Source organism: Mus musculus, chromosome 16 (assembly GCF_000001635.26).
Source record: "Mus musculus strain C57BL/6J chromosome 16, GRCm38.p6 C57BL/6J".
NCBI lineage: Eukaryota > Metazoa > Chordata > Mammalia > Rodentia > Muridae > Mus > Mus musculus.
Genome location: NC_000082.6, coordinates 61,724,977 through 61,797,065, shown reverse-complemented (window position 1 = coordinate 61,797,065; position 72,089 = coordinate 61,724,977).

Here is a 72,089-nt window from a genome sequence, read left to right as displayed (position 1 = left end):
AGAGCATCCCCTGGACACAAGCTCTCCTCTGGCAGAGAAGGTGCACAGAGGACTCAAGAGGGGGAATTTTCAGTGCAAGAGTGAATGAATTCTTTGCATGAAACTGTAATCACAGGGTGCAGTGATGGCTCAACAGTTAAGAGGACTGGCTGCTCATCCAAAGGTTCTGAGCTCAAATCCCAGCAACCACATGGTGGCTCACAACCATCTCTAATTATATCTGATGCCCTCTTCTAGAATATCTGAAGATAGCTACAGCAAATTTACATATAATAAATAAATAAATCTTTTAAAAATATAATCACTGTGAAGATAACTAAATGAGGAATGTGAATTATTTTTAAATAGTTCAAGACAACAATATAGAGGTTCATAAGGAGAAAGTAGCTATCTACATACCCAGTCATTTCAAATTAAATATATTTAATAGGCAGATATATAGTTTATGGAGGTGCAATATCTAGATGACAGAAAAGACATCGTGCAGACTGCTGTAGTTTTGATCTAGACTGCAGGGAAATTTATGTCACCAAGGTAGTAGACTGACTAATGTATAGGGAGAACATACTGGTTTTGATTTTAAAATTTAGCTGGTTTAGCATGTTGATCTTCACAGAAGCTCAAACTGTTCTGTACCTCTTAGCAATTAATGATGACATAGATTAGGACTTATGGTAACCACTTGTGAAAACAAGATAAGACATCCAGAGAGAAATTTATGATTTGTACAAGTCTGAAATTCTAGGGCTCTGAAATTTGCCCCATCTTCTGTTTGTTCTAGGAAAAAAAGTCACAGTTATGTCTTCAGATGAAAGTGGTCTCATCTATTCACAGGTCTTGCATACCTCTTCCCTCTCTTTCATATTTGTTTTTTTTCCCCCTAGCAATGTTTACTCTTGTGCTTAAAAGATAAGTGTTTGCTCCCTTGCAACAGAGATTCTTGCTGATCTGCCTACATACTTTCCCCTGCTCTCAACATATTTAACCTATCTTTTATTATCTCCTTCCACCTGGAAATTTAATTTGGGGGTTACAGATATCTCACCTCAAGAGATAATGTTCATCTTTTGGAAACAAATGAAGTCAAGACATGAAAGATAATATTAAAGACAAGCTGTTAGGTCTTTGTGTTTGGTTTTTTTAAAAATATTTTTTTCAAATACTTGATATTATAATTACATCATTTCTCCCTTCCATTTCCTCAGTTCAACTCACATACACCTCTTATTGCCCTCTTCTTGTTCAGGACCTTTTTGCCATTAATTGTTGCATATGTATGCATGTGCTTGTACATGCATAAACAAACCTCTTCATCTCTATTATTTACTTGTATGTATGTTTTCAGGGCTGACCATTTGATATTGGGTAACAAATTTTATGCTCTGCCCTGGTGATATTTCTCCTGCTTTCAGCATTCCTCTGTTGCTTATAGTAGGGCTGACTTCTTAAAGACATTCTTCTGTTTACATTAGCATCTCTACAAATATGCTCAATATTTTATTGTACATGTCCTATTGAGAGAATCCTCAGGAATTAATCAGAAATCACCAGGAAGTGGCTGATAAAATGGAGAGGCTTTCAACTAGCATGAATGATCAGTTTGAGGGAACAGAAGTTTATTACTTCTACCTTCTCACTTCTGATCAGCAGAAAGATTTACTTTTAACAAGTGATTAGTAGGAGATAGCCACTTTAAATGTCTCTGGTTTTTCAACAACTAAATGTGAGTACAATTAGTGTTTTCTAATAGTATTACAAGTTATATATCATTGCATATGAAAAGAATATCCTGCTATAGACTAATCTAATAAAAAATGTAGCTGGGTATGCTTTCTTCAAGAATCACCAAGGGACATGACAATTCTATAAATGATGGTAATGATTACATAAAATGTTAATATTTGTCGTAATAGACTTTAAAGTTGAGAAATTCTTTAACACTTATGTGATTTCCACTGTTAGTCAAATTCCTTATATTCCATAATGAATTGAAGAAAAGCTAATGGGTATTAGGAGAAAAAAGTTCCCTATGGCAGTTACAAAAGTGTGTGACATATGAAAAGCATGGAAGTACATTTGAAAATACATTAACATTTTTTTAAGGAGTAGAAGTGTGTTCTATAAAATGGTGTAATATTTCTTGGCTTCCCTGTTCATTGTGAAAAGAAGAAAACAAAGCTGTCTTCAGAAACATTAAATGAGTTTGATTCTGAGACTGTCTTGAGTTTGATCAGTGACTCCATATATTGTGCAGCAGCTGGTTGTCACGGTTTATGTACGAGAGAACTTAGTCGTTATCACTTTGATATATTATTCAATAAGGTCATTGGAAAGTGAGAAATGAACTTAGAAAAAGAATGTATTTTATGTACTTTATAAACATATGAATAGATGATTATTTCTGAATTATCTATACCACGTGAAGATTGCTTAATTGAAGATAGAGGATTGAGCCAGAAAATCATTTAAAATGCTATTTTTGACAGTTAGTGGTGAGAAGAAAGGATTTACCTAAGTCCTATGTAATATGGATGACTAAATTTAATGTATTTAAATTAGTAAATATAAAGATATGTATATAATGGCAAGGCGTGGTGGAACAAGCCTTTAATCCCAACACTGGGGAGGCAGAGGAAGGCCTGGTCTACAAAGTGAGTTCCGGGACAGCCAGGGCTGTACAGAGAAACCTTGTCTCAAAAAAAAAAAAAAAACAAAAACAAAAACAACAACAACAACAACAAAAAAAAAAACATGTATATTATCTCCAATGCAAAGCTCTATTACAATCATTTATTTCTATTTTACAAGAGAATTTGGGTAAAAATTTTATATATTTTTAAAAAATATGTAATAATTTTATGTCTTGTTTTGATATTTCTTTTTTATTTATTTATTTATTTATTCTTTTTTTTTACACTACGTTTTTTTATTAGGTATTTTCCTCGTTTACATTTTCAATGCTATCCCAAAAGTCCCCCATACCCACCCCCTAATCCCCTACCCACCCACTCCCCCTTTTTGGCCCTGGGGTTCCCCTGTACTGGGGCATATAAAGTTTGCAAGTCCAGTGGGCCTCTCTTTGCAGTGATGGCCGACTAGGCCATCTTTTGATACATATGCAGCTAGAGACAAGAGCTCCGGGGTACTGGTTAGATCATATTGTTGTTCCACCTATAGGGTTGCAGTTCCCTTTAGCTCCTTGGGTAATTTCTCTAGCTCCTCCATTGGGGGCTGTATGATCCATCCAATAGCTGACTGTGATCATCCACTTCTGTGTTTGCTAGGCCCCGGCATAGTCTCACAAGAGACAGCTATATATGGGTCCTTTCAGCAAAATCTTGCTAGTGTATGCAATGGTGTCAGCATTTGGAAGATGATTATGGGATGTATCGCTGCATATGGCAATCACTAGATGGTCCATCCTTTCTTCACAGCTCCAAATTTTGTCTCTGTAACTCCTTCCATGGGTGTTTTGTTCCCATTTCTAAGAAGGGACAAAGTGTCCACACTTTGGTCTTCGTTCTTCTTGAATTTCATGCGTTTAGCAAATTGTATCTTACATCTTGGGTATCCTAAGTTTCTGGGCTAATATCCACTTATCAGTGAGTACATATTGTGTGAGTTCCTTTGTGATTGGGTTACCTCACTCAGGATGATGCCCTCCAGGTCCATCCATTTGCCTAGGAATTTCATAAATTCATTTTTTTTAATAGCTGAGTAGTACTCCATTGTGTAAATGTACCACATTTTCTGTATCCATTCCTCTGTTGAGGGGCATCTGGGTTCTTTCCAGTTTCTGGCTATTATAAATAAGGCTGCTATGAACATAGTGGAGCATGTGTCCTTCTTACTGGTTGGGACATCTTCTGGATATATGCCCAGGAGAGGTATTGTGGGATCCTCCGGTAGTATTATGTCCAATTTTCTGAGGAACCGCCAGACTGATTTCCAGAGTGGTTGTACAAGCTTGCAGTCCCACCAACAATGGAGGAGTGTTCCTCTTTTTCCACATCCTTGCCAGCATCTGCTGTCACCTGAATTTTTGATCTTAGCCATTCTGACTGGAGTGAAGTGGAATCTCAGGGTTGTTTTGATTTGCATTTCCCTGATGATTAAGGATGTTGAACATTTTTTCAGGTGCTTCTCAGCCATTCAGTATTCCTCAGGTGAGAATTCTTTGTTTAGCTCTGAGCCCCATTTTTTAATGGGGTTATTTGATTTTCTGGAGTCCACATTCTTCTGTTCTTTATATATATTGGATATTAGTCCCCTATCCGATTTGGGATAGGTAAAGATCCTTTCCCAATTTGTTGGTGGCCTTTTTGTCTTATTGACGGTATCTTTTGCTTTGCAGAAGCTTTGCAATTTTATGAGGTCCCATTTATCGATTCTCGATCTTACAGCACAAGCCATTGCTGTTCTATTCAGGAATTTTTCCCCTGTACCCATATCTTTGAGGCTTTTCCCTACTTTCTCCTCTATAAGTTTCAGTGTCTCTGGTTTTATGTGGAGTTCCTTAATCCACTTAGATTTGATCTTAGTACAAGGAGATAGAAATGGATCAATTCGCATTTTTCTACATGATACCGCCAGTTGTGCCAGCACCATTTGTTGAAAATGCTGTCTTTTTTCCACTGGATGGTTTTAGTTCCCTTGTCAAAGATCAAGTGACCATAGGTGTGTAGGTTCATTTCTGGGTTCAATTCTATTTATTTTTCGAGACAGGGTTTCTTTGTATAGCCCTGGAACTCACTCTGTAGATTAGGCTCGCCTCAAACTCAGAAATCTGCCTGCCTCTGCCTCCCGAGTGCTGGGATTAAAGTTGTGTGCCACCAAGCCCAGCTTGATCATTCTTTTAAATACATTTTTTCCTTGAATGATCATACTCACTCCTACCTTCAGTTACAAAATATTATGTTGACAGTTGATGCATCTACAGTACAAACCCTGTCCCTAAGGCTCACAGTGTATTGTCAAAAATGGAAGAAATATAGCACCGGGTATGTTGTGTCTGCTACATAATATCTTCAGAACATGACAGAGAGGCTACACCAATAAAATCTTCAACCTATGGTGCCCGAACAAGACCTCATAACGAAAACACTAGTTGATATGTCCATGTAGATGTCAGAAATTCCAGAAGTTTCCAGACATTGATGAAAAGATTCAGATGATAAATGGCTGCTGAGAGAGTTGGCTACCGGATACGTTATATGATCTCAAGTGATTAGCCCATGTCTTACTTACGGTTTTATTTTTGGGGAGATACTGCAATACTATGACAACTTTTATAAAGAAAATACTTTATCAGGGCTGGTTTACAGTTCAGAGGTTTATTCCATTGTCATCCTGCCAGGTCGCATGACAGCCATAGGGCTGGGGAGGGAACTGCAAGTTTTAAAGGCAGGCATCAGGAAGAGAGAGAGAGACAGACAGATAGGCAGACAGACTTTGGCCCTGACCTGAGCATTTGAAACCACAAAACCCACTTCCTGTGGACATAATTCCTCAATCATTTCAAATAATGCAACTTTCTATGAACCTATTGGAGCCATTTTCATTAAATCACCATAGCCCTATGGGGTAGCAAACTGCTTCTGTTCCTTCAGTCCTTCCCCAAATTCCTCCATTAGGGTCCTGTGGGGAGGTGGGTGTGGACATCCTTGTGGAAACAGAGGGGAGAGAAAGAGGTATTGAATGTGAAACAGTTGGAGGGTGAACCAGGAGGGGAATAAAATCTGGAGTTTAAAATAAATAAATAAACCAGGCATGGTGGCACACGCCTTTAATCCCAGCACTTGGGAGGCAGAGACAGGCAGATTTCTGAGTTCGAGGCCAGCTTGGTCTACAAAGTGAGTTCCAGAACAGCCTGGGCTACACAGAGAAACCTTGTCTCGGAAAAAAAAAAAAGACAAATAAAAAACAAATAAATAAATACTTTTTAAAAATTACAGATTATAAATATTATTTAGTATCAGAGACCTGAGGTTTTAAATTGGCACTCTGTGTTGTCTTTGAGCAGCATAATGTTCAAGAGGCAAACTAACTTCACTTTGAATTTCAGAGACTAGAACTATATTCTGATTTCTATTTTACTGAATATGATGCCTCATCTCAATGAAATGGAGTATGAAATATTAGTAAAACTTACTAGCATTTTGATCTAAGAATTTATAAATAATAAAATTAATTTTAAAAATTATTTAAAGAGGAAGTGAAATAAAGAATGAGATAAAAGATAAAGTAATATATGAAAGTTTCATGAAATAAATTGAAATAATAATAATAATATTTTAGAGTATAGGGAAAATATAATTATAAAGAATATTGGAATTGACAGCTCATTTCATCCATAAATAGGTGATGAGTAGATGAATATTTAGAAAAGAGTTGTTTATCCTTGAAAAAATTGCCTTTTTAAAACTCATCTCTAACATATGCTGAACGAAGGAGAAACCATGAGGAAGATTTTTTTTTTAGAACCTCTTCTATATGAAAACTTGCTTGCAAGTAAACTTTACAGAAGGGAATCTGTGAAACACAACTGTGAACACCACCACATTAGCATGCTTAAGGGTAACTGCCATCTTCTTAGTGTGACAAGCTGTTTTCCTTTGCACATTGCAAAAAATGCTGGAAAAGGAAAGGTATCATAGCACTGGTATAATTTTATCCATGGTTGATATACATCAATTTACAATCATATAAAATTTATATTTAAATAAAACCATGTATTCTGTGTACTAGTCACCATCCCTAGAAAAAAAGTTTAAGGCCATGGGTAAGAGAGCTTGTGCTTAATATTATTAAATTGATGGTTTAAGCAGGCAATGACAATTCATGGAAAAAAAAAAAAGAGGCCATGTATTTGAAAGATAGAAAGAAGGGGTATATGGGAGAGTTTGGATGGAAGAAAAGGAAAAAGAAAATATGCTAAGTATAGTATAATCTCCAAAATTATAAAGTGTATATCTACGTGAAAGTATTAGACCAAATAAGTAAAGACATTCACACACACACACACACACACACACACACACACACACACACACACACACACAGAAAGAGAGAGAGGGGAGGTGAGAGATCTGTATGTATGTATGTGTCTGTGTCTGTGTGTATCTGTATATAACATTTTTTTTTTTTTTACCTATACTGTACTGGTAATGATTTAATGTAAAATACACTGACTTTTTATAAACGACTGTCTTTGAAAGCAGCAACTTGAAATATTTTATTAATTTCAATAAATTTACACATTGGTATATTTCTAATAATATACTCCCTTAAAAATCCACGTGATTTTAAGAATAGAAAAAGTTTACTACTTTGTGAATGCTACTTTTTATTGAGAAGAAGGCATGAAAACAATATCACACTATTTCTAAAATTATTTATTAGGAATAGGACTGAAAAGAAGGCACATTTTCTTTTGGAGATATCCACTTTTTGTAATAATTTATTTTATTTATATTGCATGCCAATCACAGCCCCCCCCTCACTCATCTGCTCCCAGTCTGTCTTTAGAAATCTCTTCTCTGATTACCTTCTACCTTTAATAGTAGAATAGTATTCCATTGTGTAGATGATCCACATTTTCTTTATTTGTTCTTCAATTTAGGTTGTTTCCAGTTAGTGTCTATTTTGAATAAAACTGCTATGAATATAATTGAGCAAGTGTTCCTGTGGTATAGTGGGGCATCTTTAATATATATATTTAGAGTGGTATAGCTGGGTCTCCAGGTAGAATTACTCACAATATTTTGAGAAGCTACCAAATTGATTTCCAAATTGGCTGTACATTTTGTCACTCTCACCAGCACTGGAGGTGTGTTCCTCTCTCTCTACCTCCTCACCAGCATGTGCTGTCACTTGAGGTCTTTATCATACCCTTCTGTAGGTTATAAGGTAGATTCTCAGAGTAATTTTGATTTGCATTTTTCTGATGATCAAGGATGTTGAACATTTCTTTAAGTACTTCTCAGCCATCTGATATTCCCTCTGTTGAGTATTCTGTTTTATACACCATTTTTTAAATGGGATATTTGTGTTTTCGATGTCTAATTTCTTGAGTTCTTTATATAATTTGGATATTAGTCATCTCTCAAACATAGGGTTGATGAAGTTCTTTTTCCATTCTATAGGATGACACTTTGTCCTATAAATTTCACAAGCAACTATTTTTAACACAAAACTATAAATAAAAAATTATAGCCTGAAGAAGTCACTTGGAAATATGCATAAATTTAAATAAAATTACGTTATAAAATTTTAGTTAATATTTCACTCTAGTTCAGATTGGAACTCATGATGTTGCTAGATTGGGCTCAAAATCATTTCAGTATCCCTGTGTATTCTTTGTCTCCTCTTTGGTTCTAGGACACACAGATATACATGCATGCACATACACACACACACACACACATACACACACACACCACACACACACACACACACACACACACACACACACACACACACACACAAATGGCACACATACACAAAGTGCAAATTAATATTAAGGTTGATTTTTTTTTTTACTTAACTAAGTGGTTACTTTGAAATTAGTGACATCCCATGATGAAAGACTTTGTGATAATCTGATAGCGTACTAAATGATTTTATATACAAGTATAAAAAAGAAATTGCAGCCAAGAATGTTATAAATATTATGACAATTCTACCAATAATAATTGCAAACACAGTATCAAACTCAAGACTTGGACTGCAAGACCATAAATGAGGGCAACAAATAGCCTTTGCAGTTGCCTGGGTTCTTTGAGGTTTCTATTGAACCACTTTAGCCAAGAACTTGATTAGTTATAACCTATTGCTGGTACTAGAACCACATTTCAGTGGTAAGAGGTATCTAGCTGGTGCTCTGTCACCCAAATTATTGACAATTTCAATGAGATCACTTTTATTTGAGTATATATTTTGGGAAGCTTCCACTGTATTAGGTTTTCATATAACTCCTCAAATGCCACCTAAATTTAGCTGTTCCTCCCCATATGACCTTCCTCATCCCCTTTCTTTTCCCATATGATTCCCCAATTCCAATACCTACACTTGTCTACTCTAATCTATCTATTCTATTTCCCCTTCCTAGGTCTAAGGAACCCTTCCTTTACTGTCTACATAACCTCTGTGGGGGAAGAGATTGTAGTTTGCTTTTTGATGGTGCAACAGCTTTTATCTACAAATAAGGGAGTTTATTTCATAGTTAGCATTTGTTTTTCTGCATTACTACACTAAGTATGATTTTCCCTAGTTCTATTCACTTACATCTGAATATCATGATTTCTTTTTGTTTCAGTCTTTTTTTTTCCTTTGTGACAGAATAACATCCCTTTGTTTTTAGAATACCAGTTCCAGACATATATTCTTTAAATAGCTAACATAGTAACCTGAAGTTCATTCAATTGGAATTTATTTTCTATTTCTTTTTTTCATCTTCAAGACTAGAGATAATGCCAAAAATAAAATTCCTATTAAAACCAGTACAATAGTCACAGAAATTGTACAGATTTAACTAATTTCTTTCTGATTGAATTTCAGTGTCTCTGTACTCAATCTTATATTCTCAAGCAAACCTGTTTACAGAAGTAGGATGTCTTAGAGGAGAACCTTCTGTTATTTTTCAAAATAGATACACTTTTTTGGACGTGACAGAATTTTTTCAATAAAGAACTCAAAGCAGCTGAGGTCGCCTGAGGAATGTCAATAAAAGATTAAGCCTGTCACCATCATAAAACAATGTAGATTTCCCTAACAAGCTGAGGAGCTATTTATTAGCAGATAATGTTGCTGGAGACAAGTGAATACGATTCCATCAGGTCTGTGACCTCTTACCAAATGACTATGCCCCACTGGATGGTCCTACACACCTGTAGATCAGGACATCTCCAGTTGGACCCACTGAGTTAAAAAGAGAAATTTGAAGTGGGTTATGAGTAGGAGATTCCAGAAAAAGTTGGAACCAGGTGGGTGTGAATTTGATTATATTATATTCGTATATGAAAATCCAAAGCACAAATAAAATAACATAGAAATATCTAAATAACCATTTGTTACATAAACTCCAGCCCTACTTTAAAGAAATAAGAAGTTATTAGCCAGTATCAAGAGTTAGTGATGCCTCACACTTTTGAGATTCTGAGCATATCAACAATGGGATTCCACAATACCTCTTGACAATTCTCTGCAAAGGTGCCAAGAATTCCCCAATCCTCACACTTTGCTAAACTGAGTCTATTTTCTTCTGGTGTCAAGTAAAAAGTGGTTGAAATTCATAGTAAGTTAAGATGATTATTGTCCAGCAAACTAGTCTATCATGTTGATCTGCTGGGATTCTGAAAAAATCACTTTTATATGCTCTAAAAATTTGTAGTGAATCCAGGAGGAATGCTTACAAGAGGCAAATACTTGGATTTGGGTGTAGTGATGGGTTATATCTATAGTACTAATCAAAAATTTAATCCCTTCAACATTTCGTATCTCTCCAAAATTGTGATCATTAAATTACTTCTCTCTAAAATTTATATTTATAGGTAACTTTTTTTAACTTTTTATTTATTTTTATTGAATATTTTAATTATGTACATTTCAAATGTTATCCCCTTTCTTGATTTCCTCCCCCCTCAGAGACCCCCAATCCATCACTCCTCGTCCTGCTTCTATGAGGGTGTACCCCTACCCACTACCCACTCCTACCTCCTTTCCTCACATTCCCCTACACTGGGGCATCTAGCCTTCACGGGACCAAGGGCTTCTCTCATTGATGCCCAAAAAGGCTCTCTGCTACATATGCAACTGGAGCCACGGGTCCCTCCATGTGTCCTCCTTGTTTGGTGGTTTAGACCCTATGATCTTTTGTTGGTTGATATTGTTGCTCTTCCTAAGGGGTTGCAATGCCCCCCCTTTTAATTTTAACATAATCATTCTGTAGATATGCTAATTGATGTTAAAGCTTCTTAAATCAAAGGAAATAATATTTATCTTTGTATAATTCAAACAGTAGTAGAGTTTGTTATTAATATATACTTAAAGATATAACAATAACTAATTTTAAACTATTCGCTGAGAAGATTGGACAGATTAGGATAATTATGCAATCTAGTGATAAATTTCACACTTACTTCCATAGGGACTGTCTCAAAATTATGACAGCATGTCAGAAATGTATTGAGATTTAATCAAATGGATTACATTGTTTTTCATTGAAAATAGTTTATAGACATCATATTAAAACACAATTTCTATGTCTTCTTTAATTGAGTAATAGCATATTAAGGAACATAAGCACACTCACAATCCTTCAAGAAGTATACATTTGTTTTAAACTTTATTCCATTGTGATCTCATGTTCCTGGCATCCATCATTGCTTATTTGAAAATTATAACATCAGAAAACAAGAGAAACAAGTGAAACTTTGTTCACTGAATTTTTTTGCTTTATGGTCCTTTGTAAGTACATGCCCAAGAAATGTATAAATATCACATGTGACTAGAGTATTCATCTTTTCCTAACTAGAGTGTCTAATCCTATTATGGAGATATCTTCCACAAGGCCATTGCTTCTAGAAATGTCAATCAATTCCCTTTCAAATACCCTAAAATAAAAACTATATAGAGGAAGACCATAGACTTTCAAGTGGAAAATGAATGTAACATAATAATTAAAAAATAATCACAAATGTACTGAAAAGGATCGTGATAAAATCCTCGTTTCTCAAGTTTTAGAGCAGGCACCAGCTTTCCCACCTGCAGTAGATTAAGTAAGTTTGAATATTGCATGTGTTTTATGTTAAACAGGAGGAAGGAACATTTATTTCTACTCATGTTATGAATTAAATATATAATGGAAAAGGCTTAAAACACTGAACAAAAGCAATACATACTATATTACTATTAATTTTGTTGTTGTTTTATAAAATTTAGCAGGTGATGCTATTCTGAAAACATTTTTCCAAAAGAATGCCTTATTGAAATTTATTTGACTTGACAGAAGTAATTGCAAAATAATAATACAATTATATTGCTTAAGCATCAACACATAGATGTAGAGATATTTTCACATCTAGAAGCATTATTAATGTTTTCTTTTGTGAAGATTCAGGGCGAGAAAATCTGAGAAAGGCTTACATAGTCTGTGCCCCAAGGGAGAGAAATGATGTGAAATTTAAATATGTACTGACTGTTCTTCTCAGAACACTACTTTTTGTAAACTTATAACAAATAAGTGTAATATTAAATACAAATGAGAAGTTAGGGAAGAGGTGAAAATACAATGAGACCAAATTTTTAACATAATCACTTGTGTTCATGTGTTATTTTTTCTTCAGTTGCTTTCCAAGTACTTTGTCTCTCATCATCGTAAATCTTGATTTCCATGTTTTGTTGAAAATGAACTTTTCTGTAGGTACACAGATCATCAAACAGGTTCTCATGCTCTATTCTGAATATTCACTGAGTGAGCCATCTTGACAGCTCTACTGGCAGCTTTTAAAACTGGTTTGAAATTTCTGTTTGGATGATTTCCCAAATGTGCATATTTTACTTGCCTTCACTTCTAAGTTATGCTCTTGTATATTTTTTCTGAAACCTAAATTCCTTCGTGTTTTTATGATAATCATAGTGTAGGTAAAAGAGGAATGCATATAAATAGATGTTCGTAGTGTTTCCTTTAATAGTGTGTCATAAAAGATAATGCCTTTAGCCCTGAAAGTGTAAATCACACAAAATGAAGGTGCAAGCCTCAATTATAATTACACAAAATCTTTAACAGTGGAGGATTTGTAAATTGTGAATGCAAAAGATATCATTTTGGAATATAATGTGAAGGAACTAAAGTAGAAATGATAAGATCTATGTGTTGCTCAAGTTAGGAGATCAAATGAACAAAATGGTGTATCTGATTTGACTAGGAAAAACTTATCTGACTCTATAATAATATCAATAATATTTAGTGTTATGAATAAGATATACTCTGACATCACAGGATGAATATAGATTTGGTGAAAACAATGCAAGTCTTCAAGAATAAAAAGATTTAAGTAATATATAATTATAGTAATATTTCTTTGTTCTTTAAGGTCAACTGTTATTCAGCAAAAGTAAGATTATAGTAGCTAGCTCCTTTGAACTGTCTCTCAAATAGCCAACAAGCTTTTTGGCTGAACATAAAATATATTAGAACACTACATACAAAATATTAAGGTTTTTGTTCCACTCTATTTTTGATAACATGTTACTGTTAGGAGGTTGAATGGCTGCATAAATTAAACTAACATTAAAATTATCTTTATAGGAGTCTATCACATAAATTGACTTAATCAAGTATTTTATTACAGGCTGTGTATTAAATTTAAATCAATATAAAGGGCATCAAGGATCCACCTGCCTTTCTCTCCTTGGGAACTATCTATGCTTGCCACCATGCTGAACTTTAATGTAGATGCTAGGGTTATGAGCATTGTTTATTATCTAATGAATATTAATTAGTCTTATACATATTTGCTCTTTACTTTTTTAATAAAACATCAGGTTAAGTATTAAGAATTATTATTTTCTCATACTTGGAATGCATATTATTTGAACATGTTTAAAGAACATTTACCATGACAGCCACATTAACTGCCTACTTTATTTTCAATTGTAAAATAAAAAAAAAAATCTATGGGTACACATGGTTAGTACTACCTATGTAGTCAGCACTCCATAATGGTCCATTAAAATTTACTCTCTGAAGTCTCTCCTACTGTCTTGTAATTACATTCATGGTTTTCTGAGAAGGCTCAATGTGCTGGAGGAGACATGATCTCAGTGCATCTATTGAGTCCCAGAGTGCTGAGGGACAGTGAATTTTACATGACTTATACACTATCATTTGTTTATCCTGCTCACATTACCTTACTCTAGTATCCAATTAAATCTACCCATCTCGAATTATGAATATATTGAAAGGCGCTAATTCAGAATTGAGGTCAGTGCTTTTCATTAGGAAAAGAAGGTTCTTCAGCTGGTATTTACTGTCCGCCTTATCTCTGGATAAGTTTCATATGGAAAGCTGCCAGATATTCAGTTTATAGTCATTATAATGAAGTAGATTTTTTTGCAAATTTAGGGTTTTTCTTTAAGTATGCTCTAGATATTATTAAGAGAACAGCTACAAACATGTCAAAAATGTCCACATTTCTAGTGTTTCTGCTTCAGTCTGGGAAAATTAAACTGTAAGTGGTGTACTTTATTTTAGTCTCCTCATTAAATTCTACTATGGAGTACATTAAAATTGTTAGTACTCAAAGTTACCAGTAATTTTAATTTATAGAGGTTGCTTTTTACATAGGTAAGGTGAATTTTAAAACTTGGATATAAAATAAATGGAAAACAGTAGAAGATGTATATGTTTAATTACATACAGAAAACTATGAGTTAGGGTAGAAATTATGATAATGACTTCCTCTAATTGAAAATTATTGCAATTCTCAAACTTACAACTTAAACCCCAGTTAAAAGAAACCATACCACCAAAACTCTAGGCAACTGACAGCCTTACCTATAGATGATTTGTTACAGTGAAATTACATTTATGTTCTTTTATAAAACAATGCAGAATAAATCTTAATATTACTTTTTAAAATGGCATAAAAGTGGTGTTATCAGTTGTTGCCATCTTCGTTTTTCCTTTTTCCAGGTGCCAAATACCTAAGCTTGTTTCCTTAGATGATTTTCTTTGCTTAATATGAATTGGTTGAAAATAACTTAGAAATTTAGAAAATTTGAAGTCAACCTGTAACATTTCCAATAATACTTTGATTTCTCCGTAAATCTAACCAGATTTTTAATATTTTAAATTAAAATTGTTTTTATTGAAATATAGTTTATTAATTTATATAATATATCCTGATTATAGTTTCCTCTCCCTCTACTCCTCCATCTTCTGCCGTCTTCCCTCCCATCTGGATCCACTCCCTTTCTGTTTCTCATTATAAAGAACAGGCTTCTAAAAGATAAGAACAAAACATAACAAAATGAAATATTATATAATAAAACAAAAATTAACACATTGAAATTAGCAAGGAAAAAGGAAAGAGTCCATGACAAGACACAAGAAACAGAAACTCACTCATCCACACACACTCAGGTGTGCCATAAAGTACTAAACTGATACATATGCAGCTAGAGACACGAGCTCTAGGGGGGTACTGGTTAGTTCATATTGTTGTTCCACCTATAGGGTTGCAGACCCCTTTAGCTCCTTGGGTACTTTCTCTAGCTACTCCATTGGGGGCCCTGTGATCCATCCAATAGCTGACTGTGAGCATCCACTTCTGTGTTTGCCAGGCCCCGGCATAGCCTCACAAGCGACAGCTATATCAGGGTCCTTTCAGCAAAATCTTGCTGCTGTATCAGAAGATGGCCTAGTCAGCCATCATTGGGAAGAGAGGCCCCTTGGTCTTGCAAACTTTATATGCCTCAGTATGGGGGAAAGCCAGGGCCAAGAAGTGGGAGTTGGGGGAGGGGAGGAGAGTAGGGGGGAGGCTATAGGGGACTTTTGGGATAGCATTTGAAATGTAAATGAAGAAAATACCTAATTAAAAAAATAATGAAAAAAAATACTAAACTGAAAGCTACAATAGATAGTCAGGAAACCTACTGCATATCCATTTAGGTCCTGTGGATAATGCTTCAGACACTTGTGAATTCATATGAGCCCTGCTTAACTGATGTAGAGCAGTGGTTCTCCTCCTTCCTACTGCTGTGACCCTTTAATAGAATTTCTCTTGTCATAGTGATCCCCCAACCATAGATTGATTTGCAGTGCAACTTTATAACTGTAATTATGCTGAACCCTCTTTATGTTAGGTGACCCCAGTCAAATGGTTATTTGAACCCCAAAGGGTTCATTTACATATTTATGCTAATCATTTGTATTCCCTACAATGTTAAGAATCCTACAAGATTCAATATGCACCGCTCAACATTGAACTAAATCCCAAAAGTGAAAATTAAGTGGGTGATTTTAAAGGATTTGGTTTCCATTAAAAAAAAAAATGTTATGGTAAAAAATGAGTGCTTAAATTTGATTTCATATAAATTTTCTCTTATGTATCCAGTTTTCCTATATGTTATGCATTTGCTTTACTAAACATTGCAATGGCAATCCCCAATTCAACAGCTGAAGTATTAATTAAGTCTACACATTGCGGAAATGGTTTGGAAGCACGCAGACCTAATTTGCCATTTGTGGTTGATCTCCATTTTTTTTTTATGTCTTTGAGATCTGCAATAAATAAGTCACATTGGATAGAGTTCATGAATTAACTGGTTTACTAGGCAGCTGATTTTCATTCCATGAATTAGGAATTATCATCTTGAAAATAAGTCTACAAATAACTGTCATCACTACTTTTTTGTGGGTTTTTTTTTTGTTTGTTTTTTTGGGGGTTTTTTTTGGGCAGATCATTGAGATATGTTGATATGTGTCATATGTAGATGATTCCTGGAAATTTATTATTACCTAAAATATAATACATTATTTCATTAGTGCAAACAAATTCTTTCATAGAAAAAATTAGTCAACCATATATAGCACCTGAAATAACTTGCATGTTGATTTGTTGTTTGATGCCATGATAAATATACTTAATTTGGTTCTTGACAGAATACTATAGGTAGCTGAAAACCATTGTCTAAATAAATGACTTCAGAGACCCTGTGAAACAACTAACCACTTTTTTTCTGTTTGTTGGTTGAATGCCCTGGAATTCTGGGCATTTGTACAAACCAGGCATTTCAGGTGACAATGACAATGTTGCCACCTTTCCACCACCTTATAATCACACCTAATTAGTTGCAGCAGGTGGTCAGAGTTGGCTCAGTTGGAAATCTCTACTCACTTTGCCAACAACTGGCTACTTGTTTAGCAGATGAAAATTCCCCTTATGAGAGAAATCAACAGAGAAGAGCTAAGCTCTGGCTGTCCTTCCATCAATTCTATTATTCTTTCTTCTCTCATCCAAGATAGAATGAGTCTTCATGTAAAGGGAAAATGCTGTGCTACTATTTGCATTGAAATGAATTATATACAACAAATATCCTTTCAAGTGTATGAAGTGGATTTGCAGATGCAAAGCCAAAGGAATAATTTATTATTAAAGTCCTTTATTTTTTCTTAAGACTGTGCTAGAGCTCAGATTCGCCCTTCAATTCCACAATGGATATATACAATCAAAATTGTTATGTGTATACAATAATGTGTATATCATCTTCGATGAGCTTAAATTCAAAAGAATTCAAATATTGTCTAAGCATTTTAAGAGAATTAAGTGTTCTACACATCTCTATTTTAGATACAAAATTATAATATACATTCTTTAATAAGTCCTCCTCCATGAGAGTTTATATAAACAGGAAGAATTAGAATATTACTTGAAATAATATTTCGTTAAGATAATAGTAATTTATATTAATTGTGTTATTATGTATACATGAAAATATGTATTTTCACTTTCCCACTGGATTTAATACAATAGTAATTATTTTGAGGGCATATTGGTTATGTAGATAGTCCCTTATATTTTTGTGATTCAATTGGAATTAAGAGAAATTTAATAAGCTCTACTTTATCTCTTTTGATTTCTTTTATATAGTCTGAAGTTATTATGTTATAAATTAAAGATTACCATACATTTTTCTGAAATAGTTTTTAATTCCTAACAAATTTCAGCAAAACAGAGTGATATTTGTATTTATCAGATTTCATAAAGAGACTGAGAGAAAATATAGTACTTTTAGTAGTAAAAATTGATTGTAAAATGAAGACTAATATATTTTTGTAAAATATTTAGAAATCTCTTTTTTCTATATTTTTTAATATTGATAATTGTATGTTTTTGCAAATAATCAGTTTCAATACTAAGGACAAGAAATTTGATTTAAATATAATAATTAATATTTCATTAGTACATATATTAAATTATTTATCTTTCCATATTTGTATGCAAATATGTGCAGCTGCACTTATGTCTCCTTTATAAACATCTGGACACCACAGTCCACATATACTCAATCTCTACATGTGAAATAGCATACTATATTCCTATGTAAATTATAAGGATTCTCTTGTATATTTTAAAGTCTTATTTACATTACCCATAATCCTCGATAAAATATAAATGAAGTATACTTTGTTAAATTAATTATTTGAAGAAAATGATGACCTATTATTATGGCATATATTTATTACAGACAACCATTTAAGTGTTAACTACATTGTGTGTAAACAAGACAAAAGCGAACACTTGGAGAGATGATAAAGCCTAGTATTTGTGAAACACTGGGAGGGCATAATGATTATTCCTTAATCTATTTCTGTGGCTCATCACAGTTTAAAATGGAAAATTTATATTTTTCTCTTTTTTTGTTGTTTTGTTTTTGTTTTGTTTTTTGTTTTTTCCTTTTTCTTTTTTATTAGATATTTTCTTTATTTACATTTTAATTGTTATCTCCTTCCCTGGTTTCCCCTCTGAGAACACCCATCCCCTACCTCCTACCCCTGCTCACCAACCCTCCCACTCCCACTTCCTGGCCCTGGCCTTCCCCTACATGGGGGCACAGAGCATTAACAGGACCAAGGGCCTCTCCTCCAGGTGATGACTGACTAGGTCATCCTCTGCTATATATGCAGCTGGAACTATGAACCCCACAGGTTAGTTCATATTGTTGTTCTACATATGGGGCTGCAAACCTCTTCAGCTACTTAGGTCCTTTCTCTAGCTCCTCCATTGGGGGCCCTGTGCTCAGTCCAATGATTGGTTGCAAGCATCCACCTCCTTATTTGTCAGGCACTGATAGAGCCTCTCAGGAGACAGCTATAGCAGGAAGCAAGCACTTGTTGGCATCCACAACAGTATCTGGGTTTGTTGACTGTCTATGGGATGCATCCCCAGGTGGAGTAGTCTCTGGATGATCATTCCTTCAGTCTCTGCTCCACACTTTCTTTGTCTCTGTAACTCCATGGGAATTCTGTTCCCCTTTTAAGAAGGACTGAAGTATCCACACTTTGGTCTTCTGTCTTCTTGAGCTTAATGCGGTTTATGAATTGTATCTTGGGTATTTCAAGCTTTTGGATATTCAAGCTAATATCCACTTAATCAGTGAGTGTATACCATGTGTGTTATTTTGTGATTGGGTTACCACACTCAAGATGTTATACTCCAGATCCATCCATTTGCCTATGAATTTCATGAATTCATTGTTCTTGATAGCTTAGTACCACTCCATTGTGTAAATGTACAACATTTTCTGCATCCATTCCTCTGTTGAGGGACATCTGGGTCCTTTCCTACTTTTGGCTATTATAAATAAGGCTGTTATGAGCATAGTGAAGCATGTGTCCTTAATACGTGTTGGAGCATCTTCTGAGTATATGCCCAGGAGTGGTATTGGGGGGTCCTTCTGTAATACTATGTCCAAATTTCTGAGGAACTGCCAAACTGATTTCCAGAGTGGTTGTACAAGCCTGCAATCCCACCAGCAATAGATGAGTGTTCCTCTTTCTCCACATCCTCACCAGCGTCTGCTCTCACCTGAGTTTTTGGGGTCCCCAAAAGCAAATATGCATTCAATTAAATGTTGATATTACATATGAATGTATGAATATATGACATGTGAAAGTAATTATACATGTGAATTCACAAAAACATGGATCCTTTGGGTATATATTATGGCTTCAGGTTTAATGTTTATATGGGATTCCTGAATGTATGAAGGAACGGGTCTCTACATTTATATCTGTTTGTTATGCCCAAGCACAAGGTTATTTTCCCTCTATTTCTTTTGTCCTATTCAAATGTGTTAGTTTTTGTTTTGTTTTACTTTATTTTAATATTACCCCTGAGAATTCTGTTTCCTTGGTAATTGCAGACAGGAAATGGGTGAATCTTACTGGGGAGGGATGTGAGGAGCAACTCAGAGGAGAAGAGAGTTTAGAATATATTATCTCTGAAATCAGGTTATAGCATGTTAGAAAAATATTTCTAAAAGAAAGTGATAAAATAATGTAATGATAAATACAAACATTAAAAGTGTCTTTCCAAGTTTATCCAATATTAGGTTAGATTTCTCATCTATCACCGTCCCCAAGGTAATAAAACTTCAACTTCATCCATTTTCCACATTCAACAGGAGTTCTACTTAGTTTGTTTAACCAAATTTCCTCTTATTCTTACATGCACTGAACACTGCTATATTATTTGACTAAAATTTTTCAGTTGTCCATAATGTACTAGGTTGATAATATTGACTTTCGTTGACAGTCAGACCTTGTTGCTTTTGCTTCCGATACTACTCTTGGTATAGTGAAAAGATTTCAGTAAGTCTTTCCATGTTTTAATCATAATAAACATATTTTATATAACACTTTTTATATTAAAATGCAATTATTTAGAAATATCTGTGTACTGACCTTGTCATAAAGATGCTAAACAACTTGCAGGATGGATAATAGCAGCTCCTACTATAAGCACGTTAAAGCTTCTTGTCTCTCATATTTACGTAGACATAGCTTACCACAACCTACTTTTTCTAAGACAGTGTGTCACCATCTATCTTTAACAAATCTGAAACTTGCTGTGTGGTGTTGTGCTCACCTCGTCCAGCAAGAAAAAACGCAACACGGTCGGATTCTTATCAACAGCCCTTTTTATTTCAGGAACACTTGGATGCTACGGGAACTCCGGAAACCCAGGGAGGACTGCTTATATACACCACAGCACTGGGGAGAGCTATGTGTCCTCCTGGGATTGGTCAGTCTGCCGGCACTTTGATTTGTATGCACCCGCTGGGGAGGGGTTGGCGCAAGATTCGGGCTAGCACCTGCACAGTGGCGTTGTTTACTGCAATGGATGTACCGGAGGCCAGCATCATCTTTTAGGTGCCTGGCTGCCTACAGTGTGGACCTGGCTAACCACAGAGTCACAGACATCCACTTACCTCTGCTTCTCAAATGGTAGATTAAAGTCATGTTGCCACCATTCCCAGCTGGCATACTACAAACATAAAAGATATTAGTATAGTGACCAATCACCTTCTTTTAGTTTTAGCATTGATAACGATCATTAATTATAACTATTGAATAATCACCCTATAATTTTTATGTTTTACGATCAAATATTTACTCAAATTACATTGTAAAATTTTCCAATTGTTTTTTGTAAGTAAGTTACTTTTGCAGTTCCTTAATTTCTAAGGTTATATTATCAAAAAATGTAATTTTTCAAGTAGTCTTGTGTTTTGTCTTTTGTCTTTTGTCTTTGACATCTTTTGAATCAGACAATTCTCTGTTGCAGTTACCCTTTTGCATCTTAAGAAAAATATATACGATTTCATAGTCGTGGAGGTATATAGATATTCTTATCAAAGTGTTAGATCTAATTCTCACATTTGTTTGATGCACTGTAGACTTCAATGCTTTTTTTCTATACCTCCTGACCTTTCTTCAGTACTCTCATCTCTTTATATTCCTATGGCATATTACAACCGTCTAACTCTTTCATCATATGTTTTAATCTTATTTTAAAAAGAGCAGTTTAAATAATTAATTTACATTATTGTAGTATATATTTCTAAATCTCATACGTACATATTTAAATAAATACTTCTTGAGAATGTGAGCTACCATGAATTTTATAAGATGCATAATGTGGCAAATAGAAGCATAAGCTTGAATCCTGGTAATGAAAGTACACACAGATGAACTATTATAACTAGACAGTAATATAGTACAAAACTCACTGATATTAAGTAGTAGAGAAAGCATGTAGCAAGCCAAATTTTTATATATTTTAATTAAATGGTAAGCTTACCGTATAGCTTTAGATGTCCTGGACCTATGATGAAGTCAACACTTTCCTAGAATTTTGGGGTTTTTGTTTGTTTGTTTAGTACTGATGTTCTGATTGTTGAATACTGACTGAGTACTAAATGAATTGTTTCAATCAGCAAATGTAAGTCAAACTTGGATGCCTGTATATAATTAAAACAAAATCTAATGGAAATGGCAGAAAGAGAGAAAATCTTACTGACATTTCATTGACTGATTTAACTATTATTCATTTCCTTTGTTCCATTTTGTTCTTTTAAATTATCTTATTATCTATAATATTGATTTCATAATTTACTAACTTGTCATATATCAATCTTAGAGAATATTTCCTGAGATAATATTATATATCTGAATATTCATAAGTACAACATTTTAATAGCAAAATCCAGTGGAATGAAGGCAGCAAATGTCCAATTGCAAGTCAATGGATTATGAAATTGATTTTTAAAAATCTTATAATCAAAACAAATGCAGTAATAGAAACTTAGTGAGCTGAAAGTATGTACATCAATACACCTAAATTCAAAAACCAAAATAATCAAACGAATATGTACTATTCATGAAAAACCATCAGTATTTCAACACACAAGGTTGTATATTTTAACCATAAGACAAGGCAATATGAAACTAAAGAAGAATCTATATATTAAAAAAAGCATCAAGCTGTTGTTTCGCATGACAAAGAATAAAACATATACAAGAATAATGAGAAAAACTATTACAACTGATAAAAGAAAGGATGCTAAAATAAATGAAAATTGTGCTAGTCTGTGTAGGGAGCATGTGAGCTTTGCATAGTGTTGATAATATTAAAATCTCTCTAATTTTACTCTGTGCTTTATAGAATTCGCAACTCACAGATCATCTGATGCTCAAAAAGCAGGAATAATGAAGTGTGGTTACTTCAGTCCTACTTAGAGGGGGAACAAAAATAATCGCAGGAGGTAGAGGGAGGGAAGAACCTGATAGGGAGAGAGGAGGGGGAAGAAAAAGGAGCAGGATCAGGTGTAGGAAAAGACAAAGAAGTACAGAGGGTTAGGAAATTGAGTGGAGGTATGTAGCAGTGGGGAATGGGGAACTGGGGGTAGTCATTAAAAAATCCTAGTTGCCCGGAAAGCAAGAGGCTCCCAGGACCCAATCTGAAATACCCAACAAAAGGGAGAGACAACTGTAGAGACCATATCCGTAGGTTAGGTACAGTCCTCGGTTTAGGGATGGGTCCACCCTCTCAATTCAAAAATGTTAACACAAAATTGTTCCTGTTTAAAGAAAATGAAGGGCCAAGGCGTGGAGCAGAGACTGAAGGAAAGGCCATCCAGAGACTGCCCCCACCAAAGGATCCATCCCATCTACAGACACCAAACTCATTCACTATTGTGGATGCGGATGAGGATGCCAAGTAGTGTTTGCTGACAGGAGCCTTGTATGACTGTCCCCTGAGAGGCTCTGCCAGAGTCTGACCAATAGAGATGGGGATGCTCTCAGCCAACCATCACAGGGAGTTAGAGAAAGGACTGAAGGAACTGAAGGAGTTTTCAACCCCATAAGAAGAACAACAATATCAACCCACCATATCCCGGAGAGCTTCCAGGGACTAAACCACAAATCAAAAAGTACACATGGAATGACCCATGGCTCCAGCTGCATATGTAGCAGAGGATGGCTTTATCTAGCATCAATGGGAGGGGAGACCCTTGGTCCATTTGAGGATCAATGCTCCAAAGTAGGGGAGTGCTAGGGTGGTGAGGCAGGAGTGGATAGATGGGTGGGGGAGCACCCTCATAGAAGCAGCAGGAAAGGGTGATTGAATGGGAATTTGTGGAGGTTAAACCAGAAAGGGGATAACATTTGAAATGTAAATAAATTAATCAATATAAATATATATGTATAAATAGAAAATGGGCACACTAAAGAAATATGACAAATACATAAAACAAGACTTGTTGGCAATTTCAGATGAAATAGAATGATAGGAAATCCATAAGACTTTCATTTTTTTCAAAAAATATTATTTAACCTATAGTCCAGTTTAAGTGATTCAGATTAATTTTTTTCAAAAAAAATTTAGGTATTGTTCTTATGGCTTAAATGCCAATAAGTTTTCTCCATGTTAGACTTATTATATAGTAGATAGAGTACAGGAGCAGATGACAACTTTTGAAGGTTTTTAAATCGAAGTCATTAGAGAAAGTTATGGCAATAGCTGCACCATCTTGCTTTGAGGACAGTGGCTTTCTGTGAATGTGGCAGTTTGCAGATGGTAGCCGATATGTTTACTGGGCATCTAGAATAATATGAATTCAGCTTCACGTTGAATATTAATCCACTGATGGTGAAGCATTGAAAATGTTTTTATTTCCTCAGCTGAAGAGATGAGATGAGACCAGTTCTCAAGACTTTCTGGCCCTTTCTGAACTCTCGATGGCTTGTTCTACTTAGCTATTCTAGCTATTCTGTTGCAACCCTGGTACTTGCATTAACAGTAGAGAAGAGCCAAGGCAGGCTGCCAGAAGCCAGAGCCAGAGCCACCGAGGGAGTGGTAGGATGTGGCTACAACAGACAATGAAAAGCAGCTGGTAGCTGCAGTGGCAAGCAGCTGTGGTGAGAGAAACTGCCAGTCTGCAGGACTCTGGGCAGATGCATGCTTCTGGAGATAAATCTCTTCCCTAGAGAGTTAAAGCTAAATAAAAGAGCCAGCCTCTGATGATTCATGCTGAAATAACTTTTGTCCTTTATTCCACGTGGATAGGGACGTCATAAATGTTTTGGGGGTAAGATGGAAAGTAGGGGTAGATGCTTCCAATTAACTCAGTCTGCGATGTTAGGGATGCTTTATTTGCATGGAGAAGGACTTCAGATGTCTTCCTTACCATGACTGATGGTGGAAGCATCAAATCTGTTGTAGAAATCAATTTTTAGTGGCTATGTTTTTCCTTGAATTCCCCAGAATGCCAACTTATGGATTATTCAGATAAGTTGGTCATCTCCCTTACAAGACAAAATTCCTTACTGTCTGCTTTTGAATAATGCCCACTCTGTGAGCGAAGTTCAGATCTATGCATACACTCATTCTATATTTATTATAATATAAACGATTGAACCATTAAAGTTTCTCTCTGCCGACACCCTCTTTGTTTTGTTTTTCCTAACTGCTATTTTTTTTCACATTGCATCCTAACCACAGCCTCCCTCCCTCCTTTAGCACCTCCCCTTGTCCTATGAGAACGGGAACCCTCCCCCTTGTGTACCATGGCACCCTGGGACATCTAGGTCCAGCAGAACTAAGCACCTTCTCTTCCACGAAGGTATAAGTAGACAATTGAGATAGAGGAAGGGGATCCAATGGCAATCAAGAGAGGCAGAGATAGTCTCTGCTCTAATTGTTGGTCCACATAAAGATCAAGCAGCACATCTGCTACAAATATATTGGTGGCATAAGTCCAGCCCTTATGTGGTCTTTGGTTAGTGGGTCAGTCTCTGTGAGTCCTCGTGGGCCTAGGTTAGTTGGCATTGTAGTTCTTCTTGTGGTGTCTTTTATCCCCTCAGGTTTGCCCAATCCTATGCCCATCCTTCCACAGGATTCCCGGAGCTATGCTTCCTATTTGACTGTGAGTCCCTTCATCTCTTTCCATCTGCTTCTGGATGAAGCCACTCAGAAGACAGTGACAAGAGTTTCCTGCCTGCATGCAGAGCAGATTACCATGGCTAGTCTCAGGGGTTGCCTCTTTCCCTTGAAATGGGTTTCAAGTTGGGCCAGTCCTTCATTGGCTGTCCCCTCAGTCTCTACTCCATCTTTGTCACTATGCATCTGATAGGCAGGGCAAACTTTGTGTTGAAGATTTTGTGGTTGTGATGGTGAGCCTTCCTTCCACTGGAAATCCTGCCTGGCTGTAGGAGGTAGTCACTTCAATCTCTATATCTCTTGCTGGTAGGAATCTAACATAATGCCATCCCATAGACTCTTAGTAGCCTCCCAGACGAGTCTCAGCTGGTTTCCAGCTAGTTCACAGATGCCCACCTCCCCGCGCCCACTGATTTCCATTCTCAACTCTCAGCCCTCTCTCTTCTGCATCCTCCCTATGCCTGATTGCCTGCCCCATATGCCTCCTTACCCCCTCTCCCACCATTTCCCTATCTATATCCATTTCTGATAACTGTTTTTTTCTTTCACCTTCTGAATACGATTTAAACATTTTTTCCCCTTGGGCCCTCCTTATTATCTAGTTTCTTTGGATCTGTCTTCTACCACTCTTAATATGGAGATATACGATGGGTTCCTGAGACCATTTGAAAGCACATACTATAGCTAAGCATTTATGAGATGCTTTTTATACAGGGAACAAGAAAAATCGAAAGATTCTGTACACTAGATTCAGAACGCTCCTCAAAACAATTCTTTAGTGTAAGAGAAGACTGTATTTCTATGCTGCAGGTGATATTTAAATTATGGTGTTTTAGTATGTTAATCTGATTTACTGCTGTTAAATTCATTAGATGTCACTGATTCATTAGATTCATTGTCACTTCTCTACGTAATATGACAATATGTGTCCTTTTATTTTTATTAAATTCTCTCATACAGTATATCCCAAACACAGTTTCTCCTCCCTCCATCCTAGTTCCGCCCACCTTCTTGCCCTGCAGATCCACTCCTCCTCCATTTCATCTTTAGAGAAGAGCAAGTCTTCAAGAGATAACAAGAGAGAAAAATAGATACAAAAAGAAAAGGCAAGAGGCATCATAAACAGGGTAGACGCGGCAACCCAATAGGAGGAAAAGAGTCTCAAATGTAAGCAAGGGTGTCAGAGACACACTGTTAGGAGTACCACAAAAACATAATGCTAATAGCCACAAAATAGACACAGAGGACCTGCTGCAGACCTATGCAGGCCCCTTGCCATGTTTAATTGTTTAGGTGGGCCATGTTCTCCTGTTGTCCCCCATAACTTATGACTTTCTGTCTTTTTCCCTTCTCTCTTCCACAGGGTCCTCAATTTTCAGGGGAAGGGACCTAATGGAGATTGGACTCTCTCTTCATAATGTCAGGCTGTGGGTCTTCTCACTCATTTCCATCTAGATTCCTATTCATAACATTTGCACATATATATTGCTTTTAAAAGGTATATTTTAAAGATATAACTAGCAAAATACTCTGTATATGTGTAGGTGATAATGACATACCATCTCAAAATACTTTTCTAGAAATTTTATACCAGATTTTACCAGTTCTTCCTACAGGAGGCTAGAATTTCCAGGAAGAAAATTACTAGATATGAGATGATAATTCAAAGGGAAAGAGAGAAAGGCACCACAGATTTTTCCAAGTTCTACTCTAGTATTAAGGTAAGCGTCAATGTGCGTATTCATATTTTAAACTATCAGCAGTAGATACCGAGCTAAATGAAGAGTGAGTGGAGCTCTGACTTCATGTATGTCTTTGTTATACAATATCATAATCAAATGTGACATTTTTTAAAAATCGTTTTGACAGCATTCAGTCTTTCTGGGAAGATTGAAAGTTATGAGACCATGTGTAAAGAAACACTGGTTCTTAACATTGTTAGAAGTTGTTGACATAGAATGGGAGAGTTCAGCAGTTTGCCATTCGATAACATACTAGTCAGGCGTATTTTTGTTAACATAGTCAAAGTGGGTAGATTCAGCTTCTTGCTATTTCCTTCAGCAGCTGTACCATGCTTACTTTTAAAAATATTTTAATTATAATGATACCTTAAACTGATCTTTCATGTATATGGCTAATGAGGAAAACTATCGCTATGTATCACATACCTAATAACTGATTCCTTTATATACAGCTTTATTGGATTTGCTAATAACATTTTAATAACTTTCATATATTTTGCTACTGCTTGCTGATGTACAATTCCTTCATTGACAGTGCTTTTCAGCATTTGTTGGTAGGTTGTTAAAATTATGAATGAGTTAATCAATGTAGCATCTTGTATTTAAAAAAATATGATCATATAAATTATGTAATGCATTTAAATAATATTTTGAAGAATTTATGGATGAAGTCATTAAGAATATCTTTGACAATATTTCTCCTTATATAGCAGGATGGCCTTGTACACTGAAATCCACCTACCCTTGGCATAAGAGTAGAGTTTTTAAAAAGGGAGAACTAATACACCGAGCTAAGAATAGAAATTTTAGGGGACATTTTGGAGCGGAAATTAGGAAAGGGAATAGCATTTGAAATATAAATAAAGAAAATATCTAATAAAAGAAAAGAAAAAAGACATTTTAGTGTTTTATATATAACATTATTTATACAAAATATTTCATAAATATGGAGAAACTCAAATTTTGAATTCCATCACTGTTCTTAAATTATATTTTCAAGGAATAGTTTATTTTTATGTCTTCAACTTTGATGAAAACAGTCATCTCTGTATATGATTTTTTTTTTTTTTTGGTTTTTTGAGACAGGGTTTCTCTATATAGCTCTGGCTGTCCTGGAGCTCACTTTGTAGAACAGGCTGGCCTGGAACTCAGAAATCCACCTGTCTCTGCCTCCCTAGTGCTGGGATTAAAGGTGTGCGCCACCACGCCCGGCTCTATATGATTTTTATTATTTTTATATTTATTTTTCTATTTTTGATATAGTTTAAGTGAATGATTATAACTACTACTTAAAATGACTATATTTCTGTATGTTTATAAATATCATGGATTAAAATTAATTAGGTAGTAGGGGTTTGGAGAGAGGGCTCAGTGACTGAATGTATACAGTGCTCTTTCAGAGGTTGTGTGTTTATTTCCCAGAACTCATATTTGATGTCTCATAACCACATGTGCCCCTTGACTCCATAGAAATAAAATACCTCTTGACTGGCAGGCACTGACATTCACATATTCATAAACATCCAGGTAATGTGTACAAAATTTAAAATAAAACAAATTTTTAATTTTAATTTAACAACTTAAAATTTTCACAATTAACATTCATATCTTCCCAAATTTCAAAACTTGAAGAATTTATAATTTTATAATAACACTTGAACTAAATGTATCTCCTGAATGTAAGATTACAAAACTTCTGTAAGGCAAATGACATTGTCAATAGGACAAAATATCAACCAACGAATTGGGAAAAGATCTTTACCAATCCTACATCAGATAGAGGGCTAATATTTAACATAAATAAATTTTACATGAGAAAAAATAGAAACCATGGTGTATACATAATATAAGCTTGGTATGCCTCAATGTCTTCAATATTCACTAAAAATATTGCAAACTATGTTGATTTGAATTAATTTTAGTATTGGATTTGGTGAGACAATATAATCAAGAAATGTATTAAACCTTCCTAATCTTGTCTTTTTATGCATAGAGCACCATATGCTGTCAATATAACTGCGCTTGAAATTTCATTGTAACTGGATTGTTCTCTTGCCCAGAGGGAAGTCATATCCCCCATGCTTATAAAATGTGATTTTTTTTAATTTTAAAATTACATTTCATATTAAAACTTTACATTTTAATACATTGTCTCTCTTATAATATATTAGTTTAGTTATGAAAGTGCTACCTCATACTAAATATTAATATATAACTCATTTAAATTTAGTACTTAATAAAATATCAGTAAGGCACAGAATTCTTCTTTATGGTGTATTGGTGAGGGCTGTCTAGAATCATCAAGAACAACACAGGCTACTTCCACTGTTCTTTGCAGGCCATGATAAATATTGCTGAAAATACCAACCACTTTGGATATAATACATAGAGAAATCAACCTACAGGCTCAGGAAATGTCCTCTTTGATTGCTGGCTTTCATAGTTCTGCGAGGTGCTATGTAGAATGATTAAGACACAAGTCCAAGTAGATCAAGGACCTCCACATAAAACTAGATAAACCGATTCTTATAGAGGAGAAAGTGTGAAAGAGCCTGGAGCACATGAGTACAGGAGAAAAGTTCCTGAATAGAACACCAATGGCTTATGCTCTAAGACTAATAATCAACAAATGGGACCTCATAAAATTACAAAGCTTCTTTCTATAAGGCAAAGAACATTGTCAATAGGACAAAACGGCAACCAACAGATTGGGAAAAGATCCTTCTTAGAAGGAGAACAAAATATTCACAGGAGCAAATATGGAGATAAAGTGTAGAGCAGAGACTGAAGGAAAGGCCACCCAGAGACTGTCCCACCTGGGGATTCATCCCATATACAGTTACAAACTTAGACTCTTGTGGTTGCCAAGAATTGCATACTGAAAGGAGTCTGATATGGCTGTCTCCTGTGATGCCCGGCCAAAGCCTTACAAATACAGAGACAGATGTTAACAGCTGCCACACCCACTACAGTAAAAACAGTGTGGCAGGACCAAAAGCTTGGCAGAAGTCCTAAAGCATAAAGTTTCACAGAAACTTGTCTCCTGGAAAGTTTCTGGCTCCCCATAAACAAATATATATTTCAGATTGGTCCTTGCTATTGTTGGTGAATGGTTCTGTGTGCTTTCTTTCAGTATTGTTTTATTTTAGGTGCCTCTAAGAAATGACTTGACAAATACCTAAAATAGGTTGAATTTTGCTTCCTGGCAGGAATCCGTCTTTGGTTGCCCAGAGTCAGACTCCATGCCTGGTGAAGTCATAGACACAAGAAGGAAATCTTTTGATTTTTCATGCATGTAAATGGTCAGTTTATGAAATGACCTGCTAATTTTTTTTAACCCATGGTTTTGTGCTGTTATAAACCTTGATCAGAAAAGCTGTTACTTGCAGTTGGTGTTTAATACAGTCGGTGGTTAATACAGAGATTGATAACTGTGAATACGTGCTAAGAATATGAGATCATAATTGCTGAGCTATAAATGAGACATCTATTTGTATCACTCTATATGCAAACATCTTGGTTTTTTTATTATTCTTTCTTCTCCACTAATTAATATATTTATTTACTTTATATCCTGATCACAGTCCCCACCTCCTCCAAAGCCAACCTCACATAGGCCCTCTCCCCAGTCCTCACACCTTTTACTCCAAGAAGGTTACCAACCTCCCTGGTACAGTAACTCACTACTGTACCCACATATCCTCTCCCACTGAAGGCAGATAATGCAGCCAAGTTAGAAGAACAGGATTCCAAGGCTGGCAACAGAGTCTTCCTCCAGTTGTTGGGGAACACTCATGTAGACAAAGCTGCACATATGTTACATATGTTTAGGCAGGGATGAAAGTACGTGAGACTAGGTTCAGCCCATTTATGCTCTTTGGCAGGTGGTTCAGTCTTAGAGAACACAAGAGTCCATATTAGTTGACTCTTTTGATCTTCCTTATGAAGTCCCTATCCTCTCTGGGCCCCTCATTCCTTCTTCCAACTCTTCTACGAGTCTTTACTACCCATGTTCCATTCTATGTTCGGCTATGGTCTCTGCATCTGTTTCAAGTCAGCTACTGGGTGGATAATCTCAGGGTACAGTTATGCTATGCTCCTTGGATATTGTTGTTTGAACAGCACCATTTGTTGAAAATGCTATTTTTTTCCACTGTGCATTTTTAGCTTCTTTATCAAAAAGAAGTGGGAGAAGAGGAGGAGGAGGACGAGGACGAGGACGAGGAGGACGAGGAAGAGGAGAAAAAAACAAGTATTTATACCTATTTGGACTTATGTCTGGTTCTTTGGTTTGATTCCAATGATCAAATTGTCCGTTTTTATGTCAATACCATGAGAGGTTGTAGTTAGTTAGTTTGTTTGTTTTATCACTATAGCTCTGTGCATTACAAAATAAGTGATAGTGACAGCCCTAGTTCTTTTATTGTTCAGGATTGTTTTACCTTACCAGAGGTTTTGTTTTCCATTTGAAATTGAGACTAATTATTTCAAGGTCTGTTAGGAATTGTGGTGTGATATTGGTGGGGAATACATTGAATCTGTAGATCAATTTTGGTAGGATTGGTGCTTTTAGTATGTCAATCCTACAAATCCATGCTTGTGGGAGATCTTCCTATATTCTGGTGTCTTTTTGAATCTCTTTCTTCAAAGACTTGAAGTCCTTATCATAAATGCCATTCATTTGCTTTGTTAGAGTAACCTCAAGATATTTTATATTATTTGAGGCTACTATAGAATTCTTTCTGAGTCCTTTTGTAATTTGTATATTATTTTATGAAGTTTATCTTTTATGTGACCTCTCTGCTGAAAGTGTTTATCAGCTGTGGATTTGCATTTAAGTACATGATAATATTTCTATGAAAAAATATTTTTTTACTAACTTTGTACCTGATAAAGGATTAATATCCAAAATATATAAAGAACTCAAAAAACTAGAAATCAAAAATAAAAAAAGTAATTTTTTTGTAGACAGGATAGATTTTGCATTCAAAGTTGTGAGTGGGTTGGTATCCCTAATGCCCCACAGGGAATCTTGCCAGACTATAGGAGATGGCGTATTCAGGTTCCATATCCCCAGTGCTGTGAGTCCCAGCTGAGGTATCACCTTTTGATTCTTGGGTACATCTTTTATCCTAAGTCTCTCTCGTGTTATGGAGATGCCCCTCAACTTCTCACTCACTCAGTAGCAGATTTGCAATCATTCTCATTGCCATGTGGCCATCTTTCCTGTCCCTCCACACATGTGATCCTGACCCCCCAGTGCCTTCCTATCCCTTCTCCCACTGAGTACCCTCCCTCCATCTTGCAGTTATAACTATATCACTTATTCCCTCCTTCTTGTTTAGCTTCTTTGGGTCTGTTGAGTGTAGCATAGGTATCTTCTACTTTATGGTTACTATCCACTCATAAGTGAGTACATACCACACATGTCCTTTGGAACAGAGACTGAGGGAATATCCAAGCAATAACCTGCCCAATTTGAAACCCATCTCATCTCAACAAATAACCCTTCCCAAGCACCCATCCATGACACTATGAATAATACTCTGTTGTGCTTACAGACAGGAGTCTAGCATGACTGTTTTGTGAGGCTCTACATATCAGCTGACTCAGATGAATGTAGACATACAGAGAAAAACAGTGGATGTAGCTTGGGGATTCTTAATGGAAGAGCAGGGAGAATGATTGTAGGCCCTGAAGGGGATAGGAACTCTACAGGAAGACCAACAAAGTCAAACAACCTGGAACCTTGAGGCTCTCAGAGACTGATAAACCAACCAAGTAAGCATACACAGGCTGGATCTAAGCCTCTCAGCACATAATTAGCAGCTATGCAGGCTGGTCTTCATGTGGGTCCCAAACAAATGGAGCAGGGCCAATTGAAAAAGCTAGTATCTGTCCACGGGATATAATCTTCTAGCTAAACTGTCTTGTCTGGGGTTGGTAGGAGGCTTAGCCCTCTATGCCTAGCCCTGCATTTGTGTTCGCTTAGGTTCTGTATGGCGTCTGCCCAGGATCTTCTAGCTTTCATAGTCTCTGGTGAGAAGCCTGCTGTTATTCTGATAGGTCTGCCTATACATGCTTCTTGACCTTTTAACCTTACTGCTTTTAATATTCTTTCTTTGTCTTGTGCCTTTGGGTTTTTTATTATTATGTGATGGGAAGAATTTCTTTTCTGGTCCAGTCTATTTGTAGTTCTGTAGGCTTCTTGTATGTTCATGGACATCTTTTTCTTTAGGTTAGGGAAGTTTTCTTCTATAATGTTGTTGAAGAAATTACTGGTCCTTTAGGTTGGTAACCTTCACTCTCTTCTATACCTATTATCCATAGGTTAGGTCTTCTTCTTCTTCTTCTTCTTCTTCTTCTTCTTCTTCTTCTTCTTCTTCTTCTTCTTCTTCTTCTTCTTCTTCTTCTTCTTAAACAATTATATTAGATATTTTCTTCATTTACATTTCAAATGCTATGCTGAAAATCCTTTATACCCTCCCCTGCCCTGCTCGCCAACCCACCCACTCCTGCTTCCTTGCCCTGATGTTCCCCTGTACTGGGACATATAAAATTTGCAAGACCAAGGGGCCACTCTTCCCAATGGTTTGATCTTCTCATTGTGTTCTGGATTTCCCAGATGTTTTGGGTTAGGAGCTTTGTGCATTTTGCATTTCTTTGTTTTATCAATATTTTCTATAGTATCTTTTGCCCCTGAGATTCTCTCTTGTATCTCTTGTATTCTCTTGGTGATGCTTGCATCTATGACTCCTGATCTCTTACCTAGGTTCTCTATCTCCAGGGTAGTCTCTCTTTGTGATTTCTTTATTGTTTCTATTTCCATTTTTAGATCCTGGATCATTTAGTTCATTTCTTCATCTGTTTGGTTATGTTTTCCTGTAATTCTTTAAGGGATTTTTTTGTTTAAAACATGAAAGTAGCCAGACAGTGGTGGTGAAAACCTTTAATACCAGCACTTGGGAGGCAGATTTCTGAGTTTGAGGCCAGCCTGGTCTACAAAGTGAGTTCCAGGACAGCCAGGGTTACACACAGAAACACTGTCTCAAAACAAACAAACAAAATAAATAAACCAAAAACTTGAGCGTATTTATAGATTTCACAAAAAATAAATATTATTTGTATCCATATTATTTGAAGAGACAGGGAATTATTATTGCCAGGGATTTGCATTTCTCAGTTATTTAAAATATTATTAAATTTTGAGATACTGATGAAATTGGAAATCAAAACAAACAAACAAAAACCCAATGGTATTTTCACATATACTTTAACAAGCACAGGGTATTCAAGTTAACTCATATATGTTAGTGTCTTGATTATTCTGAAGTCATGATATATTTTTAAGAAATTGCCTCTTGGGCTAAAGTATTTGCTAAATATCATCTCCATGTGTTGATTTAATTTTTATGTCATATATATAATGTTTCTGATTATATATATAATGTCTCTGATTATATATATGCTTTATACATACATACATACATATATATATATATATATAATCAGAAACTAAACAAAAATGTATGTATACATATGTATAAATATACACATACACACATATATATACATACATATATGTATATGTATGTATAATATTAGTTAATTTTATTGGTTATTAATTTATTAATTAACTAATATATATTTGTTAATCAATATTAGTTAATTTTTAGGCATTTCAAAATAAAATACTATATACATAAATAGATTTATATAACCTTGTAAAGATGATTCAAGAAATAGATATATAAATCATATATGGCAATTATTTATGAAACTATAGCATATGTGAATCTCCAAAAACTTAAATATCTAGGTTTATGCTCAATATTCTGTTCATTATAAAAGAATAAATTCAATGTAAATGAAGATAAGTTTCTACCTTATATTAGGCATTTTTCAAATAGATGAAACACAGCAATTGTCCAAGTGTGACTGAAACCAACTCTGATTGTAATCATGTAAATAAATTCATTTAATATCCAAAGTCAATAAGCTCTCCGACTAGAGGCATATTTTAAATAAAAAGGGCAAATTGGGGAAATGCATTTCTTTAACTTATTCCCCAGTATTTTGACATTACTGGGTACCAGTAAATACCTCTTTCTTTTATATGCTTTTGAAGAAGAGCAATAAACACCCTACAGATATTCAACAGTGGTTAGCTTGGAAAATTGTATTTTTCTATAACAGCTGATTAAATATTATAGATACTTGTATGTCAATTTTAGAATCATTCTCTTTGTTATCTTAAAAATAAATTTTGATAAGAACACTTATAGCATGTATATACACATACACACACACACAAACACACACACACACACACACACACACACATATATATATATATATATATATATATATATATATATATATATACACACATACATACATATAAAAAACAAGTCAATGTGCTTTTTTTCTAGAATCTATTGTCCAGGCTACACAGCAAACAGTTTTCACAATGAGATGAATTATAAACAACACAAATTCTATCATATTGCATAGTTCATGGTGAGAAAAGTTGTACTAATAAAAATTTAATAATGGGTACTCAGTAGGTTGTATAGTAGAAGAACACATTACCACAATAAATAAATTGGTGAGATTAAATCTCATCAGATGAAAACAATGAAGTTTTGTGGGAGTTAACTCACAAAAAATTTCATATACACATCTGGAAGAAATATATTTGGCCTAGGGGTCTAATACATAAAGGGAATTGAAGAGAAGAATTTTGTTGCGCAGGTGAGGAAGGATTAACATACAGTACCAGAGGCTGAGTGGGATGTGTAAAGTAACAGAAGGTAGGATTACAGACACATAAGTCTTACTAAGTTACTTTCTGAAACGTCACAGTGGACAGTGGTGAAAATTGCAGAGTTGCATACTAAATGGAAGGATCAAGGTGTAGCCTATTTTCAAAGTGTAGGAGTGACTTAAAAAGGCTTTAGGTTTACCATATGATATATCACGTACAGCCCCAAAAAAGTAGTTATCATAATGCCCAGGATGCTCCACATCCCTCACAGCCAAAGCCAATAAAAACTTTAGTGGTAGGAAATTGCACGGGGTCTTCAGAAGTACTGGAAAATCACTGAATGGTGAGTTTGGGAAGCTGGGCTCTCATTTTGACAGCTGAGTTACCTTTGGTATTGAAAATAAAATGGGTCATTTATTCATATCCCTGTCATCTAGGCTTCCTGTACTATCTGTTGCTTTATTGTGTGGTTTTTACAGCACTCTTAAAATAAGCTTACCTCTGTTCAGCATTTTATAGAGCCACTAAAATCAACATGACTTTTAAATATTTCAGTAATTAAATTGTGTCACTGCAGTTGTCTTGCCCTGGGCCCATTGAAAATCTTGGTAATCAAAGTGTTTAGTTGCTTTATTTAACATCACTGCAAACAATGTGAGATTATATATATATATATTCACACCAGAAATATGTGTTATTCATCTTAATCATATTAAAGATTTTTGCAGCAGATAGAGTAGCTATTGCAATATGTCTTTAGGCTCTGTTAAAATCAGAAGTTAACAGAAGTTTCTCCCATACATGTAACTGATAAACTATGTATAGATTAAATAATTATTTCATTACTATAGTGTGAGCACAGCAATGAGACAAACAGAATGTTCCAGTGGTAACCTGCTCTATGTGCAGGATGATAACTTTAGTCTATAAAAATTTAGTGGTAAGGTATTTGAAAGAGCCACCTTGTATTATTTCAACCTAACCATGTAAATTAATGAATATTTGAAATAATTGGCCATAATACTTTTGACAATACATAGATAACATTACAATTACATATCTTTTAACTATTACTTCTATGATATTTAAAAGCACCTAATAAAATCTTAATAATTTACAATCCATAGCAAACATTGTATTCCTGTTAAAAATATTTGAAGTGAATTTACACAAAATAGTTTTCTATCCTTCAATATAAAAATATATCTCATATTGCTATAGCTATTAAGAATTGTAATATTTATATTAAATAAAATTAGTGCCACTGGTAGATAAGATAGTACTCTTGAAAGATGTAAATTCAGCATCATAACTCGGAATTTTTGCAAATGTTAAGAGTACAACTAACTTACTCCTTTTCAAACTATATATTTCGAATGTGGTTTCATCTAAATTAATTGAAAATAAATTTTCAAAACTAGTAGCCTTGTTCCATGAAAGTGAAAGCCTACGATTTAACCCAATTATTTATGTATCGAAAATTCAGAAAGGAAAATGTGTGGTATTAAACAATGTAAGCTTGTGGGACATAGGACACAGTGGTAAGGAATTGCAGCATTAAACATATTTTGCATAGATAATACATAGCAAATATGTCAGACTGAAAACTTAATAACCCTATTTATTCATTAATGATAGAAAAAATAATGGAATAACTGTAATATTAGAATAATACATAAAATGGAGTAATCTGTTTTTTACATTTTCCCAGTGCTCCATATTGTAAGTTAATAGATCAAAAATTTAGAAATTAGGAGTAGAATATTACCACTACCTACCTTCAGGAAGAGAACAAGCTGGGTTATTTATTTTAGACTCATTAGAGTAGTTAAGAGTCATGTATTTTATTCAGCCGCCATGGCTCCTAAGGCTCCTTTACTACATTATAACGACTCTGTCATATTTATGTCCATAATTGACATGGATGAAGGTTCCAGACCAATTATTTTAGTGAATACATTTGATTTAGACTCATTTAGCATTCTATTAGATTTATGTTATGCTTTTGCCAGAAATGTGACAAAGGGGCCTGCTATTCTCATTACTTCTCATGAAGTCAAGCATGATTTTGAGGTGTTCCACTACTGATCAAGTTAAATTTAATCACTTAATTAAGGCTATCCATGACAGATTTCATTTTTTTTTAACTTACTTGTCCTACTTTTAGGGAAAATATTTTTAATGCTTTTCTTTCTATTTAATGAATTTATTTTACAATCTATAACATACAGAGTTATAAATATTCTTCCTCACATTAACTGTTGTAAAAACAATACTGTAACTTGGTGTTTTATTACACCCTTCCACGATATTAAAATTAAAAAATTAGTACATATTTGAATGAAAATTCATTCTAGTTTTCTAGATAAGACAATTAGATATTTATGGTGATCATGAGTGGTGGTTGGGGGTGATGGTTGTGGTGGTGGTGGTAATGATGGTGGTGGTCATGTTGGTGATATTGTTGATGGATATGGTTATAGTGCTGGTGGGATGAGGATCATCCTCTTCTTTCATCTTTTTAAAGATTTTGTCTTTCATTCTGTTTTTGTTTTGCTTTTTTGTAACTTGAGACACAATTTTTCTTTGTAACAGATCTGGATGTCTAGGAACTGGCTATAAACACTAGACTGACCTCAAACTCATGGCTTCATCTTTCTACATAGTCTGAAGGTCAAGATCATTAGAAGATAGAATCTTGAGACATGCTAATAACCTGTTTCTTACCAAGTACATATTTGACATTTCAAGGACTCTGATATTAAATTGATAAAAACAGTATTACTATGAGGTTTTTCTAACTCCACATTTTACACAGCTTTTTTTTTCTTGTTAATTTCTGCATTCTTTTTGTGCCTTTATCCATGAACATCCTTGAATTTGCCTTATTATTTAAGGAGTTACAGCCTATTGCTGTCATTTCTTTGTCAAATGAGCTGAAGTTTAGCAATAGAAATCATAGCAAAATGACATCTCAGTTCTTTACATGCACATAATTGCATCAATATTTCTTGACTAATGAATGAGAAAACAAAACCAGTTGTGTATTTATTGCTTACTTTAATTTTTCTTCATAAGTACACATTTTTTCCAAAAAACAATCTTAATGAAATATTTTGAAACAAAAAATTCCATGAAATGATTTTTGACGTAATTTATAATAATTAAATAATCCTGGCCCTGGATATGTTTATTGCTATAGTGCGGTATTATTTTCCTTTGAGACTATTATTGATCAGAACTAGGCTGTAACATGGTGACATATTTTGTAATGTGAATGTGATTATGAACTAATTTTGGGTTGCCATGAGAAGAATCAACAGTTAAAGAATTTTTCACAGATATGGAGAATTGGAAATAAAGTCAGATTTGTTTTCTGTCTAGACATATATTTTGTCATTCCTTTTATGTGATGTAATGGCAAAGGATAAACTCTTGCTCATGAGAGGTAATGCAGGATCCTCCGGAAGTACTATGTCCAATTTTCTGAAGAACCGCCAGACTGATTTCCAGAGTGGTTGTACAAGCTTGCAATTCTACCAACAATGGAGGAGTGTTCCTCTTTCTCCACGTCCTCGCCAGCATCTGCTGTCATCTGAATTTTTCATCTTAGCCATTCTGACTGGGGTGAGGTGGAATCTCAGGGTTGTTTTGATTTGCATTTCCCTGATGATTAAGGATGCTGAACATTTTTTTTTTACGTGCTTCTCAGCCATTTGTTATTCCTCAGATGAGAATTCTCTGTTTCCAACTGGTAAAAAGGACACATGCTCCACTATGTTCATAGCAGCCTTATTTATAATAGCCAGAAGCTGGAAAGAACCCAGATGTCCCTCAAAAGAGGAATGGATACAGAAATTGTGGTACATTTCCACAATGGAGTACTACTCAGCTATTAAAAAGAATGAATTTATGAAATTCCTAGGCAAATGGATGGACCTGGTGGGCATCATCCTTAGTGAGGTAACCCAATCACAAAAGAACTCACATGATATGTAGTGAACGATAAGTGGATATTAGCCCAGAAACTTAGAATACCCAAGATACAAGAAACAATTTGCAAAACACATGAAACTCAAGAAGAATGAAGATCAAAGTGTGGACACTTTGCCCCTTCTTAGAATTGGGAACAAAACACCCATGGAAGGAGTTACAGCGACAAAGTTTTGAGCTGAGATGAAAGGATGGACCATCTAGAGACTGCCTTACCCGGGGATGTATCCCATAATCGGCCCTCAAACGCTGACACCATTACATACACTAGCAAAATTTTGCTGAAAGGACCCTGATATAGCTGTCTCTTGTGAGGCTATGCTGGAGCCTAGCAAACACAGAAGTGGATGCTCATGATCAGCTATTAATGAATCACAAGGCCCCCAATGGAGGAGCTAGAGAAAGTAACCAAAGAGCTAAAGGGATCTGCAATCCTATAGGTGGAACAACAATTTGAACTAACCAGTACCCCCCAGAGCTCGTGTCTCTAGCTGCATATGTATCAGAAGATGGCCTAGTTGGCCATCATTGAAAAGAGAGGCCCCTTGGTCTTACAAACTTTATATGCCTCAGTACAGGGGAACGCCAGGGCCAAGAAGTGGGAGTGGGTGGGTAGGGGAGTCAGGGAGAGGGTATACGGAACTTTTGGGATAGCATTGGAAATGTAAATGAAGAAAATACCTAATTAAAGAAAAAAGAAAGCATCTTCAAAAAAATACCTTGCTTATAAGATGATGGTACACAATTTCCCCTTATTGCATCCACAATACCAGAGCATATATAGTTGATTTTCCCATAAACACCAATGTTTAGTTCTATCTTCAAGGGTATTATTTTGATATCTCCTAATTTCTTGTACTGCTCTACTATTATATTTTCATCTTGCTGTATGCGAACATAATCCCTACCATTGATAAGCGACTATGGCACTGGAAAACTGACTTCATCATCCAATGCTTTTATTAATATCTTTAGCTTGACTTCAAAACTATACTTCATATCTTTTTGACAAACAAGTTTTTAAATTGGCTTTCCTTTACCAGACTTCAGTAATATCCAAAGAAATATTTTCCCAACTCCTTGCAGCAGTCTTATTTCACACATTTTTAATAAATTCAATTTGTTTTGTCATATTCTATATTCAATTTTTGGATTCTCCTAGCTCCTTATGTAATTTATTTCTAATTTGCATTCAATAAGTTCACACATTTTTCTATAATATTCTATGGATTTTGACAAGAACATAATGTTCTACATCCATGTTATGATTTGAAAATTGTTTTACACTCTAACAAATCTCAATTTTCTGACATATCTCATGCACTTTCCTTGCCAGCCTTGGAGACTACAGATATTTCACCATCTCAACATCTTAGCTATTTCAGAATGTCAAATAAGATGAGCATACATGGTACAGCCCTCCTGAACTGACTTCTTCACAATGTGCATTTAAGAATCATCTGTTTTCTATGAGTCAAATTTATATTCTGCTATAACTTTATATTTATGCATGAAATCTCTTTATAAACTTACTTACTGAGAGTCATCATAATTACTTTCAGCTTTTAAAGATTATGAAGCTTTTTTTTTTCAAGACAGGGTTTCTCTGTTTAGCCCTGGCTGTCCTGGAACTCACTTTGTATACCAGGCTGGCCAAGAACTCAGAAATCTGCCTGCCTCTGCCTCCCGAGTGCTGGGAGTGCAGCACCCACGCCTGGCAAGATTATGAAGCTTTATAACTAAATTTTATGTAGATTTTCATGGAAATACTTTGCAAAATTATCTTAAATAAAACCATTGCACTTCATGCTATGTCCATTATTATTTCTATACAACACAGAAAATCTTTCAAAATGATTGTAACACTTGGTACTCATAATAGCAACAGTTGAGAATTTCTGATGTATAACATTCTCACCACTATTGTTTCATTTAATTATATGTATAAGAAGAGTATCTTGCTTTTTGATTAGGCCTAGTCCCGTGGAAGTATAATATTAAGTGTGACATTATAAGGTTATTGGCAATGTTTCTTCTTTAGTATTCAAAAACTCTGTCTTTATATTAAGAGACGATGCTTGTTTACTTATTATTTATCACACTCTAGAATTATTTGTATATGTTAAAGGTAAACAATTCACATGACACAAAAATTTTATACATATTTGTCACCTAGAAATGTATCCGTATTTTGAACATGTTGCATATGTGCAAGAAAATGATTCCAATATTGGTAACTCTGACTCACTATTCTTCTTAAGAGTTATGTAAGGTATTTGTCAGATGCCTATATTTAAGCTACATTCTTTTATACACATTTCATAATTCTTAGATTTCATATCTTCCAGGGTCTATTGGAAAAATTATTGTTCTCTATGTGTAGATTTTAATTCTTCTATATGCATTCATTCATTTTGTGATAGAAAAGAGCCACACTGTTTGTGCACAGTTAACAAGAAATTTGTTGTCATTCTGCATCCCAAACTACATTTCTGTTTGATTTGAAAGACTACTAATATAAAAATCAGTGCTTGCCAGGCATGGTGGCACATGCCTTTAATCCCAGCACTCGGGATTAAAAACCACACAGATTTCTGAGTTCGAGGCCTTCCTGGTCTACGAAGTGAGTTCCAGGATAGCCAGGACTACACAGAGAAACTCTGTCTCCAAAAACCAAAAAATAAAAAAAATAAAAATAAATAAATAAATAGATAAATAAATCAGTGGTGCCTATGTTTGTAGGCATCTAGAGAGCTCTCTCTCTCTCTCTCTCTCTCTCTCTCTCTCTCTCTCTCTCTCTCTCTTTCTCATTTTCATGGCTTTTTTTCTTGCTCTTCAGCTCTTTTCTTAGCTCTTTTTGTTCCTGTCTTCATTCATATCAAGTGTAAAATGAATCATTTAATGATCTAAAAAAATGTTATTTGTTATTTGGCTGGGAACATATTGGATATTAAAATCACTTTTAAATATTACACTTTGATAGTTTTGTATATTCTAATTTAGAAACTTAGAAAAGCCACACTGGTGTAGACTTTTCATTTTCTAGATTTTTCTATTTTCTATTTTACACATGAAGAGTCAAGATATGTTTATCCAGGTGCTTTCAAATTTACTTTCCAAGTGTTTACTTTAATGAAAGCATTAATTTTAATTTAATTTGATAACAGATAAATTTTTTAAATGTTTAATTTTCTTGTTGGTAAAACAAAGAGCCATTTATTTTGTTTTTGTTTTATCTAGTGACATTCATTAGCTCCTTTTTAACTCATAACTGTGTAAATATGGATTTTAAAACATATTTTCATATCTAGTTGTGTTCTTTTGTCAATGTGTCATAACAGTGACATATGAGTGTAGTTTCCAACAGAGACTTGTAGAAGGTTCTAGATCACCAGAAACTGGAGCCTAAGGCAGTTACAAGCTACTGGACAAGGGTTCTGGGAAATGAACTTTTGGTTTTCTGAAGGAGCGGCACACTGATTAATACTTAAATTCTCTGGTTTTCACAGATAATCAAGTTTTTCATAAATGAGGAAAACAATCTATACATGCTACTGATACACACACACACACACACACACACACACACACACACACACACACACACACATCCTACCTTATGTACTTTGCCAGATCTACCCTGGTCTAGTCTGGTCATCTTTCCTGTCAGTAATTGACATTTAGAACTCTGCTGGGACTCCTGCTAATACTCCTACCTCACACATATGATCCAAACAACAAGGCTACATATCCATCCTTTCAACCCAGCAAGATCTACCCTAACACTCCAGTTATAGGCCATGAATTAATCCATGAGCTTTTTTATACCTGATGCTGCTCACATGACCAAGAATCAAAGATTAGAAAGCCTAGAAAATCAAGCATTACTGGCCTAAAAAATTATACATAGAATGATTCCTGATAATAGTCTGCTATACTTAGAGATGAATGCCTTATTCAGTCATCATCAGAGAAGCTTCCTCTGGAAAAAGATGTAAGATGTTGTAACCAACAGCCAGACAGTATGCTGACCAACTAAGGCTCAAATTGAGAACCCTTAAATGCAAGGCATGTAAATATGTATAATGTGCAAATCATTCAATAACTGCATATAAAACATAAAATTTAAATCTATGCCATTTGTAGCTTTGATGAATTGTGTGTTTGTTGTTCTGTATGTGTTGCTATGTTTTTGAGGCTCTATCATAATTATATTTTATAAAAATTTCTTCCTGGATTAATTGAAAGCTATATTGACTTCCTATATTATTGAATATACACATTAGAAATGGTCAGAGCCATTATACTCTCTTTACCCACTTCATCTTTGTTCTGAGATCCTCAGTCATTCTGTCTTCCTCTCTCTATAAGTTCTATCAAAGCCCATTGAAAAATTTCATTTTCTAAGACCATCATTTTAATCTGATCTTTACCTTGGGTATTTTTTCCTGGCTTGCACCAGAGAACTTACTAATTCCCCCTCAATATAATTACTGCTTAAATTTTCAGCTTTCTGGTATCTCAAGTTTATCAATGTACATTGCAAAATTCAATCACATCCTTCAAGTATACTTGCATCTTACTTCTGAGATAAAGTCTACATGCAAGTTCAAGTGCTTAGAAAGGTTCTTTCTATAGTAAAGCATAACTTTACAAGGAATAAATGGCTTATCCCTGCTAAGTGTTCCTCTGAGAAAAAGACATTCTTAAATACAATATTTTTATCATAATTTATGTTTGATTTCACTCATTCTTCAAGATAGCAAAAATAACGCATTTTTAAACAATTAGGAGGAAACTATATTTTGGTTGCTTTAAAAATAGCTCTAAGTAAGGTAATACAGAATATTACACAACTAAAAGACAATATCACAAATTCTTTATTTTCTTTCCCACAAATTAGGTATACATTCACAGAATATGATCATAAAGCAATAATGTTTCTTTTATAAAAGTTAGAATTTGACAATGATACCAGTAGCACTGAATGTATTATATTAAATAGATGACAAATATATATCCACATGTTTGGTTTTTAGCATGATTATGTTAAAAACATGTAGAAAAATAAAGAACTATAAAATATGTTTATTTTCAAGTTTACCAGACAAATTCTAAATCATGAATTCTTAATGATGAATGCATAATAAAGTATTTCCAAGTTAAAATAAATAATTAGCACTACATGCATTTATGATAGTAGATTTGTTTTCTTTCAGAATAATTTAAAACCTTTAAATTCAGTATCCATCAGCATACCATATGGCATGTCCTAATTCAGTCTTTCATAGGGAAATAGATTATCATTTATCTATCTTTCCCTCTGGTGACCATCTTTTATTAATTTTTACAAGGAATTTCCTCTCTAGTTTTTAATGAAGGTCAGCTACAATATACCATTTCTATATACATCATCAATTCATTCTTTTTTGACAATTATGTACCATTTTAAGAATGAGAATATTTATTCTTAATTGTGATTTTTGTCATTTAAAAAATATATATTATAATTTCCCTTAAGTAAATAGAATGAAAACTTGTAGTTAATTAGATAGAAGTATTATCTGAAACTTTGGCAAATGATTATAAGTAAAGATTTTAAGTAATAACACTTAAAATGAAAACTGTTTAGCTTCATCAAAATAAAAAAAATCACTTATCTTCTCAAAAGTAACACATGGGGGCTGGAGAGATGGCTCAGTGGTTAAGAGCACTAACTGCTTTTCCAGAGGTCCAGAGTTCAAATCTCAGTAACCACATGGTGGCCCACAACCATCTGTAATGAGATCTGATGCCCTCTTCTGGCGTGTCTGAAGACAACTACAGTGCATGTATATATTATAAATAAATAAATCTTTTTAAAAAGTAACACATGACTCTTAAAAACTGTACTCAACATAGTGTAGCCATGACATCTAAAATTTTACATGAAACCCACATAGAGACTATGGGTGAAATAACCCCCTATATATTATTTTTAAAATCTGAGTTCTTATAAAATTCAATCAATCTCTTTCTTTATACTTTCATGTAAGCATTTCGTTCTTATTTCTCTATCTATGTCCCTATGTATCTAGTGCATCTATCTATCTATCTATCTATCTATCTATCTATCTATCTATCTATCTCTCTATCTATCTTCATCAATTCATCTGTCCATTTATCTATAGCAATATCTATCTATATTGATCATATATCTATAATATATATATATCAATCATCTATATCTACTGATCACCTATTTATTTATTTATTTATTTATTCATTCATTCACTGATCTTTTGTTTACTAGTAGGGAAGGTGAAATTGATTAGGAAATGCTTGGTTTCAGAGCTTGTTTAGTTTGATATTTACATCATTCCATCTGTTTCAAACCATGTATACATCTATGTTTTATTGGCATTCAAAATTACCTAAAAGAAATGAAACTAATGATTGGGATACTCATGATAAAGTAATGCAAGGATAGGCTTACAAGAAATAGGACAGACTTTTTTGGTATAAAAGAAAATGGAACACAATGAAAATTGAATGAAGTGTTACTAATTAGATACCATAAATTAATCAGTTAATACCTACAAAGGTATTTTTATTGATTTACTTTTAAACTTCTTTTAGTTGAATTTATCAGGAAATCATCAAAGTTTAAACCAGAGTCTACAAGAGAAAGCAATTCTCTAGGAAGTTGTGACTTCTGTGTATACAAAAGCATATTTTCTTCAGTCCTTATGCATTTAGTATCTTCCATCATATTCTCTGTAAAGTATACTCCATAGTACTCCATTGCAGAGAAGGTATAGTGGCAGGATCTTGAATAGCAGCTCACATAGTTTTGGCAGTCCATTAACAGAGATATAAGCACTTAAACTCTTCTGTTTTTCTTATTTTATTCAGTGAATCTCCAGGATATGGCATGTTCATGTCTAGAGTCAGGGTGACTCTTCCTATGCACAGTATCCTAATCTAGAACACCCATGGCAGGAACAACCATGATGATTATAAACCACGTCATTTTGACAACTGAGATAGTTATCACAACTTTACCCTTGTCAAATACACACATCCCAGTTTACTTTAAGTCATCATATTATACATCTCGTTTCCACTGGATAACTACCATCTAATAACATTAAAGGCATTCAAAAGAAAACAAAAGGCTTCATAGTTTCTAGTAGTTTACCTTCAGTTGAGTAGTCAAAGATATCTCTTAAGACAACAGAAAACTTCATTCATGAACTCCTACAAAATAAAACACAGCATACGTTTTCAATTCCCAGTATGATATAGTAAAAAAATATCCAGTCTGCCCCCCTTCCCCCCAAATATTCAGTGGACAAGGAAAGTTCAGAAATGCTGATCAGAGAAAAGCTGAAACCTTGAAGCCCCATGTCTTGTATTTGGGGCTTTTAGTTGGCATGTCTCAGTTCCAAAACTCAGCAAAACATGGAGCATTGCCGTGTACAGCATACCTTCTTGGGCTGGTGTTGAGTTTTGGTCTTTTGCTACGCTAAATCCTGATTGTTCTTGGAGACTGCAAATAGATCCAGATGATGCTATTTGACCTTGCCCTCCCTCCCCAAGTCATTACTGATTGGTGAATAAAGATGCCAGTAGCTGAGCAAAAGAGATATAGGCAAAGAGATAGGAAAGTGGAAAGGAATGAAAAACACAGTGGGATAAGAATCTAAAAATAGTGGCCCTGTGGACTGGCTAATTGGAGTTAAGAACACTATCACTGATGGTCATCATCTGTGCTGAGTGTTTCTATATTCCTTTCCTCAATTAACAGTAACAGCAGGATGGTGGTGGCGCACGCCTTTAATCCCAGCACTTGAGAGGCAGAGGCAGACTGATTTCTGAGTTTAAGGCCAGCTTGGTCTATAAAGTCAGTTCCAGGACAGCCAAGGCTATAAAGAGAAACCTTGTCTCAAAAAACAAAAACAAAAAACAAAACAAAAACAACAACAACAAAAAGAATTGACAGTAACTTACACTCATTGCATAGGAGCTATAAGACATTGTTTAAAGCAAAATAACTGCATGGTTCATAATAAATTTTAAACATCAAGCCACAAGAGTAACAGTACTAAATGATCTGAATTATTGTTTGGGGTTTTCTTTCGAAGGTCAAAATGAGAAGGATTTTGATTAGGAGGATTATATTTCCAGGCCTAGAGGTTCATGCTTTATTTTGTTTGTTGTTGTTGCTGTTATTGTTTTAATTTCAAGAATTGTCTCAAACAAATTAAAAATAAAGGTCAGGAAAGAATATTCAAACAATACTTATTTTGCAAATGCCAATTTCTAAATAAAACTTTATTCAAACAACTCCAAGTGGTGTCACTGAAAATAAGGGGATATTTGGACATTATGTAACTCTGGAATCAAATCCAACGATGGGGTATAATTTGTCTTGAAACACTAAATTTTTTTTTTCCATTTTTTATTAGGTATTTAGCTCATTTACATTTCCAATGCTATACCAAAAGTCCCCCTTACCCACCCACCCCCACTCCCCTACCCACCCACTCCCCCCCTTTGGCCCTGGCGTTCCCCTGTACCGGGGCACACAAAGTCTGCGTGTCCAATGGGCCTCTCTTTCCAGTGATGGCCGACTAGGCCATCTTTTGATACATATGCAGCTAGAGTCAAGAGCTCAGGGGTACTGGTTAGTTCATAATGTTGTTCCACCTATAGGGTTGAAGATCCCTTTAGCTCCTTGGATACTTTCTCTAGCTCCTCCATTGGGAGCCCTGTGATCCATCCATTAGCTGACTGTGAGCATCCACTTCTGTTTTTGCTAGGCCCCGGCATAGTCTCACAAGAGACAGCTACATCTGGGTCCTTTCGATAAAATCTTGTTAGTATATGCAATGGTGTCAGCGTTTGGATGCTGATTATGGGGTGGATCCCTGGATATGGCAGTCTCTACATGGTCCATCCTTTCATCTCAGCTCCAAACTTTGTTTCTGTAACTCCTTCCATGGGTGTTTTGTTCCCACTTCTAAGGAGGGGCATAGTGTCCACACTTCAGTCTTCATTTTTCTTGAGTTTCATGTGTTTAGGAAATTGTATCTTATATTGTGGGTATCCTAGGTTTTGGGCTAGTATCCACTTATCAGTGAGTACATATTGTGTGAGTTCCTTTGTGATTGTGTTACCTCACTCAGGATGATGCTCTCCAGGTCCATCCATTTGGCTAGGAATTTCATAAATTCATTCTTTTTAATAGCTGAGTAGTACTCCATTGTGTACATAGTACTACCGGAGGATCCAGCAATACCTCTCCTGGGCATATATCCAGAAGAAGCCCCAACTGGTAAGAAGGACACATGCTCCACTATGTTCATAGCAGCCTTATTTATAATAGCCAGAAACTGGAAAGAACCCAGATGCCCCTCAACAGAGGAATGGATACAGAAAATGTGAAACACTCAATTTTAAAAGAGGGTTGCTGATGCAGTTCAGTGGCAGTGTGCTTACTATGATACTCCAGATCCTAGACAAAACCTACTGCATTGTGAACAAGAAATGTATGGTGGTAAAGGCCTCAACCCAAAAAATTCTGGAAGCTGATTTCAGGTGATTATAAGGTAGAGGCTAGACTGGGCTACTGAGTGAAAAACATCCAAAAAATATAATTTCCAATTTAGGCAAGTATTTTTGAGTTTGCAGATAATAGTTCTTCACATACTTTAATGTTGTATAAAATCTTCATACCATGGAGAAGATCACTGTACTACAATTTCTAGGAAGACAAGTTGATCTTTCTTTCAGGTGATTGTAATGCTTTTGACTTAAAACCCTTAGTTGTTTACAGAAATCTAGGCTCATAATAAATCAGGGCAGGTGCCCCATTGTGTTCTTTCCTGAGGACTCAGCTTACTTCCTCATGTGTTGAGTTAACAGACTTTAGAAGCATCACCTTTTCCTTGAGCTGGTTGATTTTGGCTGTTCCCCAGAGTGAATGTTGTTTATGTAGCCTGTGTAGTTCTCCCTGGTTTCTAGTTAAAAATTTCAAAACTTTACCTCACATCTCCACCACTACTGCAGGATTTTTAGAGTGTATCATTTCCTTTGTGGTTCATGTAACAGCACAGTCGATGTTTGCTGTCAGCTCCTCCGGGCCATTGATTGCAGTTTCCAGATTATTAACTTTCTTTGCTAATTTGTCCAATTTAGATTTTAAACCTTTATGCCTCTTTTGTACACTATCTGTCTTTTTGTCAATTTTCATTACTGGAGCATGAGTGCAAAACCATTAACGGCAGGTCTATGAGTTTTGATTCTACCACCCACAGGATGTTCTGTGTATTGTCCGCAAAAAGTAATTTAGTGCAATATTCATACTGACAACTTTTTTTTTCCTAGATCCATTGATCTTATTCTGTCCATTAAAAAGCTTTCTAAGTAAAAGAAAATAAGTCCAATGACTTTCTGGCAGATAAATCATCTTCCAATTAGATGACTTCACCCAGGAGGCCTGTAGTCAATTTCATTTTGTCTCATCAAGTTCACTTTGTTTCAAAGAAAAATGAATATTTGAAAATAAAGATGATCATCTTAATTTGTTATCTAATTTTATGTGCTTTACCATTTGTTATATATTTATTTATTGAGTGTCTATTTTCTGTATGTGTCCATGTGCACCACTGTGCATGCATGAAGGTAGAGAATGACTTATGGAACTCAGTTCAAGGCCTCCACTGTGTGTGTCCTGTTGATAGAATACAGGTTGTCGAGCTTTCCCTCATTGACTGAGACATTCCGCTCACCCTAATTACCTTGATTTTCATATCAAATTCAAACATGATGATATATTTTAGAATACTGATATAAATATTCTGGAAACAAAACTTGCATGAAAATTGCATAAAATTGAAGCCAGTTGTCATTTCTCATTAGTAGATATGTATTAAAATATATTGTTTCATTATAATTTATATTTGTATACATATTTATAAAATATGTTCTCATTTTATATTAATTAGGTCATCAATATTTCTAATGTCAGAGTACTAACTTTTGTATGAACAATTTATGCCATATCCACTAGACATCTTTGTTAAAATAAATTAAACTTTTATCGCAGTAAGGACTTCATAAACATTAATACTGTGAAAGCAACTGTTTTATTTCATATTAGTAAATTTTCTGACAAATTACAAGCCATCAATACCAAATGAGTAAGTAATGTAAAAATATTTAAATTTCTCATTTTAATTTTATTTCTTTTTTTTCCCCCTTACACTCCAGATTTCATTTCCCTCTTGGGTTACCCTCTGACTGTTCCCCATCCCATACCTCCTCCCCATCGCCCTGTATCCACAAGAATACCCCCAATCCCAAACCCCCACCCCACCAGACCTCTAAACTTCCTGAGGCCTCCAGTCTCTTGAGGGTTAGGTGCATCTACTCTGACTGAACCAGTACCCAACAGTCCTCTGCTAGATATGTGTTGGGGACCTCATATCAGCTAGTATATGCTGCCTGGTTGGTGATCCAGTGTCTGAGAGATTGTGGGGTCCCAGTTAATTGAAAGCACTGGTCGTCCTACAGGGTCTCCCTCCTTTTCAGCTTCTTACAACTTTTCCCTAATTCAACCACAGGGGTCACCAGCTTCTATCCATTGGTTGGGTGTAAATATCTGCATCTGACACTTTCAGCTGCTTGTTGGGTCTTGAGTGTAGTCATGATAGATCCATTTGTGTGAGCACTCCATAGCCTCAGTAGCAGTGTCAGACCTTGGGGCCTCCCCTTCAGCTGGAACTCACTTTAGGAATGTTGCTGGACCTCCTTTTCCTCAGGCTTTTCTCCATTCTTGTCCCTGCAGTTCATTCAGACAGGAACAACTAAGGGTCAGAATTTTTAACTGTGGGATGACAACCCCATCCCTCACTTGATGCCCTGTCTTTCTGCTGGAGGTGGGCTCTACAAGGACCTTCTCCCCTCTGTAGGGCATTTCATTTAAGGTCCCTCCCTTTGAGTCCCCCTCTCTCTCATGATTGCTTTGTTATCCCTCCCAGGTGGGATTGTGGCATTTTCACTTGGGCCCTTTGGCTTGTTGACCTTTTGAGTTCTGTATTTAAATTTCATAAAGTTACAACTGAAAATTACGTAACCCAAAGTCAATACTTACAATCATTTTCAGTCTACTGAGGGCATATATGTTTTCTTAGACTTCAGTATGATAACATTTTAGCATTAAAATGTATTATCACCACAATAAGGATGGGTGCTTCTTGATAGCACTATTTGGACATGTTTTATTTTGATGAGGATATCATGAGTTAAGACCTGATGAAAGTACTTGAAAGTCATTACAAATCAAAACGGTTTTTGAAAGCAGAAATAATTCATGTGAACGTTCACACCTAGCTAAGTTTTGGCAAAGTAATGGATTTCAAATGTTAGAAAGAGATAATGTAGCTAATATATACTTTGTCATTGAAATGCAACAATTATCTTTAGGTAAGAAGCTAATCAAGAGAAACAGCGGGAGCCATCTTGGTTCCAGGACTCCTCCTAAAAGTAGTCTGCACAGGTGAGAGTGTGCACACAGAAGCTGACAGCTTCTGGGACAGGTGGGAGCCACAGAGCTTCTGAGGCAGCACCCTTTTGCTTTTGCCTCAGGAACAGCAAGAGCCATCTTGGTTGAAGGACTGCACAGAAAAGTAGTCTGCACAGGAGAGAGTGTGCACACAGAAGCTAACAGCTTCTGTGAGAGGCCAAAGCAACACACCTTCTGGGAAAATTCCTGTTTTGGGCCTTCATTTTCAGCCAGAAGGGAGGTCCGAATGCCAGATATCTGTGCACCTTCCCTGTAAGAGGAGAGCTTGCCTGCAGAGAGTGCTCTGACCACTGAAACTCAGAGGAGAGATCTAGTCTCCCAGGTCTGCTGATAGAGGGTAACAGAATCACCAGAGAAACAATCTCTAAACAGAGACAAGTTATAACAACTAACTCCAGAGATTACCAGATGGCAAAAGGTAAACATAAGATCTTACTAACAGAAACCAAGACCACTCACCATCATCAGAACCCAGCACTCCCACTTTGCCCAGTCCAAGGCACCCAAACAAAACCGAAAAGCTAGACCCGGATTTAAAAGCATATCTCATGATGATGGTAGAGGACATCAAGAAGGACTTTAATAACTCACTTAAAGAAATACAGGAGAACACTGCTAAACAGGTAGAAGACCTTAAAGAGGAAGCACAAAAATCCCTTAAAGAATTGCAGGAAAACACAACCAAACAGGTGATGGAATTGAAAAAACCATCCAAGACCTAAAAAGGAAACTATACACAATAAAGAAAACCCAAAGTGAGGCAACGATGGAGATAGAAACCCTAGGAAAGAAATCTGGAACCATAGATGCCAGCAGCATCAACAACAGAATACAAGAGATGGAAGAGAAAATCTCAGCTGCAGAAGATTCCATAGAGAACATCAGCACAACAATCAAAGAAAATGGAAAATGCAAAAAGATCCTAACTCAAAACATCCACGAAATCCAGGACACAATGAGAAGACCAAAGCTACAGATAGTAGGAGTAGATGACAATGAAGATTTTCAACTCAAAGGACCGGCAAATATGTCCAACAAAATTATAGAAGAAAACTTCCCAAATCTAAAGAAAGAGATGCCCATGAACATACAAGAAGCCTACAGAACTCCAAATAGACTCGACCAGAAAAGAAATTCCTCCCGACACATAAAAATCAGAACAACAAATGCACTAAATAAAGATAGAATATTAAAAGCAGTAAGGGAGAAAGGTCAAGTAACATATAAAGGAAGGCCTATCAGAATTACACCAGACTTTTCACCAGAGACTATGAAAGCCAGAAGAGCCTGGACAGATGTTATACAGACACTAAGAGAACACAAATGCCAGCCCAGGCTACTATACCCGGCCAAACTCTCAATTACCATAGATGGAGAAACCAAAGTATTCCACGACAAAACCAAGTTCACACAATATCTTTCCACGAATCCAGCCCTTCAAAGGATAATAACAGATAAAAACCAATACAAGGACTGGAACCACAACCTAGAAAAAAACAAGAAGGTAATCATTCAAAGCAACAAAAAGAAGACAGCAATAAGAACAGAATGCCGACTTTAAGAACAAAAATAACAGGAAGCAACAATTTCTTTTCCTTAATATCTCTTAATATCAATGGACTCAACTCCTGAATAAAAAGACATAGACTAACAAACTGGCTACACAAACAAGACCCAACCTTTTGCTGCTTACAGGAAACACATCTCAGAGAAAAAGATAGACATTACCTCAGAATGAAAGGTTGGGAAACAATTCTCCAAGCAAATGGTATGAAGAAACAAGCCTGAGTAGCCATTCTAATATCTAATAAGATTGACTTCCAACCCAAAGTCATCAAAAAAGACAAGGAGGGACACTGCATACTCATCAAAGGTAAAATCCTCCAAGAGGAACTATCAATTCTGAATATCTATGCTCCAAATACAAGGGCAGCCACATTCATTAAAGAAACTTTAATAAAGCTCAAAGCACACATTGAAACTCACACAATAATAATGGGAGACTTCAACACACCAATTTCACCAATGGACAGATAATGGAAACAGAAACTAAACAGGGACACAGTGAAACTAACAGAAGTTATGAAACAAATGGATCTGGCAGATATCTACAGAGCATTTTATCCTAAAACAAAAGGATATACCTTCTTCTCAACACATCATGGTACCTTCTCCAAAACTGACCACATAATTGGTCACAAAACAAGTCTCAACATATAAAAAAATATTAAAATTGTCCCATGCACCCTATCAGATCACCATGGACTAAGGCTGATCTTCAATAACAAAATAAATACTAGAAAGCCAATATTCACATGAAAACTGAACAACACTCTTCTCAATGATACCTCGGTCAAGGAAGGAATAAAGAAAGAAATTGAGGACTTTTTAGAGTTCAATGAAAATGAAGCCACAACATACACAAACCTATGGGACACAAAGAAAGCATTTCTAAGAGGAAAACTCATAGCTCTGCATGCCTCCAAAAAGAAACTAGAGAGAGCACACATTAGCAGCTTGACAACACACCTAAAAGCTCTAGAACAAAAGGAAGCAAATTCACCCAAGAGTAGACAGCAGGAAATAATCAAACTCAGGAGCAAATTAACCAAATGGAAACAAGAACTATTCAAAGACTCAACCAAACGAGGAGCTGGTTCTTTGAGAAAATCAACAAGATAGACAAACCCTTTGCCAGACTCACTAGAGGGCACAGGGAAAGCATCCTAATTAACAAAATCAGAAATGAAAAGGGAGACCTAACAACAGATCCTGAAGAAACCAAAACATCAGATCCTTCTACAAAAGGCTATACTCAACAAAACTGGATAACCTGGATGAAATGGACAAATTTCTAGACAGATACCAGGTACCAAAGTTAAATCAAGATCAGGTTAATGATCTAAACAGTCCTATATCCCCTAAAGAAATAGAAGCAGTCATTAATAGTCTCCCAACCAAAAAAAGGGCCAGGACCAGATGGGTTTAGTGCAGAGTTCTATCAGACATTCAAAGAAGATCTAATCCCAGTTCTTCACAAACTATTCCACAAAATAGAAACAGAAGGTACTCGTCTAAACTCATTCTATGAAGCCACAATTACTGTGATACCTAAACCACAAGAAGACCCAACAAAGATAGAGAACTTCAGACCAATATCCCTTATGAATATTGATGCAAAAATCCTTAATAAAGTTCTTGCTAACCGAATCCAAGAACACATCAAAACAATCATCCAACCTGACCAAGTAGGTTTCATCCCAGGGATGCAAGGATGGTTCAATATACGGAAATCCATCAACATAATCCAATATATAAACAAACTCAAAGACAAAAACCATATGATCATCTCGTTAGATGCTGAGAAAGCATTTGACAAAATCCAACACCCATTCATGATAAAAGTCTTGGAAAGATCAGGAATTCAAGGTCCATACATAAACATGATAAAAGCAATCTACAGCAAACCAGTAGCCAACATCAAGGAAAATGGTGAGAAGCTGGAAGCAATCTCACTAAAATTAGGAAGTAGACAGGCTGTCCAATCTCTCCCTACCTATTCAACATTGTACTTGAAGTCCTAGCCAGAACAATTCAACAACAAAAGGAGATCAAGGGGATACAAATTGGAAAGGAAGAAGTCAAAATAACACTTTTTGCAAATGATATGATAGTATATATAAGTGACACTAAAAATTCCACCAGAGAACTCCTAAGCCTGATAAACAGCCTCAATGAAGTAGCTGGATATAAAATTAACTCAAACAAGTCAATGGCCTTTCTGTACATAAAGGATAAACAGGCTGAGAAAGAAATTAGGGAAACAACATGCTTCTCAATAGTCACAAATATTATAAAATACCTTGGTGTGACTCTACCTTAGGAAGTGAAAGATTTCTATGGCAAGAACTTTGAGTCTCTGAAGAAAGAAATTAAAGAAGATCTCAGAAGATGGGAAGATCTCCCATGCTCATGGATTGGCAGGATCAACATTGTAAAAATGACTATGTTGCCAAAAGCAATCTACAGATTCAATGCAATCCCCATCAAAATTCCAACTCAATTCTTCAAAGAATTAGAAAAAGCAATCTGCAATTTCATCTGGAATAACAAAAAACCTAGGATAGCAAAAACTCTTCTCAAGGATAAAAGAACCTCTGGTGGAATCACCATGCCTGACCTAAAGCTTTACTACAGAGCAATTGTGATAAAAACTGCATTGTACTGGTATAGCAACAGACAAGTAGAACAATGGAACAGAATTGAAGACCCAGAGATGAACCCACACACCTATGGTCATTTGATCTTTGACAAGGGAGCTAAAACCATCCAGTGGAATAAAGACAGCATTATGAACAAATGGTGCTGGCACAACTGGCTGTTATCATGTAGAAGAATGCTAATTGATCCATTCCTATCTCCTTGTACTAAGGTCAAATCTAAGTGGATTAAGGAACTTCACATAAAACCAGAGAAACTGAAACTCATAGAGGAGAAAGTAGGGAAAAGCCTCGAAGATATGGGTACAGGGGAAAAGTTCCTGAATAGAACAGCAATGGATTGTGTAGTAAGATTGAGAATTAATAAATGGGACCTCATAAAGTTGCAAAGCTTCTGCAAGGCAAAAGACACTATCAACAAGACAAAAAGACCACCAACAGATTGGAAAAGAATATTTACTTATCCTAAATCGGATAGGTGACTAATATCTTTATATATAAAGAACTCAAGAATGTGGACTTCATAAAATCAAGTAACTCCATTAAAATTGGGGCTCAGAGCTGAACAAAGAATTCTCACCTGAGGAATACCGAATCGCAGAGATTCATCTGAAAAAAATCTTCAAAATCATTAATTATCAGGGAAATGCAAATCAAAACAACCCTGAGATTCCACCTCACACCAGTCAGAATGGCTAAGATCAAAAATTCAAGTGACAGCAAATGCTGGTGAGGATGTGGAGAAAGAGGAACACTCCTCCATTGTTGGAGCGATTGCAAGCTTGTACAACCACTCTGGAAATCAGTCTGGTGGTTCCTCAGTAAACTGGACATAGTACTACCGGAGGATCCCACAATACCTCTCCTGGGCATATATCCAGAAGAGGTCCCAACTGGTAAGAAGGACACATGCTCCACTATGTTCATAGCAGCCTTATTTATAATAGCCAGAAGCTGGAAAGAACCCAGATGCCCCTCAACAGAGGAATGGATACAGAAAATGTGGTACATCTATAGAATGGAGTACTACTCAGCTATTAAAAAGAATGAATTTTTGAAATTCCTAAGCAAATGGATGGACCTGGAGGGCATCATCCTGAGTGAGGTAACACATTCACAAAGGAACTCACACAGTATGTACTCATTGATAAGTGGATATTAGCCCAGAAACTTAGGATACCCAAGATATAAGATACAATTTGCTAAACGCATGAAACTCAAGAAGAACAAAGACCAAAGTGTGGACACTTTGCCCCTTCTTAGAATTGGGAACAAAACACCCATGGAAGGAGTTACAGAGACAAAGTTTGGAGCTGTGATGAAAGGATGGACCATCTAGAGACTGCCATATCCAGGGATCCATCCCATAATCAGCTTCCAAACGCTGACACCATTGCACACACTAGCAACATTTTGCTGAAAGGACCTAGATAGAACTGTCTCTTGTGAGACCATGCTAGGGCCTAGCAAACACAGAAGTGGATGCTCACAGTCAGCCATTGGATGGATCACAATGCTCCCAATGGAGGAGCTAGAGAAATTACCCAAGGATCTAAATGGATCTTTAACCGTATAGGTGGAACATTATGAACCAAGCAGTACCCCGGAGCTCTTGACTCTAGCTGCATATGTATCAAAAGATGGCCTAGTCGGCCATCACTGGAAAGAGAGGCCCATTGGTCATGCAAACTTTATATGCCTCAGGACAGGGGAATGCCAAGGCCAAAAAGTGGGAGTGGGGAGGGGGAGGTGAGTGGGGGGGAAGGGTATGGGGGACTTTTGGGATAGCATTGGAAATGTAAATGAGGAAAATACCTAATAAAAGTATTAAAAAATATTAAATGAAGAGGTTAATCAAATATCTTGTCTGTGCCTCTGACTTTTAAAATATTGCCTCATGTTTAGAAGGAAGTATAGAAAAACTTAAGAAAGTTATCTTAATGTTTATGTTTTAAAATTTAAACAGTATTAACAAAAACTTTAATTTGTTTCTCTTTGGCCAAGTTGCCAACACTGAGAATACTTCAAACAAATATTTAAGCACTACTTTTTAAAGCTATTATAATATAAAAATATTTATCAACATTAAGCAATCAATTGAAATTAAAAATCCACATATTTTATTAATTTGACCTATTTTTTTAACAGTTGAAATGTATTGAGCTGACAGCCATACAATTTAATGTTTAGATGAAGATATGCTTAATAAAAAATGTTATAAATCTCCAAAGATATTATATGTAGAATAGTTGCTTTATATATATTTTATCATATTAAGTATTGCTATACTGAAATATTATGGTATAAAATATTAACAGCAACCTTTCAGTAGCATTTATTCTTAGAATTATGATTCTAAAATTTGTTTAAATTAAAGCTGATGCAGTTCACCTTCCATTACTATAAAACATGTCAAAAATTAATATATATGTTATATGTATTTATTTATATATAATATGTTACATATATGTGTTAAATCAAGACTAAAATGACAATATGATAACATGAAGTCAGTAAATATTGAAATTTTCATTAAAGACTTGACTCTGTCTATCTTTGTGTCTTTCAAAATAAGTGGATATTAGCCCAGAAACTTAGTATAGCGAGATATAAGGTACAAGATGCAAAACACATGAAACTGAAGAAGAACGAAGACCAAAGTGTGGACACTTTGCTCCTTCTTAGAATTGGAAACAATCACCCATGGAAGGAGTTACAGAGACAAAGTTTGGAGCTGAGACAAAAGGATGGACCATCTAGAGACTGCCATATCCAGGGATCCATCCCATAATTAGCCTCCAAACGATGACACCATTGCATACACTAGCAAGCCTTTGTTGCAAGGACCTGATATAGCTGTCCCTTGTGAGACTAGGCTGGGGCCTAGCAAACACAGAAGTGGATGCTCACAGTCAACTATTGGATGAATCACAGGGCTCCCAATGGAGGAGCTAGAGAAAGTATCCAAGGAGCTAATCGGTGGAACAACATTATGAACTAACCAGTACCCCAGAGCTCTTGACTCTAGCTGCATATGTATCAAAAGATGGCCTAGTCGGCCATCACTGGAAAGAGAGGCCCATTGGTCAGGCAAACTTTATATGCCCCAGTACAGAGGAACGCCAGGGCCAAAGAATGGGAATGGGTGGGTAGGGGAGTGGGGGGGGGGTGTGGGGGACTTTTGGGATAGCATTGGAAATGTAATTGAGGAAAATACGTAATAAAAAAGGAAATAAAGCAAATTTTGTTAAAAAGTTTTAGAGAAAAAATTCAAGTTTTAAAAGAAACTTAGAATATTGAGAAAGTCGTGTATTGATCATATTTAACACAGGAGTTGTATATTATCTAAATTATGTATCTTAGATGTGTGGTAGAAAGATGATAGGACTTAAGCTACTGCAAATAACCATTACCAACAAATTATCATGTTAATAAATATTTTAAAAATATGCAAGCCTTGCTGTGATTGACATTGTGATGAAAATATTGGGATATCCAACTGTGATGTGAGTGATGAAATTAGTTTTTAGTATCAGTCTTCATTCACAGCTGTGGATTGTTTTCAATGACTCCTTATGAGTCAGATGGAGACAATCACACCTCTGTGGCTGATCCTTAAAAGCTTAGGAATGCCCTTGCATTCTTCTTAAACAAACAAACAAATAAAAAAAAGGGGGGGGGGTTGAGAGGAGGATTGAGGCAGCTGGAGAGGTGAAAGTCACCACAAGAAGATGAACACAGTCAACTAGTCTGGGTCTGTCAGGCCTCACAGAGACAACCAACCAAAGAACATAAATGGGGTGGATTTATACCTCCTACATATTTGTATCAGATGTGCAACTTGGTCTTCAATTGGAGTGGGGGCTGTCTCTAACTGTGTTGGCTACTTTTAGATTTCATCACACTGGCTGGGCTGCCTTTTTTGGCCTTATTGGGAGAGTAAGCTTGGCAAGCTCGGGCCAAAGGGGGACTTCCCCTTCTCCTCAGAGAAGGGCAGGCATAGTGTGTGTGTGTGTGTGTGGTGCTGGGGAGTTATGTAAGGGAAGTTCTGGTGAAAGATGAGGGAAAGATATCTGCAATCAGGATATAAAATGAATAAAAAATATTCCAACATCATAGGGGAAAAGCTATATAAAATGTTTCTTTTTTTCATGGCTGTGTTAAGACTTTACCTCTTCATTTGTCTCATGTATGAACCAATTAATGTCTTTTTCTATTTGTGACATAATCTTGAAGTTATGAGAAATGGCAATTTCTAGTTTAAAACACTAATGATTAGAATTTCAATTTCTTTACAAAGTAGTAATTTGACAATTGTCCATGGTTCTAAAATTGGTGATAGTGACTTTTCAAAATTGACCACATAGGTAAATATTCTACACTTTTTCTAGTTATTTTAAACATGATAACTGCAAGAAACGTCAAAAAATTCAATTAAAATGTCTAATTTAAAGGACGAAGGTTGAGAGGAAATGTTTCAATTTGATGAAATTGCTCCACAACATACAATAGATATATAGTGTAAGTTTCGTCTAGAAAATAAGAAAATGTATTGCCAGGGTAAACCCTAATTTCCTGTGTTTCCCCTCCTCCCTCCTTTTATATGAAGGTCCTTAATCCACTTAGATTTGAGCTTTGTACAGGGAGATAAGAATGGATTTTTTTGCATTCTTCTACATGTTGACTGCCAGTTGAACCAGCACCATTTGTTGAAAATGCTGTCTTCCCCCCCCTTCCCACAGGATGATTTTTAGCTCCTTTGTCAAAGGTCAAGTGACCATAGGTGTATGGGTTCATTCTGGGTCTTCAGTTCTATTCCATTGATCTACCTGTCCTCAGTCACATTACAAATACCACTGAATTTTTCTCACTATTGTCCTGCAATACACCTTGAGATCTGGGAATGCTGATTCCCCCAGAAGTTCTTTTATTGTTGAGAATAGTTTTTGCTATCATGGGTTTTTTTTGTTATTCCAGATGAATTTGAGAATTTGAGAATGGGAATAGAAACCAGAACTTGGGCTGCTGGAGAGATTGGTTAATAGGACCTGTTGTTTTTGGAGCAGGAGTGAATTTGCTTTTCAAAACCTGAGATAGTGGCTTGTAGCCATCAGTAACTTCCTTGCACCATCCTTGCACCAGGGAATGCACCATCCTTGTCTGATCTTAGCACTCATCGGGCATATACACGGTACACATGTGCATAAAAGCAGATAAAACAAGTATACAGATAAAATTAAATGAACCTAAAATTCTTTGAGAAAAGTAACTTCCTTTCTTTTGCTCCATGTCTGCGTTCTATAAGCCTGGTCCTTTTTGGTTATTTTTAAGTGTCAAAATAATGACTGTATAACTAATTACTTCATTGATGATGCTATTTTAATAGTTTAAGATTCTCTGTGAATTACAAATAGTCTCCATTCAATCTTAATGATTGCCTAAGTAAAAATAAACTGGAAGATAAAGATCATCTCAAATAAGTAGAAATTCTAGGTAATTCTTAATGTTATCCCTTAGTAGTATGATGATATTCCTCCTTTTAGTGTTATGAGCTTGGCTTATTATTGAAGAAAATCTATTGTCATTGCAGAAGACCACGATGTCATTCTCAGTAGTCACATGTCCATTATGTCCAGCAGTAAGCCTAGTTACATGGGATACAATGCCCTACTCTTGCTTCTTTTGGTACCTGGAATACATGTGGAGTACAGACATACATTCTAACAAATCTTTCACCCACACAAAATATAATAATTTTCAAGGTTCTTACTTTCGGTACTAAAAATGTCTTGATTCCAGTAGGTTGATAGTTTGTAATACCTATTTTTCCATGGAGACTTTGCTTGTAACAAATTATGTTTCACCCTGGCAATACATTTTCTTATTTTCTAGACGAAACTTACACTATATATCATATTGTATGTTGTGGAGCAATTTCATCAAATTGAAACATTTCCTCCTAGAAGGAACGGGAAAGTCATAAAATGTGAAAAGTTACAAAACATGTTACAATGAAGAAACTCCAGAAAGTTGTGAAAGTCCAAAGACCCCACTCTAAGAAATATAAGGAGAGAAATATTGCGAGGAGAGTGGAGAGTAACATAGGTAGTGTTTTCATCAGCTTTAGTCGAAACACCAATAGATACAGCTTTTATGAATTCCCAGCCATGTTGTGGTTCTTACTGCTAACATGCACTTTTATTGAGTTACTCATGCTCCTGCATGTAACCCCTCACTAACGATCCTGTAAGAAACCCCAATTAACTCGTTGAGTTGATTAACTTATTTGCCTGAACTTCTTTCTTTTGCTGATCCCAAATTAGGCTGAATAGACTTTCCTTCATTGCTCTCTCTAACTCTATGGAGAATTGAGTTGCAATTTTGATAGCATTCAATCTATAGATTGCTTTTGGCAAGATGGTCATTTTTACTGTATTAATCCTACCAATCCATAAGCATGGAGATCTTTCTATCTTCTGAGATCTTCAATTTCTTTCTTCAGAGATTTGAAATTCTTCTTAATTCTTATTAATTATCACTTGTTTGATTGGAGTCACACCAGGATAGTTTATATTGTTTGTGACTATTGTGGATGGTGTCCTTTCTTTAATTTCTTAGTCTGTTTATCCTTTGAGTATAGCAAGACTTCTGATTTGAGTTAATTTTATCCAGTCACTTTTCTGAAGTTGTTTATCAGGTTTAGGAGTTCTGTGGTGGAGTTTTTGGGATCATGGAAGTATACTCTTATATCATCTGCAAATAGTGATATTTTGACTTCTTCCTTTCCAATTTGTATCCCTTTGACTTCCTTTTGTTGTCTAATTGTTCCAGCTAGAATTTGAAATACTATATTGAACAGATAGGGAGAGAGATGGCAGCCTTGTCTAGTCCCTAATTTTAGTGGGATTGCTTCAATTTTCTCTTTGTTTAGTTTGATGTTGGCTACTGGTTTGCTGTATATTGCTTTTACTATGTTTAGGTATGGGCTTTGAATTCCTGATTTTTCAAGACTTTTAACATGAAGAGATGTTGAATTTTGTCAAAGGCTTTTTTTTTTCAGCATCTAATGAAATGTTCATGTGGATTTTTTTTTTCTTTGAGTTTGTTTATGTAGTGGATTACATTGATGGATTTCCATATATTGAACCATCGCGGTATCCTTGAGATGAAGCCTACTTGATTGTGGTGAATGATTGTTGTGATGCGTTTTTTGATTCAGTTGGCAAGAATTTTATTGCGTATTTTTGCATCGATATTCATAATGGAAATTGGTCTGAAGTTCTCCTTCTTTGTTGGGTATTTGTGTGGTTTTGGTGTCAGCGCAATCAGTGATATTTTGTAAACATTAAAAATCTTTGATTTACATTGCCTATTTTATTTTTTCAACATGTTTTCTTAAGAAAAACATATAAAAGATCATGGGAAACATCATTTATAATTTTTGTTGTTGTTTTTTTTGAGCCAGGGTTTCTTTGAATAGCCTTGGATGTCCTGGACATCTGTAGACCAGGCTGGCCTGGAACTCAGAAATTTGTTTGCCTCTGCCTCCCAAGTGCTGGGATTAGAGGTGTGTCACCGTGATCGGCCATTATTTATAATATTGATTTTTTTCCATCTTGAAAATTGACTTAATACTAGAATTAATTACAACTTCTGAATAAACCAATAGTATTTTAAATCAATTATATATTATGGCTATTTTACTCATTTTTAAAATTAATATTCTTTTTTTAGGAAAGAATTAACATTTTATTGGCTCCATCTATAACCATAACAGCAAATAATACATAGAGTCTGACTCTCATGTTTAACATGAAAGTGAAAATGGATGTCCAACCCCAACCACAAATGATAGCTGGAACTCTTCTTAATACAATGTTTCCTAAAATATTGTATAAATAATATACAAGTTCAATTGATTACATTTATTAAATTGACTATATTAATTTAATTCATAAAATTAATGATTATTAAGAATATATGAAATTATATAGAAGAATAGATGTATAGTAAATATTTTGAGATTTCATTTTTTGCTCTAAAATTGTTTTGTAATATTCAGTAGATTTAGGTAGAAGGACATAGAGTTGATCATTCTGTCATGTTTATATGTAGACATCATTATTTTCAAATATAATAAATTCTTAGATTTATTTGGTGAGAGAACCTTTCAAATAGGACCAGAGTTTACTTCATTGAAAGTGTAAAACAAATCATGAGTATTTCTCCTTCCTTTTCATAATACAAAACATTTTTGTCTAAAAAAATGAATAGTTTTCAGTTTTATTTATTTATTTTTATAAAACAGTAGTATATCTACTAGGAATCATAGAAAAGGAAGAAGTCAAAGTATTGCTATATCCTGATACGATCACATACATAAATGACCACAAAAATTCCACCAGGGATATTTTACAGCTTATAAACACTTTCAGTAAAATGACTGGATACAACTTAACTCAAAGCAATTACTAGCCCTCCTCTTTACAATTGATAAACGAGCTAAGAAAGAAGTTAAGGAGACAGTACCCTTCATAGTAGCACAAATAGTATAAAATGTCTTGGTGTAACTTGAACCTGGTCAGTGAATGATGTATAGAAGATCGTCAGTCATTAGAGAAAGAAATTGAGAAAGATATCAGAAGATGGAAAGGTCTTCCATGCTCATGGGTAGGTAGGATTAACATAGTGAAAATGATCATCTTACCAAAAGGAATTTACATATTCACTCCAGCTCCTATCAAAATTCCAACACAATTCTTTACAGACTTAAACAGAGCAATTGTCAACTTCATATGAAAAAAAAAAACAAAAACAAAAACAATCCCAGCATATCTAAAACTATACTGTACGATAACAGAACCTCTGGAGGTGTTACCATCTCTGACTTCAAGCTGCACTACAGAGTGATAGTAATAAACTAACACTTAATAACACTAATAAATAACTAATAATAACACTCATAAAATAACTATCTCTCCTATGGAAAGGAGAAATCCTCCTGTGATAAGGAACACACCAGAATGACTATCAGCAATCATACCTGCTGTATTGCATAGATTATAAGAGAAGGATTTACCAATAGACATACACCACCATAATGAAATCAAATTGCTTGCGTTAAGGTGGATTTTTAGGTTAATGCTTCTTTAAAAAATTAGAGGGGGCATTATCTGATGAAAAAATAATCAGTGCTTTATCTTGCTAAATTAAAATTTGAAAGGTTTCCACACCTTCCAAACAGCTAAACCTCTCAAGACTGGGACTGGGAAAGAGCTAAACAGAACCCATAATCAAGAAGATTATATGGTGGGAAAGATACTTGAGCTTTGTCTTTCTAAGTGCTCTTACAAATCCACACTTGAAAAAAATCATGAATTTTAGTGGAGAGGGAAATCATACCAATTGTGAAGCAGTGATATTTGGCCTCAGAAGAGTGCAAGTAGTCCCTGATTATAAGGTTACCATTTTATTTAGGCAACATGCTGCGTGCAACTTGCACTTTCAACTGTCATCTAAATAGTATCCAGCTCTGGCTTAACGTGTACTCAGCCAATTGAAAACCTTAGGGGACCAAATGTAACACTCTTTCAAGAGTAAAGAGAGTGTATAATCTTTCCCCAGCTCTATTCTAACTGGCAGACACAAATGCTTGCTTTTCAAGCCATTCAAATTAATTTTTTAAGTCAAAAGAAAAAAATCATGACAAACTGGCTTGCCCTTGAAGAGGGATTTCTGCCTTTACCCTGTAGTCATTTTAACGTCTTCAAAATAGAAGAGAAGAATAAAAACACATATTTTTCTTATGACAGTACATTATCTCTGTGGACTAGCATTACCTACAAACAATCATTTTATTTTTAACGCCTATTCATTTAAGAATATGAGGTATATACTCTGAAACAGAAAACTGTCACATATATTCACTCCATCTTTCTTTTTTCTCTGCATCCTTTGCTTTCATTTCTTTGGATTTTCCTCGTATAATTTATTATGTTAATAATGCCCCTGTAATAAAATTGTACAAACATCCTACAAGACAAAATAAAAAAAATAAGATATTACATGGTGGTGTTGATGCTCACATTTCATATATTGAAATCTTGTTGTAATCATTAAGTATTCTCTGTCACCATGTGTTTCCTTTGATTACAGTTTAGCATCAATTTTTAATAAAATGACAATTTTACTGAGAACAAAAGTGCATTGAATACACAAAATTGAATATTATGATTAAATTAAATTTATACAATCTTCAGCAATATATTACATTTTTTAGAGTTGTATAATTTCATAAACATATGTATATGTGCACAATTCATGGGCACATATACATCTTGTCTATATAATTTCAGGTAGATTTAAAAACTAAGGGTTATTTTTTTGTAAATATGTCTAACCTATTTCTCATATAAATTAGTACTATAGACATATTATTAATGTAAATTTCAACTTTCTAAAACTCAATTCATTTTCTTCTTATATCCCTATGAAGTTAGGACGCTTTCACCTTATTTAATTATACCATGGTGTACAATGGACTTTTATGTTTCACTCCATTAACTAATTCACCTTGGGCTATTTATTTGGCTGTATTTTCTGTAAGCACTTATTTCTAAATAATTTAGAAAACAATATTATCTTATTGAAATTCAATTTTATAACATTCCATGTGTATTAGACTCTCATCTTACACCATACACACACACACATACACACACACACACACACACACACACACACACACACACACATCAAACTAATAAAATGTTATTAGAAAACAAACTACATAAACTATCTATGATATAAAATATCCAAATTTGTCGCTGGAGAGATGGCTCAGTAGTTAATAGCATTTACTGCTTTTCTAGATGTCCTGAGTTCAATTCCCAGCAAGCGGATGTTGTCTCACAGCCATCTGTAATGGGATCCAATGTTCTATTCTCATATGTCTGATGAGAGTGTTAGTATACTCACATACATAAAATAAATAAATAAAACTTTAAAAAATGACCTGAACTTAATAAAGTAGAATGTCATATACACATCATAAGGAGACCAATAATCATGTACGCAATGAAATTCTTCTTTGAACTAGACATATGTCTGAGAAAATAATTCAATCTTTCTCAATATCAGTCTTTACTTTAGTTAGAATTATTTTGTTCTCACTAGGTTTCTCTTTTAGTCTACTTCTTTTGTTCAGTATATCGGGACTATTCTATGCTTTGAGCTCTTGCCTTCGGATGTTTTTTTTTTTTTTTTTTTAGTAAATCTTGATACTTTATAGACTCATGATTCAGATTTGACAGTTCATTTTTTTATAATATGGATGGTCCATATTATATGAGAGAATAAAACAGAATATAATGGCAACTAATTGAAGAAGACTACATTGTTTAGATGTACTGGACAAGACCTCATAGGGAAATAGAATTGTGGCAATATGAGGTGGCGTTACATGAGTCGAAGCCTGAGACAGTGTGAGAAAACTACTGACTATAAACTATAGAAAGGTGAGGTAGGAGGAAAAAGAACTCTCTGAAGAGAACAACCAATTCTATCCAAGATGCACAATATTGTTAACTCCAACACTGGCAGGGTGGACGTAGGAACGTTGTAGTATTTATATCTGAATTGATCATAATAAAGAATAGGTTACTTCCTAGATTCCTAATTTATGTGCATTTTAATGCACACATGCTAAGATAATGTTTAAAGGATCTGTACACTGTTTCTGATAACAATTTTATATGTAGACTTATATAGTGTCTGTACTTGTCTGTACTGTCCGTCTTTCGTCTGTTTCTCTCACTGTCTCTCTGTTATCTCTCTAACCTCATTCTTGTGTGTGTGTGTGTGTGTGTGTGTGTGTGTGTGTGTGAGAGAGAGAGAGAGAGAGAGAGAGAGAAAGAGAGAGAGAGAGAGTTCTACATTGTACTTAAAGGCAGAATGCTACTTAGTTTTTGACTGTGTTTAATGTAAATGAGTCAGTGAAAAATAAGAGTTCTGCATTTACCCTTTTGAAAGTAGGATGTTTGTTAGCACAAAGCATATAATGACTAATGATAAAGAATAAAATATTGTAATATTCAGTACTAAAGCATTATGTAGATTTTCATATTATTTATCCTTCCATTTTCTGTAGGCTTTGTACAGAGCACTTGTTACTTTAATTTTCTTACTCACAAAGCTTTTTCAATTTTATGTATTCTTTTTTCATTTTTGTATATTAAATTTTGTCCTACTGTATAGTAATATTGGGCAGTGGCATCATTCTGTGAGTCACACTTCGTATGTTTGTTCTCTCACAAAATACACAGACCATCTGCTCGTGGCTCAATAGTCAACTTGCATCACATCTGTTTTACTTGTTTGTTGACATATATCAGCATTTGAGATGTGGTGAAATCTGCAAACTCATCACTCAGCAGATCCGGGAAGAACATCTTATCATTCCTCAGCTGATTTCAGAGATTTACAGCTCTGCCTCACATGCTCATGCGTATCATAGAAAGAGTGAACAGTTACCTTACTTTTAATGTCCTGGGTATTCTTATTTAATTCATATGCATTATCATGTTATCTTTATTTTTTTATAAAAAAACAACTTTAAACGTAAATCCTGTTGGCTTGAACAATATAAATAAAAGGAAATTTTAAAAAGCAGCAAGAGTCATTAGAACATTTGAAATTTAATATTCTCTTTAAAATATTTGGCATTGTTTATATATATATATATATATATATATATATATATATATATATATATATATGTAAATACACACACACATACATACATACATACTTACATATATGTGCGGCAGGCCTAAGTGCATCCTCTCCCACTGAAGCCCTGCCAAGCAGTCAATTTAGAGGAAGGGGATCCAAAGGGGCAGGGAACTGAGTCAGACACAACCAGTACTCCAGTTGATAGGAGGCCCAAACAAAGACCAAGCTGCAAATCTGCTATGAATGTATAGGGGACCTAAGTCCAACCCCTGCATGCTCTTTGGTTGGTGGTTCAGTCTCTGTGAGCACCCATGAGCACAGGTTAGTTAACTATGTAGGTCTTCTTGTGGCATCCTTGAACACTTTAGCCTGCTCAATTTTATTGTGCATTCTTCCACAAGACACCCCTAGCACCACCTGATGTTTAGCTGTGGGTCACTCCATGTTGTAGTTAGCTGCTGGGTGAAGCCTTTCAGTAGACACTTATATTAGGCTTTTTTTTTTCTGCAAGCATATAAAAGTATCATTAATGGTTTTGGATTTGCTTTCTTACATAGACTATGACTCAAATTGGGCCAGTCATTGGTTGGCTGTTCCCTCAATCTCTGATCCATCTATATCCCTGCACATCACCCCACCCACAAAACCTTCAATCCAATTTTTGTCCTGCATACAAAATGTGCAGGTATACAGATGCAGAAGAGATAAACTAGTCTATATACTCTCTAAATTTTTTTTCCCAGAGTTTAACCCAACACTCACAAATTCTCATAGGCATTACATTAAGGCTTATCTCCTAGGTGACTCATTATTCTGTCCTCTTGACAATATTTAACATTGCAAAACCACTCCTTGTGAACTTCATACATACTCAAACACATCTCTTTTAAGCCATATTATTCTGCTTGTGACTATAGGTTTATAAATATCTCATAATATCCTAATTGTATTCACCTCTATCTTCATGGAAGCAGGGTCACTTGAACATGGATCAGATACTTAGGGCTTAGGCCATGTACTATGATAAAATATTCCTGGAAAGGCAAACCACAGAAACTCTGTGATTTGTAAATCCTATGCATCTTTCACTGGTCTAGACAGTTGAGTCTCACAGTCTACACAACCTAAATAAGGACACCACCAATATACATACTAGTACAAAAAGGGAATAGGGTCCCAACCTTAAACAAAGAAGTACAGGCAAGAAAAGAATGTGGAGGATAGGATAAATAGTTCTCCCAATGGAAGAAGCTTCAAATTGAGTATCCAGTGTCAAGTTGTCACCCTGAAATCATATGTGGGACCTTGAAAGGCAGCCTGTTTCCTGGTTGAGCTAGGTTGAAACCCTGGAGACCCAGCAAGTATTCCTGCAACGGAGTGAAGACCCATTTGCCATGCTCCCAAACACTAGGCACCTGGCACAAGGCCCCAGCTCCATAATTCTGTGGAATCAGTCAGTCAAGCAGGGCAATGCCCCATGCCCCTGGTATTCTGTCTGGACCCCAACTCCACTGTTGCCTGGCAACACCCAGGTAGGCCCGGCCCACTATAAATGGGGCTGTTTTCCCTCTCCTCTTTCTCTTGCTCTTACTCTCTTATTCCTGCTTCCCACTTGCTTCTTCCTTGCCCTCTTGCTACCCCTCTCCCCACATTCCCTTCTCCCTCTCTTGACATGGCCATGACCAGCCTCTACTTCCCTATTGTCTCCCTCTCTCTTCCTTTTTATAATAAATGCCTTAAAACCATGAACTGTCTCTTCTCATCTGGATCCACTATGCTAGAGCAATGGAGCAGGTCTTCCTCTAAAGAGCTGTGCATCTAACCACCCGCAGAAGGCCTCTCTGCATGCCCAGGCATGGTGTCCACCAACCCAAGCCACCCACTAAGCAAGCCAAGGACTCTCCTCCCCACAGGACCCAGACAGAGTTCTCTCCTTTTGCCCTATTCCCATCTCAGAGCCCACTTGTGGCTCCATTCTCAGCTCCTCTGTAGCATCCAGCAGAATCTGGGGTGTTTGAGAGCCTGAGGACCTGTCAGTCCTGACGTTTGTGCAGGCGGAACTGCCAAGCCAATTCTGGCAGTCCACAGAAACCTCAAACTGCCCTTCCTCACCCCTGGAGTGGTGTCCTGCGAATTCTCACAGCCCGACACCTGTGGCTGCGTGGGGTGCACTCAGTTAAATTTCCTGTGTCCGGCTTGGCTCAGTGGTCCAAGCACTGGGCCAGATGCAGGACCCCATTTTTAACCCACAATCATATACAAGGAAGTAATATATAGATAGAGCAGATTGCATACAGACTATGAAAGTGAGAAAGAAACAGGAGGGTATACATGGGAATAATGTACTATAAATTATACTACAGAAAGGAGGGAAATCATGTGATCATATTTTAATTTAAAAGTAACGCTCATATACATAATATATTATGTGATATTATATATATTAAATATATTATATAACATATAAATATAAATTAAATATATATTCTGTATATAAGTAAGGAAAAAAGCTTAAAAGAAACAAACAAAATTCTACTCCCTGAAGACCTGAAA